The 69,933-nt window shown below is 49.9% G+C and overlaps 3 protein-coding genes across 3 annotated transcripts in view; 1 reads left to right on the plus strand and 2 right to left on the minus strand.

The window, feature by feature from the left end:
- LOC135888159 (zinc finger protein 501-like) overlaps nt 1–5,622 on the plus strand; it is a 12,727-nt gene extending 7,105 nt beyond the window's left edge. The window contains 1 exon segment of the mRNA XM_065415971.1: nt 5,473–5,622. Coding sequence (XP_065272043.1) covers nt 5,473–5,622 — 150 coding nt within the window.
- An 11,742-nt stretch (nt 5,623–17,364) lies between these two features.
- On the minus strand, nt 17,365–44,658 carry LOC135888160 (zinc finger and SCAN domain-containing protein 2-like). The gene is made up of 3 exons (XM_065415972.1): nt 44,648–44,658; nt 44,239–44,429; nt 17,365–19,770 (listed from the first exon to the last, which is right to left on the minus strand). Exons 1-3 carry the CDS (start codon nt 44,656–44,658, stop codon nt 18,929–18,931), a joined length of 1,044 nt encoding a protein of 347 aa, XP_065272044.1. The 3' UTR covers nt 17,365–18,928.
- On the minus strand, nt 44,659–54,092 carry LOC135888161 (zinc finger protein with KRAB and SCAN domains 7-like). The gene is made up of 3 exons (XM_065415973.1): nt 54,089–54,092; nt 53,117–53,300; nt 44,659–45,583 (listed from the first exon to the last, which is right to left on the minus strand). The coding sequence occupies exons 1-3, from the start codon at nt 54,090–54,092 to the stop codon at nt 44,659–44,661; spliced, it is 1,113 nt and encodes a 370-aa protein (XP_065272045.1).
- Between the last annotated feature and the right edge of the window lie 15,841 nt (nt 54,093–69,933).

The raw sequence follows: 69,933 nt of genomic DNA on the forward strand, positions 1-69,933 counted from the left end.
ACAGCCAGCAGCATTCCAGCCCATGGGTTAATAACAGACTGGTCCTCACTGGCTGGTCAAATCGGATCTAAAGTGGTACAGTACAGGTATTAGGTTCAGCATATGAAGCATCTATTCCCTGGATCTCTATAAGACTTTCACTCTAGAAGGGGGTAGGCAAACTATGGCCCGGGGGCCGCATCCGGCCCTTCAGACATTTTAAACTGGCCCTCAAGCTCCTGTCGGGGAGCAGGGTCCAGGGCTTGCCTCGCTCTGACGCTCCAGCTGGGGAGCGGGGTCGGGGGCTTGCCCTGCTCTGTGCGTACTGTGGCTCCGCACAGCTCTCAGAAGCAGTGGCATGTCCCCCCTCTGGCTCCTACATATAGGGGCAGTTAAGGGGCTTGGCACGCTGCCCCCACCCCAAGCACCGCCCCCGCAGCTCCCATTGGCCGGGAACCACGGCCAATGGGAGCTGCAGGGACAGCGCCTTTGGACGGGGCAGCGTGCAGAATTGCCTGGCTGCGCCTCTGCGTAAGAGCCGGAGCAGGGACATGCCGCTGCTTCTGGGAGCAACTTTGAGGTAAGCGCTGCTTGGAGCCTGCATCCCTGACCCCCTCCCACGCCCCAACCCCCTGCCCCCGCCCTGATCCCCCTCCTGCCCTCCAAACCCCTTGGTCCCAGCCCAGAGCACCCTCCTGAACCCCAACCCCTCATCCCCAACCCCACCCCAGAGCCCGCACCCCCAGCCGGAGCCCTCACCCACTCCTGCACCCCAACCCCCAATTTCGTGAGCATTCATGGCCCGCCATACAATTTCCATACCCAGATGTGGCCCTCAGGCCAAAATTTTTGCCCACCCGTGTCTTCTCCCCATATGAAGTGGCTATTAATGTACTGGAGGGCTTTGCTAGTAAGCGAAGCTGGAATAGCACTCTGAACAGGCGCTGGGACTCCACCCCTCAGCAGGGCTGTTTCACCCCTTTACTTAAAACATTGCCCCATTGATTGATTCAGCTCTGGGATGGTGACTGGGGAGCACTGGGGAGACCAGGACTGGCATGGGCGGTGCATATAATAGGCTGGGGAAGGCTGTGCCTCCCCAAACAGCACCGAGCCGCTCCCCCTCCCCCTGCTTGCTGCTAGTTGGCCCTAGCCTAGGCAGGCTGCTCCTCTTCCGCGAAGCCTGCTGAGGCTGGGACTTGGGGTGGCTGGGGCCGCCCAGCGCTCTGCAGCTGGGGGTGGGGGCGCTGGGCTTCGGTGGGGGAAGGGGGACAGGAGGGGAAGGGCCTCAGGCAGAAGGGGTGGGCCAGGCCGGGGGCTAGCCTCCCCGAACCTGTGATTCACCCACCACCCATGAGGACTGGGATTGCAAATGCAGTTCTGGTGCCTGCGTATTAAAAAGAATGTTGAACAAGCAGGCTCCCAGCATGCCTGTTCTCAGCTCCTCCTCCAGTGAGTTGGGCCTTCCCCCAGATGCCGGATCACATGTAGGTCAGAGAGGGGGCTCGGACATGCACTGGAGGGGCAAGGACACCCGGATCTCAGCACATACATGGAAGGAGATTATGTGGGACTGAGAGGTGCCCCTCTCTTGCAACTTCCCAGTGCCCCGCCTCTTTCCTCCCACTTCCCTCAACCCCATCCCCCTGTCCTTAGCCCCCCAACCTCTGTCCCTTCCCCTACCACCGTACCCCATTTCCCCCTGCCCTCTCTGCAGCCCCAAACCCCTCTCCCCATTTCCTCCCACTCCTTTCCCTCTCCTTGTCCAAAAAGCATTTTATTATCTATTTAAAAAGTCAAATATCCCCAGTGGCTGGTCAGGGCCGGCTCCAGCATTTCTGCCGCCCCAAGCAAAAAAAAAAAAGCCGCGATCGGCGGCGGCAGTTCAGCGGCAGGTCCTTCGCTCCTAGAGGGAGTGAGGGACCTGCCGCCCCCGAATTGCCGCAGGTGCCGCCCCTCTCCCTTGGCCGTCCCAAGCACCTGCTTGTTAAGCTGGTGCCTGGAGCTGGCCCTGTGGCTGGTGATGGGATACTGGATGGGGAGAGCTCTGAGTCACTACAGAGAATTCTTTCCCAGGTGTCCGGCCGGTGGGTTTCCCACATGCTCAGGTCTAAACTCTCCTGCCGACATAGCGCTGTCTTCACCGGGGGTTAGGTCAATATACCTGCGTCGCTCCGGAGGGTGGATTTTTCACGCCCCTGAGCGACAGTTGTGCCGCTGTCCGTTTGTAGAGTAGACCTGACCTTAGGAAGGAAAAATCAAACGCACAGATACAAAACGGGGAATACCTGGCAAGGTATGGGCTACATGGGGACTTAGCTTGGTTGAACTACATTGCTCAGGGGGTGGATTTTTCACACCCTGCCCTGAGGGAGGTAGCTGGGTCGACCTAACTTTTAAGTGTAGACGGGGCTTGATTCTATTTCACCCCTTTTCTTCCTGGGCAGCAGCTAAACTCTCTGCTGAAGCAGAGGTCAGAGTCGGGTCTCTTCTGCACTTTAGAAGGGGTTACACAGAGTTCAACTTCAGGGCTATTGTAGGTGTGTAAACCCCTGATAAGCAGGTGTCCATATAGCCCAGTAGCCAGGTGGCTGGATAGGGACAGTGCAGGGAACCTGGGAATTCCCTCCCCTTCCCAGCTCCCTTTCTGGGTCCTAGACAAAGCCCTGGGGCAGCCTGGCCCAGCACTCAGAGCGGTTCTTGCGCAGTTCCTGTCAGTGCGGGGTGGAAAGGAGGAGCCCGCAGGATCCCTGGGAGGGGGAGAAGGGCGATTTCTAGGGGGACCAGGGACTGTCCCCAAATCCGAAGGGGACGCGGGGACGGCGGGGTCCTGGCCCCCAAGGGAGCCTGCCCGGAGCTGCAGGGGGCGCGTTTCTCAGTGACCCGGGCGGTGGGTGGGATTGGCTGGGCCGGTCTCTATAGGGAGCGAGGAGGGATTTCGGGCGGGACCCCCGGCTGAGCGGGGTATGGGGCGGGGGGGTCCGTCGCTGCTGCCCCCACAGGGCCCCGGTTCGTGCTGGGAGGGGGCGGGCTGCGCTCGCTCGGCCTCTGTTTATCTTCCTGGGTCAGATCCTCCATTGTGAGCCGGGAGCCCGGGCTGAGCCGCTGCTGCTCCCCGGCGGGGTCCGTGCGGGGCGAGACCGGCACTAACCCCCCTCCCGCCCCGGGCTCTGCCCGCCCCAGCCCCCGAGCCGGAGCCTGCAGGTGATGGGGGGACCCGGGGGAAGGGCCGGGGCCGGGCAGGAAAGTGACTCTGCACAAGCGGCCCCAGATCTCGCCGCCCCGGGCAGCTGCTCCCTGGCTGGGAAGCGCCTGGCGGAGGGACCGGAGCTGCGGCCCCAGCAGCGAGTCGCCGCCCGGGCTCTGCCCAGGATCTGCTCCCGGGGCCAGCTGGGGGTTCAGGCAGGGGGGAGAGCGGCTGGGGGGGGGGGCGTGGGCGGGCCCCAGGGGGGTTCCCTGTTGTGTCCCTGGGGCTGGGTTGTCAGGGAGGGGAGAGAAATGAGACTGAAATGGGGGGGGAGGTTATTGTTCACCTGCAAATGTAACCCCGCTACAAACCTCTGAGCCCCTCCCTCCCCTGAGACAGGCCCCTTCGTGCCCCAGCGATGGGTGAATGTCCCCAGCACTGAACTGCTGCTGGGCCCTGTTTGCTCCATCAGAGACACCTGCTCTGAACGGGGGCAGGATCCTGGTCTACTGAACAGCCCAGAGTGTGACCCGCTCACAGACTGTATCCTAATGCCCATGTGCCAGGCAGCCTGAATAACCTGCTACTGGTGTAGTGTGGGGGGGTTATAGTGAGATCAATCTGCTCAAATTTTGTTTCTCTTCTACATACAAAGGCTTGGAAGGATGAGATTTTCAATCAGTAAGTGTCGGTAAATGTCCATTTCTGCTCACACACACACAAATGGATGAAAACATATTTCCACTGAAAATAGTCGAAATGTGCAGAGAGGCAAAGTAAGAAAAATGCTGCTTGAGAACTTCTGAGAGTTTGAATTTAGGCTATTTACTTGGTATAGTTTGACACGTGATGATGATGACAATGTGTTTACCATTTATAAAGCTTTCAGCTTTTTGAATCTCAATGTCTACAGTCGTTGAATAATTATTGCGTGATCTACCCCATTATTTCCTGCAACTGGGAACATTTAAATCAATAACAATTGAAAATAAATCCTTAAAAATAAACACTGATATTACCATTGAAATGATCCAAAAAATCAAATTCTGCCAAGCCTGTATATAAGTCTAGCAATACAATAACCACTAAGTCAGCGTTTCTGAAACTGGGGGTCCTGCTAAATAGACCCGCTAAATCGACCGCCGGTGCCATAGTGTAGACCTGCCCTCAGTCTCTCCCACTGAAGCTGTTCCACCGTATATAAATGGTTACATATGCATTGGGTGAGAGAGAATGAGACGGACTCCAGCCCTGGGGCAGGGCGCTCACCTGGGTTTTAGGAGACCCAAGTTTCAGGTCCACTTCTCCCATGACTATTTAGACCTTTCAGTTTGGGCTGACCCAGCCTGTCTCCTTTGTGTACCTTTTCCTAGCAACATTTGTTCTTAGAGGTGATTGTAACTTTGTATGAACTTTCATCCACTTTCCAAAAAATGGAGCTCCCCACTGGGGTAGAACTGCCAGCTCCCAGTGACTACAACACATCCTGAAGGGGGAAACCCATTCAGAGAGGGGAGTTTCAAGGGGCTGCTGATGGGTTTGTGTTAGAAGGGCTAGAGCAGGAAATACACAGGGCCAGGGAGGTGGTGACGGGGAGGGACAAACCTGCTCTGACATGTTCAGTCGGTGGCATCCCTGGGTCTCTCATGTGCCCAGTTTCGTTTCTGCTCAGGTTCTACCCTGGTCACTTAGGTTACGTCCACACAGGCACTGGGAGGTGGGATTCCCAGCCCGGGTAGATGTACATGCACTAGTTCTGCTAGAGCTAGCGCCTAAATATACGGCCTTGGTAGTGGCTTGGGCTAGTCACCTGAGTGTGTTCAGAAGACGCCTATTGGGATCCGGGGTGGAAATTCCCCCATATTTGGAACTGGAAACAAACCCCCTGGACAGGGCTGGGAAAATTGACTGGACTCCCAGAGCTGGAGTGTGAACCGACCATGCAGAGGCTGCTGTGCAATACGAAGGGGGCACCCAGCGGTGAGGCCCAGGGGAGAGGCCCCGTTCCCTCACTCCCAGCTGCTGGGAATGGGGAGAGGGTTGGGATTCTTGTCCCTGGACCCTGCTGAGGGGCTCCACCTCCTGTGATAAACGGGAAGGCCCCTGCCCTCCTCCACCGGCTGGGAGGGACAAGGAGCTCTCTCTTTCTCCCCTCCCTTAAGCCTCCTAGCTGCTCTGAGCAAGGTGGGAGTGGGATTCTGCTCCTCTGTCTCCACCAGACCTTTCATTTTATCGGCCCTCCTCCCCTGGGACTGGAGGGATTGTGGCTGGGGCAGCAGGTGCTGAGTGAGGGACTCTTGTTTCAGGAGCCGGTGACCTTCGAGGAGGTGGCTGTGTATTTCACCGAGAGGCAGGGAGCTCTGCTGGACCCCGCTCAGAGAGCCCTCTACAAGGACGTCATGCAGGAGAACTACGAGACGGTGACCTCGCTGGGTAAGGGATTCTTGTCCCCTTGATTATTGGAAGCCTGGGGGGGATGGGGAGAGAGGGACTGGGATGACTGGTTAGGGGGCGGGACTGTGATTTTTCAGTTGGGCTTCTGCTCAGGTTCTTCCTTGGTCACTTAGGTTACTTCTACACCGCAGCTGGGAGGTGTGATTCCCAGCTCAGGTACATGTACATGCAATAGTTAAAAATAGCAGCGCAGATCGCGTCTAGTGCTAGCCACTTGACTACATGCCCAGGGGCAGGGCAGGATTGTAGTCAGGTGTGTAGTCCGAGCCACAGCCCATGCTGCCTTGGCCACATTGCTATTGTCAGACACTAGTGCTTGTCCATCTACCCAGCTGGGGATCACACCTCCCAGCAGCTGTGCAGACAGACCCTGCGATTTCAGGAGAATGACCCCATAGTCCCCACAACTCATTTAAGACACACTTTGATCTCCACTCCCCCAGCCATGGGACTGAGGAGTCAGAAACACAAGGGAGATGTTAATTTATCTCCATCCCTGCATCCGTTGAGGTGGCAGAAGCATTGTATTGTCCTGTCTGTATTCATTCATGTCTCTTCCCCTCCCTTCCTGGGACTAGCTCCATCCATGGGGCAGATGTCACCCACCCACGCTGACTGAGATCTGGGATGAGCTTCCCGCCCCCAGACTTTACTTCCCCCGGGGTCTTTCGAAGGGATCTGGAGGCAGAATGAAATTTCTCCATTGTTGGTCCCCGGTGCTCTGTGTTGTCTAGATTATTTCTTCCAAATGGCTCTATTTTAAAAAAGATATATTTTGAAAACTGTTTCTAGCTTCACCCTGTGGTGCCGTTGTTCTACCTGGTCCAATACATTGTGAAACTCCTTCTAGATTCTCTCTCTGTATTCTAGAGGGTGCTGGGATGGTGAATGAGAAGGAGAATCCACAGCGGGAAGGTGTTGAGGATGTGGATCTGCAGGGAACGGTATTGGGAAGATCCGAGGGGGATTTTTATGAGAATCGTAAACCAGGAAAAGCCTGTGGAAATCAGCGCAGGTCAGAGATGCTGCTGGGATATGACACAGGGAAGAAAACATGTGAACCCATAAATGATGGTGGAGATTGCAAGGATCTCGAGGAAACCACAGCCCAGCAGAGAATCCCCACAGAAGAGAGAAAAAACACATGCATCGAGTGTGGGAAAAGCTTCAGTCGAGGTTCACATCTTATTTCCCATCAGAGGATCCACACGGGAGAGAAACCCTACAAGTGCCTTGTCTGTGGGAAAGGTTTCAATCAGAGCTCAAACCTTATTTCCCATCAGAGGATCCACACGGGAGAGAAACCCTATAAGTGCCTTAATTGTGGGAAAGGTTTCAATCAAAGTTGCCATCTTATTAGGCACGAGAGAACCCACACAGGTGAGAAACCCTATAAATGCCTGGAGTGCGGGAAAAGCTTCATTCAGAGCTCGGATCTTATTTCACACCAGAGAACCCATACGGGAGAAAGACCCTTTAAATGCCTGGACTGTGGGGAAAGTTTTGATTGGAACATGCAGCTTGTTAGACATCAGATGCACCACACGGGAGAGAAACCCTACAAATGCCTGGATTGTGGGAAGGGGTTTAGTGACAGTTCAGCCCTTATTACTCACCAGCGACTGCACACGGGAGAGAGACCCTATAAATGCCTCGATTGCGGGAGAAGATTCAATCGGAGCTCACACCTGACTCGACACAAGAGGACCCATTCTGGAGACAAACCCTATAAATGCCTGGAGTGTGGGAAAAGTTTCAGTCAGAGCTCATACCTTATTTCACATCAGCGAACGCATACAGGAGAGAAACCCTATAAATGCCTCGAGTGTGGGAAAAGATTCAGTTGGAGCTCAGATCTGATTTCACATCAAAGAACTCACACAGGAGAGAGACCTTATAAGTGCCTGGACTGTGGGAAAAGCTTTAGTGACAACTCAGCCCTTATTAAACATCAGAGAATCCATACAGGAGAGAGACCCTATAAATGCCTCGACTGTGGGAAAACTTTCAATCAGAGCTCCACCCATATTCGACATCAGAGAATCCACACTGGAGAAAAACCTTGAATGTGGGAGAAGCTTCAGTTGGAGTCAGCGCATATGGGGCATCAGCAAATCCATACGGGGAAAAGACCTCTTAAATATCTTACGCATGGAAAATGTTTCAGGTGGAACTGACACTGGAGACTCCACCCAGAAGAGACATTTTACCAATTCTATCACTAGGAATGGCCATAGTTTATTAAAAACAAATCCAATTCCCCTGCACACGTCTTTGACGTCTTTCATGCTAAGTCAGACTCATGAGGGCTGGAGATGAAAGTGTCTCAGATCTGGAGGAGGGATTTGTATAAATCCCAAACACGGCCTGATACTTCTGAGCTTCAGTCCCTGGTTCCATCTATGGGTAAAGCTGCTTCTGGGCTGTTTCCTACCCAGCTCAGATTGCAGAAGGGAATTTGGGTTTTCTCCTTTCATTAGGATGATGTTAAAACGTTTGTAAATAACATGATCATATAAGAAGGCTCCAAATGAGGCAAGTTTAGGCAGTTTAGGGGAAACCAGGGGTAAATCTGTTCTCCTGAGTCTGAGTCAGAAGGAACATGCTCTGGGACGTCACTTTCCATGAACCTAACCGTATCGTACAGCCTGGTCTGTATTGTGGGTTATTCCCTCTTTGCTGAAGGCCTTTTGGTCACATAGAATCGTAGAATGTAAGGCCAGAAGGGACCACTAGATCATCTAGGCTGGCCTGCTGTATATCACAGGCCACCAACCACACCCAGCATCTGCACACTAAGCCCTACAATGGAAATGAAATAGTTCCCGTCTTTGGATATTAATTTAGTTTGACGTGATGAAAAGCCGATTTACCGGGGACTTCACAAGACAAATGACCCTTTGCCAGAAGAGGCCTTTTTTATTTTATTTGGCCTTTTCCCCCACCCACTGCCAGGAGATATCTGTGGTGTTTGAACAATTATAATTCTAAATAACCACAATAAACAAACACCAATGGGCGAGTGTGAGAGTCGCAGTCTGAGAGGCAGAGACTGAAATGGGGACGGAGGTTACTGCCTGATCCCTGCAATGAGGTGAGATCCCGTCAGGAGCGGGGAGAGTGTAGGAAGTGGGAGACGCAGACCTGGGAAACTGCAGGGTTTTCTCTTGAGAACCAGACAGCTGAGGCTGAGAACTGTGAACTTGTTGCACTGGGGCCTGAGAGAAACTGGGGCTATCCTACGAATGTTGGGTGAAGCCATCCTGGAATAGTAAAGGGCTACATAAAGGATCAGGCTGATTATTATGAATCACGTTCATTACGGTAGAGCTTAAGGGCCCACTAAGAAAGCGTCTTCCTTGTGCTAGGCACTGTGCAAACAGAGGAGCAGATCACAGCCAAGAAGGAAGCCAGGGAACTAATCCACAGACCTCTTCAGCCCTGAAGCCAGGCTGACCCACATCACCAAGGCCAAAGTGAATCAAAGAGCCTGACAGCCCAGCTGTCACCCCTCACCCAGCTACCGCCGCTTCCCGTGTGGGGATGCCACAGACTCTCTCTGCCCCACTCACTCTTCACGTGCCAGGGACGTCCACGGGGGGGATAAAACCCTCCGTTGGGATTGGAACTGCTGCTCCTGCTCAAAACTCCTGCCGTTCTCTGGCTCATATTAACCTGAGCTTCCTGCTCTCAGAGCGTCTGCTCTCCTGGCTGGATCCTGGCATCTCTCATGGATTCACTGCGCTTTTCTACCCATTGTCAAATGGTGCTCTTTTGCTGGTGCCTGGGGGAGCTGGGAGCAGAGGTGCTGGGTGGATGCTGGATTGATAACAAGAGCTGTGAACTAGGGAAATGGGGTGAGAAGGTTGGATGAGGCTTAACAAGAATCAATAGCTGGAGATTAAAGCCCAGACAAATTCTAATTAGTAACTAGGCACCATTTTTTTAACAATGAGGGTGATCAACCTTTGGGACAAACTACCAAGGGAAGCGGCAGGTTCTCTATTACGTCATGTCCTCAGATTAAGACTGGATGCCTTTTCTTGAAGATTTGCTTTAGCCAAACACAGTAAAGGAATAAATGGTTAACATTCTCTCATCTGTGTTACACAGGTGTTCAAAGAATCGATGTGCAGTCCTAGAATATTTGATACTGGTTTGGATTTGCAGTAATACGTACTTCGGTTTTCCCCTTGTAATATATATATGGGGGGTGGGGGACTTGGAAGGGTTAGATTTTTATCAGTAAATGTTGGTAAACATCGATTTCATGGCACGCACACACAAACCAATGAAAAATAGTTCCATAGCTGATCATTGTAATTTACGGCTAGGCAAAGTAAGAAAACTGCCACTTGAGAACTTCTTAGAGTTTGATTTAAGGAGATTTACTTGGTATATTTTGACACGTGATGTTGAGAATTTGTGTGTAACGGTTATAAAGCTTTAACTTTTTAAATCTCAACATCTACTGTCATTAAAGGATTATTGTCTGGCCCCGCCCATAGTCTGACGCCCCTTATAATTTCCCACAACAGTGACAATTAAAATAAATTAAAGTAAAATAATGTTTAAAACCCATAATTTTGCACAATTGGGAACATTGACATTGGTAAAAAATAAAAAATGATTTAAAATAAATGTTATCCAGCAAAATTATTTTAAAAAATCAAATTCCTCCAAGCATATCTATTTATATACCCTTCCTCCTCTCTGCTCTAATTTCTTTAACGAATTCCCCCGTTTGGCAAACACGAGAGCATATGCTTCTCATCAATTACTTCATTAGTCATCTGGATGTTCATTTTACTACTGACTTGCTTATATTTCTGGACTGGCTATCTTACTTTCATGGCCCACTTGTCAGTTATGTTTCCATGAGCACATTTCCACACTATTAATAGCTTTCAAAACCAGAAGGGACCATTAGATCATCTAGTCTGATCTATAACAGAGCCCAAAGAGTTTCACCCAGTTTTACCTCTTTATCGAGCCCAGTCTCTTGTATTTGTCTAAAGTGTATCTTTCAGAATAATGTCCAGCCGTGATCTGAAGACAGCTTGCTCCGCTGATTAAATTTCTCGCTGTTGCAAGTTTGTGCCTTATTTCTCAATTGAATCTCTCTGACTGTAGCTTCCAGCCAATTGTTCTTGTTATTCCTTTCACAGCTAGATTTAAAATCCCGTCAGGACCCAGTACTTATACATCACAATCACGTCACCCCTCAGTCTTCCATTTGATAAAGGGGTCCTCAAACTTCAGTGCACCGTGACCCCCTTCTGACAACAAAAATTACTACACGACTCCAGGAGGGGGGACCGAAGCCTGAGCCCACCTGAGCCCCACCTCCCTGGGCGTGGGCGGGGGGGAGAGGGGGAGCAAGCCCAAACCCCGCCACCCAGGGCTGAAGCAAGGAATCCCCAGCTATACAGCCTGGGATAGCCCTAAAAACATGTAAAGTTTGATTACAATAGAAACTCTACCTTTTGAAACTAAAGACTGTGACTCATTCGTGCGTGTACATTTCACTGCTTTAACCTTGTAAATAATTCCCATTTTGTTTCCTTAGTTAATAAATCTTTAGCTAGTTTTACTGGATTGACTACAAGTGTTGTCTTTGGTGTAAGAGATATGGTGCAACTGATCTCGGGTACGTGACCGGTCCTATGGCACTGGGAGTAACGTGAATATTGTTGTGATTTTGGGTTTAAGGGACCATCTATCACCAAAGGAAGCTCATCTAGAGGGCAAGAAAGACCAGAGTGTCCGAGGAGGCTGTCTGTGACTCCATAGTTAGGCTACTGGGGCCTGAAGAGTTTACATTTAATATCTGGCTGGTGAAATCTAAGTATAGAACTCAGCTGGGGTTTGGGCCCTGGTCTGTGGTAGTCTGCCCCAAGGTTGGCATTCATGCTCGAGCTGCTGAAGGACAGCTTGACACTAAGCCAAATCTCCCATGCTGCAGATTGAGCCGATTAGTTCTTGTCCTACCTTCAGGGGCCATGGATAACCATTGATTCCTGTCCTCTCTATAGCAGCCAGTAACGTATTGGAAGACGGTGATCAGGTCCCCAACTCAGTCTTCTTTTCTCCAGACCAGACCTGCCCAGTTTTTTTTAACCTTTCCTCATAAGCCAGAGTTTCTAAACCTTTCATATGTGTTGCTGTCCTTTGGCCTCTCTCCAGTTTATCCCCATCTTTCCTAAAGCTGTTTCAGGGCCTGCTGCATTTCTGCTCCGCTTCGATTCCATTCCCCCAAAATTGGAAAAAGAGAACCCTTTGACAGAGGCAGATTTTAGCAACACAAGTCTATTTCTCCCAAGGGCCAGACTCAAATTTCCAGGGCCTGGCTTTCACTCGGGTTCAGTGGCTGTAACCTGTTGCCTTGAACCCCCGGAGGTCTTGTTTATCTTTTCTGGCTAGCAAGTCCCTTTGACCCTCTGTCTTCACCTGCGCCGTGTAAACCGTTCGGCAGATGAGTGTTTGGTCTACACTAACCCCCAAATTCGAACTAAGGTACGCAACTTCAGCTACGTGAATAACGTAGCTGAAGTCGACATACCTTAGTTCGAACTTACCGCAGTTCAGACGCGGTCCACACGCGGCAGGCAGGCTCCCCGTCGACTCCGCGGTACTCCTCTCGCCGAGCTGGAGTACCGCAGTCGACGGCGAGCGCTTCCGGGATCGATTTATCGCGTCCAGACCAGACGCGATAAATCGAACCCGGAAGTTCGATTGCCAGCTGTCGAACTACCGCGGTAGTGTAGACCTGGCCTTAGACACACACCAATCGCGAGAGCTAAACTCTCTGGCAAACATGGTGCTCTGCTTTGCTCCTCCCAAGAGGCAGCGGTTGCTGTACACTAACTAAGTGTCAAATGACTGTTACCATTGCGGTCAGGCTCAGAGACATGGTTTGACTCCTAGGTCGGCACAAGTTGGTAGAATCCCTCTACTTTACGAAAGGTTCTTTCTTTGAGGGACATGGTATCTCTGGAACCCAGAGCTCAAATGACCCAAAATTTTATTCACTGACCCAAAGTCCACATTGAAACAGTAAGCTGGCCTTAACGGCCAGCTGGTGCTCCAGTAGAACCATGTGTTAGAATCCTACGCAAAGGGTCCTTCTGGTCCTATGAGTGAGACAAGGTGGAAAATACTGGAAGTGAATCATTGGCTGTGCAACAGGTGTGAACCTGAGGGTTTGGGTTTTGTTGAATATGGGGCCACGTTTCCATGGGAGAGGAGGACTGTCTGAATGGGACAGCCTGCATCTCCCAGATAGGGGGGCTAGTCTCCTCTGGAGACAGGGGAGGGTGCTAAGAAGGCACGTGCAGTACAAATGCAACTCTGCGTGCCACAAACAAATTGAACCCATGTGGCAAAGGATGTGAAAAAGCGGGCTGGGGAGGGGGGAATCAGTTGCTTTGTACCAAACGCTGGGAATCTGGGTGAGAGGTAGGACTTGCTGGAGGTTCTCCCTGATGAGAAGAAATTTGATAGAACTGCCTTTACTGAAAATTGGTGGGATGATCCTTATGATCACAACATTAAAATCTCTGCAGGCAAAAGAGGTGTGTGTGTGTGTGTGTGGGGGGGGGTGTTCTGTATGAAAGACACCATTACCTGTTTTAGAGTGATTGATAACTTGGAACTGCAGGATCTTACATGCATATGGTTCAGTGTCTTCTTCTCCTTTGTTTCCTGCCCAACAGCTCAACAGCAATTATGGGTCTGGATGAAGTCTTCCCACCACCTTTTGTCTTGTATCAGATTCTTGGCTTCCATCATCTTTAAATCTTTTTATTCTATGTTCTTCACCATGACTAGCCAATGCAGCCTCGGGCTTCCTCTATTTTTAGTTGCTTGGTACTCTGGTATGCATCACCACATGTGATTTCTGATCTATTCTTGATCCATGACCAAACCATCATTCACATTTCCGTGAATCTTAAGTAACAGCGTTATTTCTTGCCCTAGTCATTTTCTTATTACATTGTCATTTATTTTCTGCAGTCCTGAAATTCTCAATATCCCCCCTCATCCAGCTCAGTTCTGCAGTCAATATCTTTCATTCATTGGCTTTCCTCATATTCCAACATTACACGAGATGCAGGGCCAAAGACATTTTAATAAAAAATCAGCATATATGAGAGAACGCTTCTGCCACTACTGCTGTATGGATCAGAACATTGGTACATGGCTCCATGTGCTAACTTATAAAGTCCAGGAGAAGACACTGGTGTGGGTCTATTATAGACCATTCAATCAAATTAGAGAACAAGAGGAGTTGCTCCATAAGCACCAGTCTGTAATGTCTGGAAAGAAAAATTGTGTTGTTATTGGTGACTTCAATTTGGAAGACATATGCTGGAGGTTTCATGTAGCCAGGGGTAAAACATCATTAGATTGTCTAAAAATTATCACAGTTTTCTAAAGCAAAAGATGTTGCCCCTCAAATGAGGTAATTATTTGGATCTCATGATGGATAATCACTGGACTGGAAGTGGGTGATTGCCTAAGGATCAGTGATCATGACATGATTACATTCAATATGGGTAAACAAAGATTAGTCCCAACCAGTAACATATATATGCTTGGTGCTTCAAAAGGGGAAATTTCCAAAAGCTAAGGAAAATTATGAGCAAAATTGACCGGGAAGAAAAAATTAGACAGAAAAAATGTGACTGAAAATGGGGATTTCTTTAAGAAGAGTTATTAGATGGCAACAACATATACACACAAATGAAAAAAAACTCTGTAATGATTCTACAGTCAAGAAAGAGAACAACTTTGCCTAAAATCCCATCCTGGTTCAGTGGTGAAGTGAAGCAGCAATTAGAAATAATAAAACAACATATAACAAATGGGAAAAAAAGGAAATGGATAGCAATTGATATACATTAGAAGTTGTGAAGTGTAGAAAATTGATAAGGGAAGCTAAAGACATCAGGGAATAACCCACTGCTGGCCGGGCTAAGGACAGTAAGAAGGAGTTGGTAAAGTATATTAGGAGCAAAATAAATCTTAACAATGCTACAGGCCCATTACTAGCTGGAGATAGTAAAATTGTTATTAGGGATGCAAAAAAGGCAGAAGTGTTTAATAAAGATTCCTGTTCTGTATTTGGAAAGAAGCAGGGATGTGTGTTTATCACATGAGGATGATGAAGTACTTTCCAGTCCATTAGTAACTAAGGAGGCTGTTCAACACCATTTGCTAAGGATAAACTTTTTTCCATCAGCAGGCCTGAATAACTTCCATCCCAGGGCTCTTAAAAGAGCTTCCTGAGAAGATCTCTGCCCCAAATATTAACTTTTAATAAATCGTGGAATAAGAGGGAAATTCCTGAAGAATTCCAGAAGGCAAGTGGGATGACCTGGGTAACTATAGGCCACTTAGCCTGACATCAATCCTGGGCAAAATTACAGAAAAAATAGTTAATATAATTAATAAATAATTAAAGCATAGGAACATAATTAATGCCAGTCAACATGGCTTTATGGAAAATAGGTCTTGTAAAAAAAAAAAAAAAACCTGATTTCATTCTTTGAAGAGATTAAATATTTGGTTAATAAAGATAACTGGGTAAATGTAATATGCTTAACACTTTTTAACTGCATGACAGTCTAGTCAAAAAAGTACCACTAGACAATATCAGTAAAGCACACATTAAATAAATTAAGAACTGGCTCAATGACAGATCTCAGGAAGTAGCTGTCAGTTGGGAAATCATCATCAAATGGAGGTGTTTCTAGTGGGATTCCTCAGGGATTGGTTCTAGAGCCCTCACACTACTCAACATTTTCATCAGGGATCTGGAAGTCAGTAGAAAGTCACTGCTGATCCAATTTTAAGATGACAGACATTGACAGAGGGGTAAAGACTGATGGGGACAGGGGCGTCGGGCCCATTCAAACACAATGTGTTTTAATAAGGCCACATATCAAACTGTACATCAAGGACTAAGGAATGCAGGGCGTAACTAAGGAAAAGGTGGCAGTGATTCTGAAAAGGATTTGGGGTCATAGTGGAGAAACAACTCAACGTGAGCTCCCACTCCCAGCGCGCTGCTGTGGCAAAAAAAGCGAATGGGATCCTTCATGGGCGAGTTGTATGGGCCCATGGTGCCCATGCTCTAGGAATATTCAGAGCACGGGGGCTCGGCTCCATCAATGTTCGGGGCCGGGTCTCTCCCCTGGCCCCGCCTGCCACCCCCATGTGCCTCCGCCGGAGCATCTCCCTGGCCCGCCTGCCGCCCCCGCAGCAGGGTTAAAGCAGCTTCCTGCCCGCCCTCACTCCGCACGATGCACCACTCCTGGAAGCGGCTGGCATGTCCCTGCGGCCCCTTGGCAGATGAGGGTGTCTCCGCACGCTGCCCCCGCCCCAAGCGCGGACTCTGCCATTGGAACTGTGGCCAATTGGAGCTGCGGGGGTGGTGCCTGTGGGCTGCAGCGCACAGAGACCCCTGGTCCCCCCGCCTAGGAGCTGCTGCCAGAGGGGTATGCAGGTCACTTTAGGGAACTGCCCAAGGTAAGCACCGCACCCCTCTCCTGCACCCCAACCCCCTGCCTCAGCCCACAGCCCTGCCCCCCTCCCCCACCTCAACCCCCAGCCCGGAGCCCATACTCTGCACCCAAACTCCCTCCCAGAGCCTGAACCCCAAACCCCCTCCCACACCCAAACTCCCTCCCAGAGCCTTAGGCAGGTGTGTGGGGGGAGGGAGGGGGAGGGGGGGGACTTGGACCCTTTCTGGGCACCACCAAACATTATACAAACCTGCTGCCCCTGAGCATCAGCAGGGAGATGAATTTACCTCTGCATACGGCATTGGGGAGGCCAATACCCGAATATCGGGTCCAGTTCTGGTATCCACATTTTTTAAAGGATGTTGAAAAATGGGATCAGAGCCATAAAAATAATTTGAGGGTTGAAAAAGGTGCCTTGCAATGAGAGATGTTACAAACTCAATCCATTTATCTTAAAATGGGCAGGTGAGTTGATTTGGGTACCTTTGGGTAGAGAAAATACTGGATGCTAAAGGGCTCGTTAATCTAGAGGGGAAAGTATAGCAAGAACCAATGCCTGGAAGTTGAAGCCAGACAAACCCAAACTGGATGTAAGGGACACATTTTTATCAGTGAGGATAATTAATCATTGGGACAAACAACCAAGGAAGTGGTGGATTCCCCATCTCTTCACATCAAGACTTGAGGCCTTCCAGGACAATCTGTGCTAGCCAAACACATGTTTATTGGCCTCAACATAGAAGTATCTGGATGAAATTCTCTGAGCTGTGTTATATAGGAGCTCAGACTAAATGATCTAATGGTCCCTTCTGGCCAACAACTCTATGACTGTCATGCCTTACACCTAGCATGGGCCCCCTTGAACCACTGAACCAGAAGGCTTGCGCCACTGGGAGGAGTTCTAGGAGGTGGCATGTTTAAGCTACGGTGGATTTTAGGGGGTCGCCACTGATTCTGGGAGCTGGGCAGTTGGACTGTGTGGTTACAACTCTCAGAAGATGGTGGTAGATAGGAGGCAGGTGAACAGGAAATGACAGAGGGGATTTTCCCTTGCAGAAAAGGGATTTTTGCCACAGACACATAGATTTGGCAGTTCCAGGATGTGCTGCCTGTGGCGCTCAGGGTTGGGGAAAGAACACCTAAAAGAAGATTCCCAGGTTAAAGGCCATTTTTACTCATGATTCAAGACAAAGGACTCTGGGAGTTTGAGAAACTAAATTCGACTTTATTCTTTCCAAGCCAGAAATAAAAGCTAAAATCTCCTCCCCACACCCAGGGCCCAGCTCAGCGCAAAGCATTTCAGCCCCAGCTCAGCACGGTGCTGCTCCCAGCTCCCGCAGGCATCAGCAACGGAGCAACGTTGTACAGTGGGCAGAAAAATGCAGCGGCTCCATTAGAGACGCCGGGATTCAGTCACAGAGAAGCAAACCTGTGAGCAGGAAAGCCAAGGAGCTCGGGTTAACGGGAGTCAGACAACAGCGCGGCATCTCCAATCCTGGCTGAGGGTTTTATCCCCCACGGACGTCCTTGGCATGCGTGGGGTGAGTGTGACCGACAGAGTCTCTGTCATCTCAGTAAAAGACACTGTAGAGAGGGGGTATGGGTGAGAATCTTGGCTCACAGACTCCCCATTGCCCTCCAGTTGTAGTGATGGACGTCAGCTGGCCTCAGGGCCGGCCAGGCCTGTTGACTTCTCTAGTTTCCTTCCTATCTCTGCTCAGCCTCGACCTCCCAGGAATCACTGATGCAACCAGTAACTCCACAAGCAGCGTCATTTGTAGCCCTTTGGGATTCAGGGACAGTTTCACCCAGTGATCACAGACTATTTCCTGTCTCTCTCTGGCTTCAGTTCAGCAGTTAATTCTCAGCCTCGGCTGTCTGGCTCTCCAAGAAAACCCTGCAGTTTCCCAGCCCTTTATCTCTCTCCCAACTGTATCTCACGTCACTGCAGGAATCCAGCAGGAACTTCCTTCCCTGTTTCAGTCTCTGCCTCTCGGCCTGCGACTCTCAGACGGGCCCCATTGGTGTTTGTGCTGATGGTGATGTATAATAATCATTGTTCAAACAACACTAAGATCTCATGGCAAAGGTTTGGAAAATGGTACAAATAAAGGAAGGGCGTTCTGGCAAATGGTAATTTGTCTTTTGGAGTCCCCACTAAATCTGCACTATGTCCTGTAAAACAAAACTGCTAGGTGACCAAATGGCCTTCAGCAAATAGAGAACAATCCACAATACAGGGTGGACTATAAGAAACTTTCAGGTTCATATATAGTGACATCCCAGAGCATGTTCCAGTTGATTCAAAATCAGGAGAACAGACTTACCCATACTCTCCTCTGAACTATCAACACCTGCTTCATTCGGCGCCTTCTTATATTGTCATGTTGGTTGCAAAAGTTTTAACACCATCCTAATGAAAGGAGAAAACCCAAATTCCCATCTGATGGAAACTGGAATTTAAGCTCAGAACGATCACACAGTGTGGGGGATTCATTTGAATGCTCCCTCCAGGTCTGCAACATTTTCATCTGCAGCCCTCCCGAGTCTGACTTAGCATGAAAGAAATCAAAGATACATGCAGGGGAATTGGATTTTTTAAAATAAACTATGGCCAATCCTAGTGATGGAATTGATAGAATTTCTCTCCTGTGAGGAGTCTCTAATGTCAATTCCACTCTAAGCATTTTCCATGTTAAAAATATTTAAGAGGTCTATTCCCTGTATGACTTTCCTGATGTGTGATACAAGCTGACCCCAGCTGAAGCTTCTCCCACATTCAAGGTTTCTTTCCTTTGTGGATTCTCTGATGTCCAATATGGGTTGATTTCCGACTGAAACTTTTCCCACAGTCGAGGCATTTATAGGGTCTCTCTCCTGTATGCATTCTCTGATGTTTAATAAGGGCTGTGTTGTCAATGAACCTTTTCCCACAGTCCAGGCACTTATATGGTCTCTCTCCTGTGTGAGTTCTTTGATGTGAAATTAGATTTGAGTTCCAGCTGAATGTTTTCCCACACTCGAGGCATTTATAGGGTTTCTCTCCTGTATGCGTTCGCTGATGTGAAATTAGGTATGAGCTCTGATTGAAACTTTTCCCACACTCCAGGCACTTATAGGGTTTATCTCCCGTGTGAGCACTCTGATGTGAAATAAGATCTGAGCTCAGAACAAAGCTTTTCCCACAGTCCAGACATTTATAGGGTTTCTCACCTGTGTGGGTTCTCTCATGCCTAATAAGATCTGAGCTCTGAATGAAGCTTTTCCCACATTCCAGGCATTTATAAGGTTGTTCACCTGTGTGGGTTCTCTGATGCCTAATAAGGTTTGAACCCTGATTGAAACCTTTCCCACAGTCAAGGCATTTATAGGGTTTCTCCCCTGTGTGGATCCGCTGATGTGAAATAAGGTTTGCGGTGTGACTGAAACCTTTCCCACAGACAAGGCACTTATAGGGTTTCTCTCCTGTGTGGATCCTCTGATGGGAAATAAGATTTGAGCTCTGACTGAAAACTTTCCCACAGACAAGGCACTTGTAGGGCTTCTCTCCTGTGTGGACCTTCTGATGTGAAATAAGATGTGACCTCCGAATAAAGATTTTCCCACACTCGCTGCATGTGTTTTTTTTCTCTTCTCTGGGCATTCTCTGCTTGGCTGTGCTTTCCTTGAGGTCCTTGCAATCTCCACCATCATTTATGGGTTCACACGGTTTCTTCCCTGGGTTGCATCCCAGCAGCCTCTCCGACCTGCGCTGAGTTCCACAAGGTTTTCCTCGTTTATGATCCTGGTAAAAATTCCCCTCGGTTCTTCCCAATACTGTTCCCTGTAGATCCACGTCCTCACAATTTTCCCGCTGTGGATTCTCCTTCTCACTCACCATCCCAGCACCCCCTGGAATACAGAGAGAGAATCCAGACAGGTGTTATCCCCAATGCCGGGGAGGAAGGAACGAAAGGGGAACAGCAAAGAGGGGAAACACAACACAACAACCGTTGGGGAGACCGAGAAAGGGAACATTTACTAATCCCTCTGTAATTTTTCCTTCTCTGAAGTGGGTCCCTGGTGCTCCATAATCCATTAAAATTGGGGTATTCCTTCTCATCGTCCGAGCATAAAGGAGCTTCTTTCTTTTACACTCTCTCTCACTCCAGCTTCACTCTGTGCTGCACCAGGTACAACAACGGCACCACAGGGTGAAGCCAGGAACAGAGGTTTTAAAAATAAATTAAATAAAAAATGGAGCCTCCATGCTTTGAAGAAATAACCTAGACAACACAGAGCACCAGGGACACACAAAGGAGAAACTGGATTCTGCCTCCACATCCCTTCCAAACACCCAGGGGGAAGTAAAATTGGGGAGGGAAGCTCCTGCCAGATCTCCATCAGCGTGGGTGGGTGACATCTGCCCCAAGAATGGAACTGGTCCCAGGAAGGGAGGGGAGGAGACATGAATGAATACAGACAAGACAATACAATGCTTCTGCCACCTCAAAGGATGCAGGATAGAGATGAATTAGGTCTCCCTTGTGTTTCCGACTCTCCTATCCCATGGCTGGGGGAGTGGGGAGCAAAGTCTGTCAAATGGGCTGTGGGGACTTTGGGGGTCATTCCCCTGAAATCGCAGGGCCTGTCTGCACAGCTGCTGGGAGGTGTGATCCCCAGTTTGGTAGATGGACAAGCACTAGTGTCTGACAATAGCAATGTGGCCAAGGCAGCACGGGCTGTGGCTCCGACTAATCACCTGAGTACAATCCTGCCCTGCTCCTGGGCATGTCCTCAGGTGGCTAGCCCTAGCCGCTATCTGTGCCGCTATTTTTAGGGGCTAGCTCTAGCAGAACTAGTGCATGTAAATCCCCCTGAGCTGGGAATCCCACCTCCCCGATGCTGTGTGGACGTAACCTAAGGGACTTGGGAAGAACCTGAGCAGAAGCCAAACTGGCCACATCATAGACCTCCCCCCTCATAAGCTTCTAATAACCATGGAGACGGGAATCCCTTACCCAGCGAGGTCACCCTCTCATGGTTCTCCTGCATGATGTCCCTGTAGAGGGCTCTCTGAGCGGGGTCCAGCAGAGCCCCCTGCCCCTGGGTGAAATACACAGCCACCTCCTTGAAGGTCACCGGCACCTGAAACGAGAGTCCTCCACTCAGCACCTGCTGCTCCAGCTACAATCCTGCTATTCATGGGGGAGGAGGGCCGATAAAATGGAAGCTCTGGGGCGTGGGGAGGGAAAGGGTAGCAGAATCCCACCCTCACCCTGCTCAGAGCAGCCAGGAGGCTTCAGGGAGGGGAGAAAGAGAGAGCCCCTTGTCCCCCCCAGCGGATGGAGGATGGCAGGGGCCTTCCCATTTATCTCAGACCTACTAGCCAGAGGCTTATACAGGTTGCAGGCTTTGAGGCTGTGACAAAGCAGGGGATTTTCTTAAATGTTTTGTATGAACACTGCATGTGCCTCAGTTTCCCCTGCCTGTTGCAAAGGTGTTTGATCTTCGCAGCAAACCCTAGGGGGCCAGGTGTGACTGTCCTCTAGCTGCCCAGTCCCAGACAATGAAGGGACATTTCGTAAATTAGAAACGGATGGCTGGGGGGGTAGGGAGGAGGCACTCTCTGCAAGAAGCCAGCCGGTTGCGACAAGTTTGAGAACAGAGAGAGAGGTGGAGGCCGGGTGACCAAAGGATGGAGGAGGAGCAACTGGGCCTGACTGAGGGTGGGCTGTCACTCTCCTTTTTTGGGTCGGGGGGGACCAGGACTTTGGGCTCTGGGTCTGACCAAGATGGGCTTTGCTGTAACGTCTTGTGTTCTGAGCTAACAAAAGAACTTTTCCACGCTGTATTCCAGAGAACTAAAATAAACCCTTCTGTTTTACAGCACTGGGCTGGGAGTCACTGCGGAACTTGGGGGTGCAGGACTCCCCTTTCAGGGGGGTGTAAGGTGTTCCCCCAGGTGGGGTCGCTGCGGGAGCTTACACTGTGGAACAGGGGTGCTGAAGGCTCCGAGGTGGCGCTGAAGCCAAGCAGGAAGTGGGTGTGTGCCCGGATGGGGGGGACACAGCAGAGGGTCCTGCCTGGGTTTGATTCAGAGCTTTCCAGAACCCGTGACAGTTCCTCCCAACAGCTGGGTGTGAGGGGATGGGGCAACTCCGCTGGGCTTCACTGCTGGGTGCCCCCTTCAAATTTCACAGCAGCCTCTGGCTAGTGGGTTCACGCTCCAGCACTGGGAGTCTGGTTCGTTTTCCCAGCCCTGCCCAGTACGTTTCTTTCCTGTTCCACAAATGGGGGAATTTCCATCCCCCCAAAGGGCCTGTTCTGAACATTATGCCACAGACTGAACATGTCCCAGCAGGTTTTCCCCACTCTGTCACCACCTCCCTCGCCCTGTGTATTTCCTGCTCCAGCCCTTCTAACACAAACCCACCAACAGCTCCCTGAAACTCCCCTCTCTGAATGGGTTTCCCGTCCCCCTGCAGGATGTGTTGTAGTCACTGGGATCAGGCAGTCCTACCCCTGTGGGGAGCTCCATTTTAGAGTGAAAGTTTATACAAAGTTACAACCACCGAGAACAACAAATGTTGCTAGGAAAAAGTACACAAAGGAGATAGACTTTTCTTGTTTGGGCTGACCCAGCCTAAATAGACATGGGAGGAGTGGGCCTGAAACCTGGGTCTCCTAAAACCCAAGTGAGCGCCCTGCCCCAGGTCTGGGGTCAGTCTCCCTCTCTCTCACCCAACACTTATGTAACCATTTATACATGGTGGAACAGCTTCAACGGGCGAGACTGAGGGATGTACCCCATAGCCTTATGCACCAAACTCCAGGAGAGGGTTCAGGGCTAGGAATCACTCAGCAGAGATAGCCATTTAAGTCCCTTTGAGGGGCAGGGACATATGATCCAACCCTCTCCGCAGCATTTCCCATTGGCTAGCTCCCCAGTCAGCATGCTGTTTTATGGATTCCATTTTTAGGTGCTTAGCTCTGCCCAGGTATAATATAGGGAGCCTGAAAACCTAAATCAGGGTTGTGGCTTCACACCTAAAAGTAATGCTTAAATCTCTGTACATCTAGCGCTCAGTGATTTTCCTTTGATCATTGGGGATTTAATCCCCCACCCACCCAATCTCCATTTGGTGTCACTGATTTTTAAAACCAGAAGGGGAAGAGACCACTGAATTTAGAAAATTTAGTCTGACCTCCTGAACTCAAGAATTGGAGAATCCACTGCTTTCCTTAGTTTTTTTCCAGTGGTTAATCACCCTAATTTTCCATTTGAATTTATCTGGCTTCCAGACATTCTTTCTCTGCTAGATTGAAGAAGCTTTTAGAACCTATTTTATTTTTGTAATCAAATCAATGAGTCAGCTCAATATTTCTCCTTCAAAACTGAGGAAATCTTATCTAATTTAAAAATTAGAATGCAAATATCAGTGAATTTTGAGATTTTATATTACTATTCGACAACTGAGACAGAAAATTAGGGAAATACGAGAGGATTCACATGCCAGCTAATTAGAAGGGAGAAGGCAAAATCTTTTTTTTCCTTAATAGTGGTTATTTAGAGAAATAAGTAAGCACATTTATACAGATAACATATTAGTCTATAAATAGAGAAACTGAAAACACTTTGAGGGGATTTTATATCAAAATCTGGCAAGTGAGAAGAGAGAAAAAAACAGCGGAGGGGTTCCAAAGCAATAGTTTTCTAATGGAGAGAAAACGGGCTAGATTAGTGGAGATCGTATTGCTATATTTATACATAGGCTTGACAGAATTTGCTTTTTTTTTTTTTTTTTAATCATTTCAATGGATAATATCAAGGTTTGTCAGGATTTCTTTTTGGTTTTTTTTATTTGAATTTTCACAGTTCTGGGAAATTATGGGGTGGGTCAGACAATAATTATTTCATGACTGTAGACATTGGGACTCAAAAAGTTAAAGCTTTATAATCATTAAAACATAAATGGTCAGCATCACATGTCAAAATATGCCTCTCTCTCTCTCTACACACACACACACACACACACACACTATATATGCTTAAATCACACTGCAAGAAGTTCTCAAGCAGCTTTTTTTTTTTTTTTTTACTTTGCCTAGCTGTACATTGTGATTATTATTCATGGAAATGCTTTTTCATCCATGTGTGTGTTTTTCATCCTTCCAAGCCTATTTATATAGAAGAGAAATAAAATGAACAGATTGATATCAAGATAACCCACACACACTACACTAAAAGCATGTTATTAAGGCTGCCTCGCACGCATACATTAGGACAACGGTTCTCAAGCAGGGGTCCAGGGCCCCATGGGTGGCCACGAGCAGGTTTCAGGGGGTCCACCAAACAGGGCCAGTGCTTAGACTCGCTGGAGCCCAAGGCAGAAAGCCGGAGCCCTGCCTGCTGGGGCTGAAGCTGAAGCCTAAGCAACTTAGATTTGCAGGGACCCTTGTGGTGCGGGGCCCTGGACAATTGCCCGGCTTGCTATCCCCTAACACCAGCCCCAGCTTTTATATGCAGAAAAACAGTTGTTGTGGCACAGCTGGGCCTGGAGCTTTTATAGCACGTTGTGGGGGCTTCGGAAAGAAAAAGGTTGAAACCCTGTATTAGGATACAGACAGTCTGTGAGCGGGTCACACTCTGGGCTGTTCAGTAGACCAGGATCCTGGCCCCGTTCAGAGCAGGTGTCTCTGATGGAGCAAACAGGGCCCAGCAGCAGTTCAGTGCTGGGGACATTCACCCATCGCTGGGGCACGAAGGGGCCTGTCTCAGGGGAGGGAGGGGCTCAGAGGTTTGTAGCGGGGTTACATTTGCAGGTGAACAATAACCCCCCCCCCATTTCAGTCTCATTTCTCACCCCTCCCTGACAACCCAGCCCCAGGGACACAACAGGGAACCCCCTGGGGCCCGCCCATGCCCCCCCCCCCCAGCCGCGCTCCCCCCTGCCTGAACCCCCAGCTGGCCCCGGGAGCAGAGCCCGGGCGGCGACTCGCTGCTGGGGCCGCAGCTCCGGTCCCTCCGCCAGGCGCTTCCCAGCCAGGTAGCAGCTGCCCGGGGCGGCGAGATCTGGGGCCGCTTGTGCAGAGTCACTTTCCTGCCCGGGCCCGGCCCTTCCCCCGGGTCCCCCCATCACCTGCAGGCTCCGGCTCGGGGGCTGGGGCGGGCAGAGCCCGGGGCGGGAGGGGGGTTAGTGCCGGTCTCGCCCCGCACGGACCCCGCCGGGGAGCAGCAGCGGCTCAGCTCGGGCTCCCGGCTCACAATGGAGGATCTGACCCGGGAAGGTAAACAGAGGCCGAGCCGGGGCAGGCGCCTAGGCGCGGAGGCTGCTCAGTAACATCTGCCGAAGCTGCTGCCCGGACTCCGCCCGCCCTTGGCATGACAATGAGTCTCCCCGCTGTCCCCAGGGGCTAAGGGGGCAAATCCGAGGGGATGAAGGGGCAGAATCTCTGCGGGGGGGGGGGGGGACTGAATGCCCACGGGGGTCAAAGAGCTGGCAGCAGGGGAAGGAGAGGGGCTCAGGGGCTAAATCAGGGATGGGGGCGGGGGGTAGGAGCCGGGTGGGGTAAGAACGGGGCAGATGCTCTGCCAGATGGTGGCAGAGGGGAGACGCTGGAGCTAGGGAAGGGCAGAAGGGATGAAAGTCACCCCAGATAGGGTGAGCCAGAAGCAGTGGTTGCAAAAATAAGGTGTTGGGAGTCAGAGGGGCTTTCCCCCTCCCTTTGCAGAAGGGTACGTCTCAGCCCCCGCTTCCCAGGGCTGTGTTCTTGAAGGCCCAGGGCATCGCATTGCCTAGCCGACAGGCCGGGGTGGGCAAACTTTTTGGGCCGAGGGCCACATCTGGGTGGGGAAATTGTATGCGGGGCCGGGGCAGAGGGTTGCAGTGCGTGAGGGGGTGCGGTGTGCAGGAAGGGGCTCAGGGCAAGGGATTGGGGCAGAGGAGGAGTGCGGGGTGTATGAGGGGGCTCAGGGAAGGGGGTTGGGGTGCAAGAGGGGTGCAGAGTGCAGGAGGAGGCTCAGGGCAGGGGTGCAGGAGGGGTACAGGGTGTACAAGGGGCCTCAGGGCAGGGGGTTGGGGTGCACAGGGGTGCAGCACGGGGCTCAGAGCAGGGAGATGGGGTGCAGGGTGTACAAGGGGGCTCAGGGCAGGGGTGCAGGGGGGTGCAGGGTGTATAAGGGGCCTCAGGGCAGGGGGTTGGGGTGCACAGGGGTGCAGCAGGGGGCTCAGGGCAGGGGGTTGGGGTGCAGGAGGAGTGCAAGGTGCAGGCAGGGGGCTTAGGGCAGGAAGTTGGGGGGCAGGATGGGTGCAGGGTGTAGGAGAGGGCTCATGGCAGGGAGTTGGGGTGCAGGAGGGGTGCGAGGTGCAGGCAGGGGGCTTAGGGCAGGGAGTGGGGGGCAGGAGGGGGCAGGGTGTAGGAGGGGACTCAGGGCAGGGAGTTGGGGGGCAGGGTGTAGGAGGGAGCTCAGGGCAGGGGGTTGGGGGACAGGAGGGATGCGGGGTGTAGCAGGGGGTTGGGGTGCAGGGTGCAGCAGGGGGCTCAGAGCAGGGAGTTGGGGTGCGAGGTGCAGGCAGGGGGCTTAGGGCAGGGAGTTGGGGTGTAGGGTGCAGGAGGGGGCTCAGGGCAGGCAGTTGGGGTGCAGGAGGGGTACGAGGTTCAGGCAGGGGGCTTAGGGCAGGGAGTTGGGGGGCAGGGTGTAGGAGGGAGCTCAGGGCAGGGGGTTGGGGACAGGAGGGATGCGGGGTGCAGGGTGTACGAGGGGGCTTGGGGCAGGGTGCAGGAGAGGTTCAGGCTCCGGCCCCCGGCCCGGCGCCGCTTACCTCAAACGGCTGCGGGGTGGTAGCGGCTCGCACGGGTGCCAGGGCAAGCAGCCTGCCCCGCCCCCACTCCAGGAAGCCCTACGGCCCCTGGGGCGGAGGGCCCCGCGTGTGCTGCACTTGCCCGGCCTCCAGGTACCTCCCCCGAAGCTCCCATTGGCCGCGGTTCCCCATTCCCGGCCAATGGGAGCTGCGGGGGGCGGTGCCTGGAGGCAACCTCTGCCCCCCGGCCAGGGCCGCAGGGTCCTAGTGCCGGCCCTGCCGCGGCCCGGATCCAAAGCTCTGAGGGGCCGGATCCGGCCCGCGGGCCGTAGTTTGCCCACCCCTGCGATAGGATGTATTGAGCTACTAAAGGAGACTTGAGTCAGATAAATATTTTACATTCACCTCCCCACACTCAAAAATTATAATTCCAATATACATTTGTAATGTTGAAAATAATCCCTTATCTCTTCCTGTAATCCACCATAGTTTCATTCCTTTCAGTTTTTTACTTTTTTAAATGTTATTTTTTATTCCTCTTAGCACCTCATCATTCCCCTTCATTAACACCCTGCCGATGGATGTCACTGTGCTACTGAATTGATATTTTTAATAGCAAATAATCATTGAAGGTATTCATAGTTGCTAGTAGCCAGGGCCAGCTCCAGCGTTTTTGCCACCCCAAGCGGCGGGAGGAAAAAAAAAGCGGCGATCGGCGGCACTTCTTTATTGTTCGGCGGCAATTCGGCGGCAAGTCTTTCCCTCCAAGAGGGACTGAGGGACCCGCCGCCGAATTGCCACCGAACAGCCAGACGTGCCACCCCAAGCACCTGCTTGGGGCGCTGGTGCCTGGAGCTGGCCCTGCTAGTAGCTTCAGCAGTCACATCTCACCACGTTTCTAGCATAGCACTCCCTTTTTGCATTGCAACATTAGTTTTAATTCTATACTTTTGTTCTTTTCTTCATTTTTTTAATACACAGATTTATTCTTTGGGATCATGTGACATTCAGGCTGACAGATTTCCAGATTTGTTGTCAAAACTTCTTCAGTTTCCTCCAATGCGCCAATAAGGATTCCCTTTGTCACCTGTTATTTAGCCTCTCTGGCCCGCACCAGCACCCAAGTGCTTTTCCATGTCATCACTTGTGCGTAGAACTTGGTTCCCAAATATTCACCACAGGCCAGATTTTTAAAGGATGAAAGCACCTGGACGCTTCTGAAAATCCCACCAGTTGCTTAAATACTTTTAAAAATCTGGACAAAGGACACTATAGTATCTTGTATGAAATCCTAATCAAAGGCAAATTTCTACTGTAATTTTTTTTTACTAAATATAGGCACGCAACCCTGAGATAGATTGATAACCACAAGTATTCAAAAATCCATACACCTAAAATGGTGTACATTCCTATAGCATTCAATACCACTTTGGACTTCCAGCAACACATGATTCCCCCCTCCCTTTGTAATTGAAAACTTACTAAAAATCAGGTTTCAGAGTAGCAGCCGTGTTAGTCTGTATCCGCAAAAAGAACAGGAGTACTTGTGGCACCTTAGAGACTAACAAATTTATTAGAGCATAAGCTTTCGTGGGCTACCATGTCAAGGCTGTATCCCCACTTTGAACTTTAGGGTACAAGTGTGGGGGCCTGCATGAGGACTTCTAAGCTTAACTACCAGCTTAGATCTGGTCCGCTGCCACCATTCCCTTCCCTGGGAAGCTTTGAGAAACCTTCATAGAATCATAGAATATCAGGGTTGGAAGGGACCTCAGGAGGTCATCTAGTCCAACCCCCTGCTCAAAGCAGGACCAATTCCCAACTAAATCATCCCTGCCAGGGCTTTGTCAAGCCGGGCCTTAAAAACCTCCAAGGAAGGAGACTCCACCACCTCCCTAGGTAACGCATTCCAGTGCTTCACCAACCTCCTAGTGAAATAGTGTTTCCTAATATCCAACCTAGACCTCCCCCACTGCAACTTGAGACCATTGCTCCTTGTTCTGTCATCTGCCACCACTGAGAACAGCCGAGTTCCATCCTCTTTGGAACCCCCCTTCAGGTAGTTGTAGGCTGCTATCAAATCCCCCCTCATTCTTCTCTTCTGGAGACTAAACAATCCCAGTTCCCTCAGCCTCTCCTCATAAGTCATGCACTCCAGACCCCTAATCATTTTTGTTGCCCTCCGCTGGACTCTTTCCAATTTTTCCACATCCTTCTTGTAGTGTGGGGCCCAAAACTGGACACAGTACTCCAGATGAGGCCTCACCAATGTCGAATAAAGGGGAACGATCACGTCCCTCGATCTGCTGGCTATGCCCCTACTTATACAGCCCAAAATGCCGTTAGCCTTCTTGGCAACAAGAGCACACTGTTGACTCATATCCAGCTTTCACCAATTCCCTGGTGAATACAGATCCAAACCCCTTGGATCTTAAAACAAGGAGAAATTGACCCTTCCCCCCTCCTTCCTTTCACCAACTCCTGGTGAATACAGATCCAAACCCCTTGGATCTTAAAACAAGGAGAAATTGACCCTTCCCCCCTCCTTCCTTTCACCAACTCCTGGTGAATACAGATCCAACTCCCTTGGATCTAAAAACAAGGAAAAATCAATCAGGTTCTTAAAAAGAAGGCTTTTAGTTAAAGAAAAATGCATCTGAAGAAGTGGGTTGTAGCCCACGAAAGCTTATGCTCTAATAAATTTGTTAGTCTCTAAGGTGCCACAAGTACTCCTGTTCTTTTTACTAAAAATCCTTATTTTTAAGAATAATTCCCTATCTTGCAAACACTGAAGTGCCCACTTTACTCTTCTGTTACTTTGCTATCAGGACTGCTATCATGTCCCCTCTCTTCTCTTCTCGTCTCTTCTCTAAACAAACCCAATTTTTTCAGTCTCCCTCGCAGGTCTTGGTTTTCTAGCCCTCTAATAATTTTTGTTGTCTCTTCTCTGGGCTTTCTCCAATTTGTCCACATCTTTCCGGAAGTGTGGCGCCCAGAACTGGACACAGTACTCCACTTACTTCTTGTGTCTTGCTTATAACACTCCTGCTAATGCATCTCTGACACTAAGCGCCCCTGTATTCACACCCTACACACTGTTGTAATAATCTTTGTACAGAATAGGCCGTGTGAGATAGCATTTGAAAACAAATAATTCACTGATCATTAATAATCATGCATCATGTATGTATGTGGTGGGTATTAAGAGTTATGGACATATGCTGGAATCAGAATTAAAATGTCTTCAAACCAGGTATGTGAGGAGGAGTTGATAAACAGGTCTATCCTAAACAAAGGAAAGTGTGTTCACCTCAATTTACATATAAGCAGTAAAGAGACCCATCAAGCTATGATGGGGGTGGAGGCAAACCTCACACAAACAAGGGAGAAGACAGCATGGCCTCTTCACTCAGCAGGAGATGGAAGCTTGGTCTGGGTTTTACTCTTCAGAAGAATACATTTCAAAGGTTTACTAGGCTATAAAGACGGAGGGGCAGAACCTGATGTGATAAACAATTGAATCAACTGATTATATACAATATTACTGTGTTATAAGAGGGTCTAGGGTGAGGTCTTTTCTGAAAGCTAGTGACGCACTGATTAATATTATTGTGAATTATCATTATGAAAGGAATCATGGATACTAATTGATATTAGGCTGTGGAGACTGCCCAGAGAGGAGGGAATGTCACAGCTATCTACTTGTCTCCTATGTAAATTAAGCATTGTGGAATCGAACAATGGAAGCTCTATTTACATAGAAATCACAGGGGAGGATGGGAAGCCCACAGGAAAGAAAAAACAGCCTGAGGTCCTCCTGCCCCTTGAAACAAGTTCATTGAACGTTGGGAGATATCTTTGGCATCTTCACTCTATATGCATCCGAAGAAGTGGGCTGTAGCCCAGGAAAGCTTATGCTCTAATAAATTTGTTAGTCTCTAAGGTGCCACAAGTACTCCTGTTCTCATCGCTAGACAGATACAAGAGGGCAGAACTCCCAATCCCGTATTGTCCCCAAATCTGGTGCTCTCCAATGTCCAGCTTAGAGAAATAATATGGTTCGTTTGTTCCTCTAAAGAGACAAAAACACATCACAGTGTGTCATTAGATTTCAGGAAAGACCCAACTAAGCTTCTCCTGCTGGTTGTAGACTCCATGCTGTCTTCTCCCCAGGTTTGCCTCCACCCCTTTATAGCTTGATGGGTCTCTTTACTGCTTGTTTGTAAATTGAGGTAAACCCACATTCCTTTGTTTAGGATAGACCTGTTTATCAACTTCCCCTGCATACCTAGTCTGAAGACATTTTAATTATCATTTCAATATATGTCCATAACTCTTAACCGGCTCTGTTTACCTTCCCGGGTCAGACGCTGCCGCCTCCTCCATTGTGAGCCGGGAGCCCGGGCTGAGCCGCTGCTGCTCCCCGGCGGGGTCCGTGCGGGGCGAGACCGGCACTAACCCCCCTCCCCGCCCCGGGCTCTGCCCGCCCCAGCCCCCGAGCCGGAGCCTGCAGGTGATGGGGGAACCCGGGGGAAGGGCCGGGCCTGGGCAGGAAAGTGACTCTGCACAAGCGGCCCCAGATCTCGCCGCCCCGGGCAGCTGCTCCCTGGCTGGGAAGCGCCTGGCGGAGGGACCGGAGCTGCGGCCCCAGCAACGAGTCGCCGCCCGGCTCTGCCCAGGATCTGCTCCCGGGGCCAGCTGGGGGTTCAGGCAGGGGGGAGAGCGGCTGAGGGGGGCGTGGGCGGGCCCCAGGGGGTTCCCTGTTGTGTCCCTGGGGCTGGGCTGTCAGGCAAGGGAGGGGTGAGAAATGAGACTGAAATGTGGGGGGGGAGGTTATTGTTGATCTGCAAATGTAACCCCGCTACAAACCTCTGAGCCCCTCCCTCCCCTGAGACAGGCCCCTTCGTGCCCCAGCGATGGGTGAATCTCCCCAGCACTGAACTGCTGCTGGGCCCTGTTTGCTCCATCAGAGACACCTGCTCTGAACGGGGGCAGGATCCTGGTCTACTGAACAGCCCAGAGTGTGACCCGCTCACAGACTGTATCCTAATGCCCATGAGCCAGGCAGCCTGAATAACCTGCTGTTAGTGTAGTTAGTGTGGGTTAGATTGATATCAATCTGTTCAATATTTTTTTCTTCTATATAAATAGGCTTGGAAGGATGAGATTTTGGGGGGTAAAGACCAGTTTCCCCCTACACACAAACAGATGAGAAAGTACAGCAAAAGCTTAGTTATCCGGTTGGGGGAATGGAGGGTGCCAGTTAATCAAATATTTGGGTTAACTAAGAGTTATACTTACCTATGGAATACTAATTTTCAAAGGATTAGAATACGATAAAATGAATACAGTATAAAATAGTAGACAGGTACTCACCAATCCAGTCACAGCACTGCACTGCAGAGTGGTTGGTTTCTTGAAGCACTTAGGTGTATACAGGGCAAGTTTTCTATAGAGCAGGTTACCTTATGACACTACATATCACTCTGGGCAGCGCATCGCATACACCCAGATCACGGAAAATACACTGAACACTAAAGCGATACTGAACATCATTTAATCTTTGTTTGATGATTCAGAAGGCACTTCAGGACCTTGCAGTGCCTCAGGGTCAGCATCATCAACATCAATTATCGTTGTAGATGTAGAAGGGGTAGGAGATGGGGCTGAATCTGTACTGACCCTATGACACACCCTGGAAGCTGCTTTTTTGAATAAATCCCTGAGATCCGCTGGCTGACCTGTCTTCTGCCTCTTTGGCATAAAAGTAGAGTGCAGAATGTGCAATTGCGTAACCTCCTGGGCAGTATACTAGTCCCGGTTACTAGACTGAAGATTTGTATTGGGAGAGATCAGAAATGCCGGTTAATAGAGCTTTCCGGTTGATAAAGTGCCGGATAACACAGCTTTTACTGTATTTCCATGGATAATAATCAAAACGTATAGCTAGGCAAAGTAAGAAAAATGCTGCTTGATTTCCTTAGTTTTGGAGGAGAACTAGTGCCCTGAGTCATTGATTTGATTACAAAAAGAAAATATCAGGTTCTAAAAGCTTCTTGAATCTAGCAGAGGAAGGCAGAAGGAAGAAGAATGGCTGAAAGCCAGATGAAATTCAAATGGAAAATTAGGCTGATTAACCATTGGCAAAATCTACCATGAGAACTGGTAGATTTTCCATCTCTTGAGTTCAGCACTGGGTGGGTTTCTGGTGGAGGTGTTTGAGTCCAACACAAGTAACTACTGGGCTCGATGTAGGAGTAACTGAATGAATTGCGCTGGCTTGTATTGTTCAGGAGGTCAGTTTAGACTTTCTAAATTCAATGGTCTCTTCCCCTTCTGGCCTTAAAAATTCGTGACACCAAATGGGCAACCTACATCAGTGAGAGCAACATTTTGGTGTAGATGCTTACAGAGTTAGGTCAATGTCAGCTCCTCATGTCGACATAACTCTGTAGTGTAGACCAGGCCTCAGTCTCTCCCGTTGAAGCTGTTCCACCATGCATAGGTGCGGACTCCGTGGGTGCTCCAGGGCTGGAGCACCCACGGAGAAAAATTAGTGGGTGCTGAGCACCCACCGGCAGCTCCCCATGGCCCCGCCCCGCCCCCCTGCTCCAGCTCACCTCCGCCTCCTCCGTGAGCACGCTGCCGCGTCCTGCTTCTCCTCCCTCCCGCCCAGCACTTGCACCGCAAAACAGCTGATTCGCTGGGCAGGGAGGGAGGGGGGAGGAGTGGGAACGCAGCGCACGGGGGGAAGAGGCGGGGCTGGGATTTGGGGAAGGGATCCATTAGGGGCAGGGAGGGGATGGAGTTGGGGCGGGGACGTTGGGGAAGGGGTTGGAATGGGGGCGGGGCCAGGGAAAGGGTGGAGTCGGGGCGGGGCCAGGACCAGGGGGGCGTGAGCACCCACCGGTGCCGGAGAAAGTTGGCGCCTATGCCACCATGTATGAATGAATACATATGCATTGGGCGAGGAAGAGTGAGATTAACTTCAGCCCTCTGGTAGGGCCCTCACCTGGGTTTTAGGAGACCCAGGTTTCAGGCCCACTCCTCCCATGTCTATTTAGACCTTTCTGTTTGGGCTGACCCAGCCTGTCTCCTTTGTGTACCTTTTCCTAGCAACATTTGTTGTTATCAGTGGTTGTAACTTTGTGTGAACTTTCACTTGCTTTCTGAAAATGGAACTCCCCACAGGGGTAGGACTGCCCGATCCCAGTGACTACAACACATCCTGCTGGGGGTTGGGAAACCCGTTCAGAGAGGGGAGTTTCAGGGGGCTGCTGGTGGGTTTGTGTTAGAAAGGCTGGAGCAGGAAATACACAGGGCGAGGGAGGTGGTGACCTGCTGGGACATGTTCAGTCTCTTGCATAATGTTCAGAACAGGCCCTTTGGGGGTAGGGTGATCAGATAGCAAGTGTGAAAAATCGGGACCGGGGTGGGGGGTAATAGGAGCCTATATAAGAAAAAGCCCCAAATATCGGGACTGTCCCTATACAATCGGGACATTGTCACCCTATTTGGGGGGATGGAAATTCCCCCATTTCTGGCATGGGAAAGAAACCCACCGGGCAGGGCTGGGAAAATGAACCAGACTCCCAATGCTGGAGCCTGAACCTACTAGCCAGAGGCTGCTCTGGAATTTGAAGGGGGCCCAGGGAAGATGCCCTGTCCCCTCACCCCCAGCTGCTTGGAATGGGGAGGCAGTTGGGATTCCTGTCCTTGGACCCTGCTTGAGGGCTCTGCCTCCCATACCAACCTCTGGGTAGTAGGTATGTGATAAATGAGATGACCCTGCCCTCCTCCACCGGCTGTGAGGGACAAGGAGCTCTCTCTCCCATTCTGAAGCCTCCTGGCCACTCTAAGCAGGGTGGGGGTGGGACTCTGCTACTCTGTCGTCCCCCCCCCCCTCAGCTTCCATTTTATTGGCCCTCCTCCCCCATGAATAGTGGGATTGCAGCTGGGGCAGCAGGTGCTGAGTGGGGGTCTCTTGTTGTTTCAGATGCCGGTGACCTTCGAGGAGGTGGCTGTGTATTTCACCCAGGGCAGAGAGCTCTGCTGGACCCTGCTCAGAGAGCCCTCTACAGGGACGTCATGCAGGAGAAATACGAGGCAGTAACCTCGCCAGGTAAGGGCTTCCTGTCCCCTCGGTTATTGGAAGCTGGGGGGGGGGGGGGGGGGGGGACACCGTGATGTGGCCAGTTCAACTTCTGCTCAGGTTCTTCCCTGGTCCCTTACGTTACGTCCACACAGCCTCTGGGAGGTGGGATTCCCAGCTCAGGTAGATTTACATGCACTAGTTCTGCTAGAGCTAGCGCCTAAAAATAGCAGCGTAGATAGCGGCTAGGGCTAGCCACCTGAGTGGACAGGATTGTACTCAGGTGGGTAGTCCGAGCCACAGCCCGTGCTGTCATGGCCACATTGCTATTGTCAGACACTAGTGCTTGTCCATCTACCAAGCTGGGGATCACACCTCCCAGCAGCTGTGCAGACAGACCCTTCAATTTCAGGGGAATGACCCCATAGTCTCCCCAGCCTATTTAAGCCAGACTTTGATCTCCACTCCCTCAGCCACAGGATAGGGGAGTCGGAAACACAAAGAGGTATCAAGCATCATATTGTCCTGTCTGTATTCCTTCATTATTTTTAAAACCTCTGTTTCTGGCTTCACCCTGTGGTGCCGCTGTTGTACCTGGTGCAGCACACTGTGAAATTAGAGTGAGAGAGAGGGTTTAAAAGAAAGAGGTGCCTCCATGCTTGGAGGATGAGGAGGACTATCCCAGTTCTAATGGATCATGGAGCACCAGGGACCCACTTCACAGAAAGAAAAATGACAGAGGGGTTAGTAAATGTTCCCTTTCTCGGTCTCCCCAGCAGTTACTGTGTTGTGTTTCCCCTCCTTGCTGTTCCCCTTTCGTTCCTTTCTCCCCGGCACGGGGGATGACTCCTGTCCGGATTCTCTCTCTGTATTCCAGGGGGTGCTGGGATGGTGAGTGAGAACGAGGAGGAGAATCCACAGCGAGAAGGTGGTGAGGATGTGGGTCTGCAGGAACGGTATTGGGAAGATCCGAGGAGATTTTTTATGAGAATCACAAACGAGGAAGAACCCGCGGAAATCAGCGCAGGTCAGAGAGGCCGCTGGGGTATGACCCAGGGAAGAAAACGTGTGAACCCATAAATGATGGTGAAGATTGCAAGGACCTCAAGGAAAGCACAGCCCAGCAGAGAATGCCTATAAAAGAGAGAAAATACACATGCACCGAGTGTGGGAAAAGCTTCATTCAGAGATCACACCTTATTTCACATCAGAGGATCCACACGGGAGAGAAACCCTACAAGTGCCTTGTCTGTGGGAAAGGTTTCAATCAGACCGCAAACCTTATTTCCCATCAGAGGATCCATATGGGAGAGAAACCCTATAAATGCCTTGACTGTGGGAAAGGTTTCAATCAGGGTTCACATCTTATTAGGTATGAGAGAACCCACACAGGCGAGCAACCTTATAAATGCATGTACTGTGGGAAAGGTTTCATTCAGAGCTCACATCTTATTAGGCACGAGAGTACCCACAGAGGTGAAAAACCCTATAAATGTATCTATTGTGCAAAAAGCTTCATTCAGAGCTCAGATCTTATTAGGCACGAGAGAACCCACACTGGTGAGAAATCCTATAAATGTCTGGACTGTGGACAAAGCTTTGTTCTGAGCTCAGATCTTATTTCACATCAGAGTAGCCACACGGGAGAAAAACCCTATAAGTGCCTGGACTGTGGGGAATGTTTTAATCAGAGCTCATACCTTATTTCACATCAGAGAACGCATACAGGAGAGAAACCCTATAACTGCCGTGAGTGTGGGAAAATGTTCAACAGGAACTCAAATCTGATTTCACATCAGAGAACTCATACAGGAGAGAGACCATATAAGGGCCTGGACTGTGGGAAAAGGTTTATTGACAACACAGCCCTTATTAAACATCACAAAATCCATACAGGAGAGAGACCCTATAAATGTCTTGACTGTGAGAAAAGTTTCAGTCAGAGTTCACCTCTTATTCGGCATAAGATAACCCACATAGGGGAGCAGCCCTATAAATGCCTAGAATGTGGGAAAAGTTTCGTTCTGAGCTCAGATCTTATTAGGCATGAGAGGACCCACAGAGGTGAAAAACCCTATAAATGTCTGGACTGTGGGAAAAGCTTTGTTCTGAGCTCAGTTCTTATTTCACATAAGTGAACGCACACAGGAGAGAAACCCTATAAATGTCTTAAGTGTGGGAAAAGATTCAGTTGGAGTTCAAATCTGATTTCACATCAAAGAACTCATACAGGAGAGAGACCGTATAAGTGCCTGGACTGTGGGAAAAGGTTTATTAACAACTCAGCCCTTTGTAAACATCAGAGAATCCATACAGGAGAGAGACCCTATAAATGCCTCAACTGTGGGAAAAGTTTCAGTTGGAGATCTACTTATATTCGACATCAGAGAATCCACATGGGGGAGAAACCTTGAATGTGGGAGAAGCTTCGGCTGTGGTCAGCTTGTATCAGGCATCAGCAAACCTATACAGAGAATAGACCTGTTAAATATCTTTAACATGGAAAATGCTTGAAGTGGAATTGACAGTGGAGACTCCACACAGGAGAGAAATTCTATCGATTCCATCCCTAGGACTGGCCATAGTGTCTTAAAAAATAAAGCCAATTGTCTTGAACATATCTTTGACTTCTTTCATGCTAAGTCAGACTCGTGAGGGTTGCTGGTGAAGATGTTGACGGGTTTCAGAGTGGTAGCCGTGTTAGTCTGTATCAGCAAAAACAACGAGGAGTCCTTGTGGCACCTTAGAGACTAACAGAAGGATTCCTCGTTGTTTTTTATGAAAAAGTTACAGACTTGGAGGGGAGTTCAAATGAATCCTCAATACTGTGTGATTGTTCTGAACTTAATTCCCGGATTCCATCTATGGGAAAAGCAGCTTGTGGGCAGGTTTAGTCTTGAGACAAGAAGGCGGAGGGGGGACCTGATCACAGTCTTCCAATACATTACGGGCTGCTATAGAGAGGACAGGAATCAATGGTTATCCATGGCCCCTGAAGGTAGGAGAAGAACTAATCGGCTCAATCTGCAGCATGGGAGATTTGGCTTAGTGTCAAGCTGTCCTTCAGCAGCTCGAGCATGAATGCCAACCTTGGGGCAGACTACCACAGACAGGGCCCAAACCCCAGCTGAGTTCTATAGTTAGATTTCACCAACCAGATATTAAATGTAAACTCTTCAGGCCCCAGTAGCCTAACTATGGAGTCACAGACAGCCTCCTCGGACACTCTGGTCTTTCTTGCCCTCTAGATGAGCTTCCTTTGGTGATAGATGGTCCCTTAAACCCAAAATCACAACAATATTCACGTTACTCCCAGTCCCATAGGACCGGTCACGTACCCGAGATCAGTTGCACCATATCTCTTACACCAAAGACAACACTTGTAGTCAATTCAGTAATAAACTAGCAAGATTGATTAACTAAGGAAAAGAAATGGGAGTTATTTACAAGGTTAAAGCAGTTAAACATGTACACATGACTGAGTTACAGCCTTGAGTTCCAAAAAGTAAGAAGAGTTTCTATCATAAGTAACCTTTACAAGTCCTTTAGGGCTATCCCAGGCTGTATAGCTTTTGCTTAGAAATCTTGCCCTCGCAAAGTCCAGCAACATAGAGATAACTTAGTACTTCTTTGCAGGGGATTTTTTATTCCTCTTTCTTTGCAAGCCCCCTAACAGTAGAAATTTGCTGGCATATCCTCACCTCACATTGCCGGGGGCGAGGCAGGAAGAGCGATGAACAGAGTCTTTTGTTCTATGGTGTCCGATGGGTCATCTGCTGCTGATGTGCCTTCATGAGACCAGTACTTTACAATAGTTGATGTCCGGTAATTTGCCTGGCTCCAGAGAAAATGCCATTCCTTCTGTAGGAAGTGAGGATTTTACACAAGCTCATGTTTCTTTCCTGTTTGTGACTTACACAATCACAGAGCAGACACTTTATATCCCCCCATAACAAGATTAATACCTGCAGCAGCTTACAAGCAGCTTATAAAATCTAAACACACTCTTATAAACTTTACATCTAGTTTAGCAATACTAACACACAGGTAATCAGTACAGACTGATTCCAGTGGGTTTCTTGCCATGAGGACTGTCAGCAGTTAGGTGGGCGATGAGTGTGGCCCATGGGCTATGGGTAAATTAAAGTGTAGTGTTGGATCCTCCTCGGCGTGAGGGGGAAGGGGCTGTAAAATTTCACAAGTGTAGGTTGTTTCTATTCAGCGGGCTCAGTGTTTGCTCTGGTGCAGGCAGCTCCTGTGCACGACAGCTCACCTAAAAAACAAGATCTGCCGTAGCAAAAGGAAGGGGATAGGTTCTGTCCTACCATTGTCATGTGCCCTAGGGTATGTCTACACTACCCGCCGCATCGGCGGGTAGTGATCGAGCTATCGGGGATCGATGTATCGCGTCTCGTCTAGACGCGATACATCGATCCCCGAACGCGCTCCCCGTCGACTCCGGAACTCCACCAGGGCGAGAGACGGAAGCAGAGTCGACGGGGGAGCGGCGGCCGGTGATCCCGTGCCGCGAGGACGCGAAATAAGTCTACGTCTATCTAAGTCGATCCAAGATACATTGACTTCAGCTACGCTATTCTCGTAGCTGAAGTTGCGTATCTTAGGTCGATCCCCCCGCCCCAGTGCAGACCAGGCCCTAGTCTCTCAATGCTAGCATGCTCTGCACAGGCCGAGTGGGAGTGCGTGTGCGCTCTGGGCATAGCCCAAATGATTGACGTTGCTTTGGTGTGTCCCTTAACTATGTGTTTCAGGCTTTTCAGAGGTTGGAGGTTTGCGTAACTCCAAACTCTGGAATGGCCTGAGATACCCCCGGGCAGTCTTCACTCGGGATTAACAAAGTTCATTGGTCAGTTTAATTCCTAGTTTCTTTTTTAGTGGAAAGGGAATATATTCTGGTGGTCGTTAGTGGTCGTTTGGGCAATTGTCAGCAGTTCAGGCACTGCTGTGGCTAGCTGAAGGCCAAGGATGCTCTGTGATTCCTAAGCGGTCCTCCCCCCTCCCCATCCTGGACACATTTTGAAGGTGGAATTGGGATGATGGCCGTGTCTCAAAATGGTTGGAACATGGAGCTGCTGACAGGGCAGGGAGAGAAATCCCAGATAATGGCCTTTGGCCCAGCACCTTGACAGTTTTATCCACACGGGCTACAGTAACTTTAAACACCTGAGAGAAGACGGGTGTCTCTCTCTCCTTCTCCACAATCCACCATCAGGGTTCCCTCTAATTTTTCCCACCCATGTGCGCAATGAATTTTGTTAGGTGCACGAATATGGCGGTGATGTGGCACACATCACCGCCATATTGGTGCACATAAAATTCATGTGGCAGGTTGGCCAAGGGGTTCGGAGTGTGGGAGAAGGCTCAGGGCTGGGGAAGAGGGTTAGGGTGCGGGGGGTGGGGGTGAGGGCTACGACTGGGGGGTGGGCTCTGGGATGGGGCTGGGGATGAGGGGTGCAGTGGGGCTCCCTGGGGCTACGGTGGGGAGAGAGGACTCCCTTCCCAGCTCTTTCTCCCCGCAGCAGCACCTGGGGGGGAGAGGCACGTTCAGGGCTGGGCTGGGCTGGGGGAGGGGCACCTGTTCCGTGGCAGGGCCAGGGCTGGGCTGGGTCGGGGCCGGGGCGCCGCGGCTGGGGGAGGGGCATCTCTTCCCGCCGCAGCCCTGAGCACCCACGCAGCGCTTAATAGGCCGCTCAGCTTAGAGGGAACTTAGCTCACCATCCCCTGCAACAAAGAACTTCCCCCTCCATGATTTCCAGCTTCCCCTTCCCTTCTCATGAAGCCATTAGTGAGCACTTTACAAGCCGCGTGGAGACCTCTGCGGTGGTGCACCCATATCACAGGCAGCAGCTTAATAGAGGGCCAATTGCTTTGTGCCAGGAAGGGAAGCCTGCAGCTGGGCCTGGGATCAGCCGGCTAACGGCAGCTGAAACCCCTGCTTGGCTGAACTGGCTGAGTAGCATTGCCAGGACTGCTCTTAAACCCGGTAGGAGGACTTGGCCCGCGGCTGCTCGATGCTTATGTCTTCAGCTGGGCTTGTTCCTCCGCCTGCCAGTCCAGCCCTGCTCAGTTCCTGACTCCGGCTCTGACCACTAGGCCGGACTACCCCACCTCCTGCTCCATGACTCCTGGCTTATGTTGCCTGAGCTGTACGCTAAGCCAGGCCCTGCCCCCCCGCTGCTCCAACCAGTTCTTCTCATTTGTGCCCCTGGCTCCGCCTATCCCCTCCCCTCCAACTCAGCCCCTTCGGTTGTAGAGGGAAAAGGAGGGGAAAACAAGAAGTGAGGGGAAAGGGGATGTGGGTTATAGATTGTTGTAATAAGCCGGGGTGGCCAAATCCTGGCTCGCGAGCCGCATGCAGCTCTTGTACCGTTAAAGTGGGGCTTGCATAGCTTACCACGGCGCCCCCCTCATTCTCCACCTACCAAGCTGGAGGTGGTGGGGGAGCTCAGGGCTTCTGCCCTGAGGCAGGGTGGTGGGGCTAGGGGCTTCTGCCCAGCAGGGAGGGGAGTCTCGGGGCTTCAGTGGGAGTGGGGCTGAAGCCCTGAGCCCCAGCAGGTGCCTCCCATGGTGCTGAAGCCCCGAGACCCCCCTCCCAACAGGGCAGAAGCCCCTATTCCCACCGCCCTGCTGCAGAGGAGAAGCCCAGAGATTCGGCAGGCGTGCCTGGCTCTCAAACTTCTGAAGATTAGAATCATAGAATATCAGGGTTGGAAGAGACCTCAGGAGGGCATCTAGTCCAACCCCTGCTCAAAGCAGGACAACCCCAACTAAATCATCCCAGCCAGGGCTTTGTCAAGCCTGACCTTAAAAACCTCTAAGGAAGGAGATTCCACCACCTCCCTAGGTAACCCATTCCATTATTATATGCGGCTCGGAGGGGCAGTAAGTTTGGCCACCCCTGTAATAAGCCATAAATCCAGTGTGAGCGTCTCTATTCAATCCATGATTTGTAGTGTTTAGTAAAGTTAAGAATTTACGTACCTCCCCGAGAGGCGGTAGTTAGGTCAATGGAAAAATTCTTCCCTCAATGTAGCCCTGTCTACACAGGGGTTTAGGTCGGTTTAACTATACAGCTCTGGGATTTAGACTCCTCCCCCCCGCCCCCCTGAGCAATGTAGCTGGGTTGACATAAATTTAGGTGTAGACCACGTCTCAGTCTCTGCCTCTTGGACTGCGACTGGCCCCATCAGTGGTTGTGCTGCTGGTGATTTATAATAATCATTGTTCAAACAACACTAAAATCTCATGGCAAAGTGTCGGAAAATGGTACAAATAAAATGAGAGTGTCCTGACAAATGGTCCTTTGTCTTATGAAGTCTCCAATAAATCTGCACTACATCCTGTAAAACAAAACTAATATCCTACTATGGGATCAAATGGCCTTCAGCAAATAGAGAACAATCCACAATACAGGGTGGACTATAAGACACTCCAGGTTCATATAAATCAACATCCCAGAGCATGTTCCAGATGATTCAAAATCAGGAGAACAGATTTACTCATTTTCTCCTCTGAACTGTCTACACCTGTCCCATTCGGAGCCTCCTTATATGGTCATGTTACTTACAAAAGTTTTAACGTCATCCTAATGAAAGGAGAAAACCCAAACTCCCATCTGAAAACAAACAGCTGGGCAAGAAAAAGGCCAGAAGATGCTTTACCCACAGGGTATTTAGGGATTTAGGGTCAGAACAATCACACTGTCTTTGGGATTGACTCAAATTCCCCCTCCAGGTCTGCAACACGTTCATCTCCAGACCTCAGGAGTCTGATTTGGTGGGGGTTGCTTGCGACCAGTGTTCCCTCTAATTTTTTCCATCCGTGTGCGGAATGAATTTTGTTATGTGCATCAAATTACTGAGGTAATGTGTGGATGTGTGCCACCAGTAGAAACAAAAAACCTAGAGATAATATATATAGTTTTAAAAAGTTACCATAGGGATAATTACTCCAGCCAGGATATTAGGCATTTTAGAACTCACTACTCAAAGAATTAAATGTAAGCGTAAGAGAGAAATAAAAATTATGACATGCACAGACCAGTCAAAAAACTCAAACAACAGCACTTTGAAAGAATAAAATTACAGAGAATATATGTGCATTGCAGGAAGTATCAAGAAGTAACAATAACAACAATAATACAAGTATGTGTTGGGAGGTGAGTGTGAAAAACAGAGCGTGTGTGTGTGAGAGAGACAGAGACAGTGTGTGTGCGTGTGAGGCAGAGACAGTGTGTGTGCATGAGACACTGCGTGTCTGAGAGACAGAGACACACTGTGTGTGAGAGAGAGAGACAGACACACATTGTGTGTGTGTGTGTGTGTTTGTGTGTGTGAGACACGCCTTGCCCCTTTAAGTATGTTGCCCTTTTAGGTAGATTGGCACTCAAAACAGACACAGCAGCAGCCACCAACAAGCTCCCTCCGTCCCACTCCTGAGCCTTGTCGCGTTCCCCCTCCCTCCTCCCGCTCTGCAGAGATGGGGTACAGGAGCATGGGACACCCTGACATCAATGCCCCCCTTCCCCGCCCGCTCTGCATAGCAAGCAGGAGGCTCCTGGGAGCAGCTCCAAGGCAGAGGGCAGGAGCAGGGTGGCAGTGTGGGGAGGGGCACCTGTAGTGTGCGGCACTTGATAGCTTGCTGGGTGGCTGCGCAGCTTACAGGGAACTTAGATTGGGACCATTGTATAAATGAGATGCTCGGGGTTGGTTTAGACTAGAAGTGGTGGAGGTTTGGTCCAGGTCAGGGCTAAACGTGCCAGCTACCAACCCTGACCAGTTTTCCTGCTCTAGACAACTCTCGGCGGCAGAAAGGCCCCTCGGTTCAGCAGCCAGGGCTGCAGCAGGGAGGAGGGGCTGTGACGTGTAAAAAGTTCTGAATGAAACATTTCCCACATTCAAAGCATCTCTGCGTTTGCTGTGGATCCTCTGCCGTGAAATAAGAACTGAACTCTGAGTGAACCTCTTCCCACAATCCAGCTATTTATAGGCACGATCTCCAGTGTGGATTCTCTGATGTGTATTAAGTGGTGACTTGTCACTCAACTTTTTCCCCACAGTCGAGGCATTTATGGCGATATCTCCCATGTGGATTCTCTGGTGCCTAGTCAGGTTTGAACTTTTTCCCAATAGGGTGTTTCTCCTGAATGGATTTGGTGATGCACAATACGATGTGAGGGATGAATAAAGCTTTTATAGGGTTTATCTCCCGTGTGGATTCTCTGATGTCCCATAAGGCATGACTTGTCACTAAATTCTTTCCCACACTCAGGGCATTTATAAGGTGTCTCTCCTGTATGGATCCTCTGATGGCGAATTAGATTTGACCTCCAACTTAATCTCATCCCACAGTCCTGGCATTTATATGGTTTCTCTCCCGTGTGGATTCTGTGATTTGAAATAAGACCTGAGCTCTGAAAAAAAGTTTTCCCAGAGTAAAGGTATTTATCGGGCTTCTCTCCTGTGTGTGTGGGTTCTCTGATGTATACTAAGGTGTGCTTTGTCATTAAACATTCACCCACTGTCAATACCTTTATAGGGTCTCTTTCCAGGGTGGGTTCTCTGATGAGTATTAAATTGTGCTTTACCACTAAACATTTTCCCACAGTTGAGGCATTTATGAGGTTTTTCCTGCCATGTGGGTGTTCTGGTGTCTAGTCAGGTTTGAACTCTGACTGAAGTTTTTCCCGCAGTCAGGGCATTTATAGGGTGTTTTTCCCGTATGGATTCTCAGATGCACACTAAGATTTGAGCTTTGAAGGAATCTTTTCCCACATTCCAGGCACTTATAAGGTCTCTCTCCTGTGTGGGTTCTCTGATGTGCCGTCAGATCTGAGCTCCAACTGAAACTTTTCCCACACTCAGGGCATATATAGGGTCTCTCTCCTGTGTGAGTTCTCTGATGTGCAATTAGGTATGAGCTCTGATTGAAACTTTTCCCACAGTCCAGGCACTTGTAGGGTTTGTCTCCAGTGTGGGTTCTCTTGTGTCTAGTAAGGAGTGAGTTCTGATTGAATCTTCTCCCACAGTCGAGGCATTTATAGGGTTTCTCTCCCGTGTGGAGTCTCTGATGAATAATAAGGGCTGAACTGTCACTAAATGCTTTCCCACAATCCAGGCATTTGTAGGGTTTCTCTCCTGTATGGTGCATCTGATGTCTAACAAGCTGCATGTTCCAATCAAAACTTTCCCCACAGTCAAGGCACTTATAGGCTCTTTCTCCTGTGTGGGTTCTCTGGTGTGAAATAAGATCCGAGCTCTGAATGAAGCTTTTCCCGCACTCCAGGCATTTATAGGGTTTCTCACCCGTGTGGGTTCTCTCGTGCCTAAGAAGATGTGAACCCTGAATGAAACCTTTCCCACAATCAAGGCACTTATAGGGTTTCTCTCCCGTGTGGATCCTCTGATGTGAAATAAGGTGTGCGGTCTGGCTGAAACCTCTTCCACAGACAAGGCACTTATACGGTTTCTCTCCAGTGTGGATCCTCTGATGGGAAATAAGATGTGACCTCCTAATAAAGCTTTTCCCACACTCGGTGCATGTGTTTTTTCTCTCTTTTGTAGGGATTCTCTGCTGGGCTGTGGTTTCCTTGAGGTCCTTGCAATCTCCACCATCATTTATGGGTTCACACGTTTTCTTCCCTGGGTCATATCCCAGCAGCCTCGCCGACCTGCGCTGGTTTTCGAAGGTTTTTCCTGGTTTATGATTCTTATAAAAATTCTGCTTGGATCTTCCCAATACCGTTCCCTGCAGACCCACGTCCTCACCACCTTCCCGCTGTGGATTCTCCTCCTCGTTCTCACTCATCATCCCAGCACGCCCTGGAATACAGAGAGAGAATCCAGACAGGAGTCATCCCCCGTGCTGGGGAGGAAGGAACGAAAGGGGAACAGCAAAGAGGGGAAAAACAACACAACAACCACTGGGGAGACTGAGAAAGGGAACATTTACTAATCCCTCTGTAATTTTTCCTTCTCTGAAGTGGGTCCCTGGTGCGCCAGGATCCATCAGAACTGGGATATTCCTCCTCATCTTCCAAGCATGGAGACTCCTCTGTTTTTTGAAGCCCTCTTGTTCTACCTTCACACTGTACAGCATCAGGTACAACAACGGCACCACAGGGTGAAGCCAGAAACAGAGGTTTTGAAAATAAATTAAAGAAAAAATGGAGCCTCCATGCTTGGAAGAAATAACCTACTTGTAACAGACAACACGGAGCACCAAGAGAAATTGGATTCTGCCTCCAGATCCCTTCCAAACACCCAGGGGGAAGTAAAATCTGGGGACGGGGAGCTCCTGCCAGATCTCAGTCAGCGTGGGTGGGTGACATCTGCCCTGTGGATGGAGCTAGTCCCAGGAAGTGAGGGGAACAGATATGAATGAATACAGATAGGACAATACAATGCTTCTGCCGCTCTTTTTAGGCACTAGCTCTAGCAGAATTAGTGCATGTACATCTACCCGAGCTGGGAATCACACCACCCAGATGCTGTGTAGACGTAACCTAAGGGAATTGGGAAGAACCCGAGTAGAAGCCAAACTGGCTACATCACAACCCCCCCCTCCCGCTTCTAATAACCGAGGGGACGGGAATCCCTTACCCAGCGAGGTCACCGTCTCGTAGTTCTCCTGCATGACGTCCCTGTAGAGGGCTCTCTGAGCGGGGTCCAGCAGAGCCCCCTGCCCCTGGGTGAAATACACAGCCACCTCCTCGAAGGTCACCGGCAACTGAAACAACAAGAGTCCCCCACTCAGCACCTGCTGCCCCAGCTACTATCCCGCTATTCATGGGGGAGGAGGGCTGATAAAATGGAAGCTCTTGGGAGGAGGGGGGGAGAAAGGGTAGCAGAATCCCACCCTCACCCTACTCAGAGCAGCTAGGAGTCTTCAGCAGGGGAGAAAGAGAGAGCTCCTTGTCCCTCCCAGGAGGGAGGAGAGCAGGGGCCTTCATGTTTATCACACACTTACTAACGCTATTCATGGGGGGGAGGGATAGCTCAGTGGTTTGAGCATTGGCCTGCTAAACCCAGAGTTGTGAGTTCAATCCTTGAGGGGGCCACTTAGGGATCTGGGGCAAAATCAGTACTTGGTCCTGCTAGTGACGGCAGGGGGCTGGACTCGATGACCTTTCAAGGTCCCTTCCAGTTCTAGGAGATAGGATATCTCCATTAATAAAAAAAAAAAAAAAAAAAAAACACAGGCTGATAGAGGAGAGGAGGTGCAGCCCCTCAGCAGGGTCCAGGGACAGGAATCCCAATCCCCTCCCCATTCCCAGCAGCTGGGAGTGAGGGGACGGGGCCTTTCCCCTGGGCACGGGGGAAAAATGGTGGGTGCTGAGCACTCATCGGCAGCCCCCCATTAGCTCTCCCCACCCCCCCAGTACCTCCTGCCCACCGGCAGGCCCCACGGATCAGTGCCTCCCCACACCTGCCGCAATCAGCAGTTTCAAGGTGTCGGGAGAGTGGGGGGAGGAGTGAGGACGTGGCGCTCAGGAGAGGGGGATTAGAAGAGGCGGGGCAGGAGGGGAGCGGGAAGACGCAGGGTGGGGGCAGGGCCTTGGGGGAAGGGGTAGAGTGGGGGCAAGGTCTGGGGCAGAGCCGGAGGTCGAGGAACCCCTGGCACTTTGGAAAGTCAGCACCTGTGGGTGCATGACCCACCCCTCTCCTCAGCATTTCCTGTTGGCTAGCTCTGGCAGCTCCCCAGTCAGCATGTTTTGTGGATCCCATTTTTCGGTGCTTAGCTCTGCCCAGGGATAATATAGGGAGCCTGGGAGCCTAACTCAGGGCTGTGGTGTCCACTGGGAGGCAGGGCACCTAAACATTACGTGCTGCTATGCTGATCATTGTAATGCCTAAATCCCTTTGTACATCTTGCCCTCGGTGATTTTCCCATCAGTATCTGGGAGACACTGGTTCCCTACATGGGGGAGGCTTAAAGAAGGAGGAAACAATTTCCTTCTCACATATCATGGAGAGTTGATCATTGGGGAGTTTAATCCCCCACCCACCCACCCACCCACTCACTCACTCACTCTCCATTTGGTGTTAGGGATTTTTGAGGCCAAACGGAAAAGAGAACATTGAATTTAGAAAATCTTGTCTGACCTCCTGTATGATACAAGCCAGAGAAATTCGTCCAGTTACTCCTGCATTGAGCCCAGTCACTTGTGTTGGACTAAAACATGTCTATCAGAAAGGCATCTTGAACTCAAGAGATGGAAAGTCCACCACTTCCTTTGGTAGTTTTTTCCAGTACTTAATCACCCAGTTTTCCTTTTGAATTTCACTGGCTTTATCTTCCAGACATTCATTCTTCTTATGCCTTTCTCTGCTAGAGTCTAGAGGCCTTTAGAGTATGTGACATTTCCCCCTTGTAATGAAATAAGTGACTCAGGGCAATATTTCTCCTCCAAAACTAAGAAAATCTTATATAATACAAAAATTAGAGTGCAAACATCAGTGAATGTTGTGATTTTATATCACTATTTGACAATTGAGAGAGAAAATTAGGGAAATAGGAAAGGATTGATTTCAGCTAATTAGAAAGGGAGACAGCAAAATCTATTTTTTTTCTTTATAGTGGGTATTTAGAGAAAAATAAAGAAAACATTTATGCAGATAATATGTTAATTAATAAATAGAAAGAGGACAAAATTTGAAAGGATTTTACATAAAAATCTGGGAAATCAGAAAAAGAAAAAAATCGGAGGGATTACACAGGAATATTATATTAATGGAGAGAACAGGGGCTAGACTAGTGGTGATTTATTTATGTATTATTTTATGTATTATTTATGCTAGATTTATGTACAGGATTGGCAGAATTTGATTATTTTTTATCATTTCAATGGTAATATGAATGTTTAGTTTTAAGGATTTATTTTCAATTTTTATTGATTTACATTTTTGCAGTTGTGGGAAATTGTGGGGCGGATCAGACAACAATTACTTAATGATTGTAGATATTGAGAATTGAAAAAGTCAAAGCTTTACAAATCTTAAACACACGCAGTCATGATCACATGTCAAAATATACCAAGTAAATATCTTTAAATCAAACTCTAAGAAATTCTATAGCAGCATTTTATTCATTTGCCTATCTCTACATTTCCTTATTTCTGATGGAAATATTTTTTCACCCACCCTTTGTGTGTCTATGGAGAAACTGACATTTACCCACATTTATGACAAATATCTCATCCTTCCAAGCCTTTGTATGTAGAAGAGAAACAAAATTTGAGCAGATTGATCTCACTATAACCCCCCCACACACACACACTACACCAGTAGCAGGTTATTCAGGCTGCCTGGCACATGGGCATTAGGATACAGTCTGTGAGCGGGTCACACTCTGGGCTGTTCAGTAAACCAGGATCCTGCCCCCGTTCAGAGCAGGTGTCTCTGATGGAGCAAACAGGGCCCAGCAGCAGTTCAGTGCTGGGGAGATTCACCCATCGCTGGGGCACGAAGGGGCCTGTCTCAGGGGCGGGAGGGGCTCAGAGGTTTGTAGCGGGGTTACATTTGCAGGTGAACAATAACCTCTCTCCCCCGCTACTCCCCCCCCCATTTCAGTCTCATTTCTCACCCCTCCCTGACAACCCAGCCCCAGGGACATAACAGGGAACCCCCTGGGGCCCGCCCATGCCCCCCCCAGCCGCTCTCCCCCCTGCCTGAACCCCCAGCTGGCCCCGGGAGCAGATCCTGGGCAGAGCCCGGGCGGCGACTCGCTGCTGGGGCCGCAGCTCCGGTCCCTCCGCCAGGCGCTTCCCAGCCAGGGAGCAGCTGCCCGGGGCGGCGAGATCTGGGGCCGCTTGTGCAGAGTCACTTTCCTGCCCGGGCCCGGCCCTTCCCCCGGGTCCCCCCATCACCTGCAGGCTCCGGCTCGGGGGCTGGGGCGGGCAGAGCCCGGGGCGGGAGGGGGGTTAGTGCCGGTCTCGCCCCGCACAGACCCCGCCGGGGAGCAGCAGCGGCTCAGCCCGGGCTCCCGGCTCACAATGGAGGATCTGACCCGGGAAGATAAACAGAGGCCGAGCGAGCGCAGCCCGCCCCCTCCCAGCACGAACCGGGGCCCTGTGGGGGCAGCAGCGACGGACCCCCCCGCCCCATACCCCGCTCAGCCGGGGGGGCCCGCCCCCGCCCCCGCCCGAAATCCCTCCTCGCTCCCTATAGAGACCGGCCCAGCCAATCCCACCCACCGCCCGGGTCACTGAGAAACGCGCCCCCTGCAGCTCCGGGGTGGGGGGGAAGCTGGAAGTGAAGGGAGGGTGCAGCAGGGGAAGCTGGAAGGGGTATTTGGCAGCTGTAGCATTTCAAGTGTAGCCAGACCCCAAGTGAATCGCTTTGTACTGTGTCAGACCCTAGCCCTGCATGAGACCCAGAACATTCCAACTAAAACCCCATGTCTTCTCCCCACTGCTTTTCTCCCTTTCTTCAGGCCAAAGACAAAGGCTGCAGTGGATTATATCAGCCTAAAATAAAAAATAATACTTAAGGTTTGTTTGCACTAGGATTTTAGGGGGCGACTGGGGTTTCTAGGCATTGCATTTCAAGGCCCCTAAATACCCTTGGAAAAGCAGTGACTTTGCAAAAGATTTAGGGGTCATGATGGACAAGCAACTCAGCATGAGTTCCCAGTGTGATGCTGGGGCAAAAAGGGCTAATGTGACCCTTGGATGTACAAACACAGGAGTGGGGAGGTCATTTTACCTCTGTCAATGGCACTAGGGAGACCAATACTGAGATAGCAAATACAGTTCTGGTATCTGCACGTTAAAAAGGATGTTGAAAAACTGGAAACAGCGCAGAAAAGAGACGCAAACCTGATCTGAAGTCTGGACAAAATGCATTCCAGCTTATATTGCACGCAGGGGTGGATTTATTATGCCGAGAGGAGAGCTGTCTCCTGGCGGCATAGAGCGTCTTCACCAGACGTGCTGAATTGGTGCATCTGCACTGCTGTAGCACTTCTAGTGTAGACTAGCTCTCACTTTGGCCATGGTGATGGGGGTCGGCCTGGCTTCAGGGCTGAAGAGGTCTGTGGACTAGTTCCCTGGCTTCCTTCTTGGCTGTGATCTGCTCCTCTGTTTGTTCAGTGCCTAGCACAAGGAAGACCCTTTCTCAGTGGGCCCTTAAGCTGTGATGAACACGATTCATAATAATACTCAGCCTGGTCCTTTCAGCCTGATCCTTTTGTAGATCTTTACTATTCATAAGAACATAAGAGCGGCCATACTGGGAAAGACCAAAGGTCCATCTAGCCCAGTATCCTGTCTTCCGACAGTGGCCAATGCCAGGTGCCCCCGAGGGAATGAACAGAACAGGGAATCATCAAGTGATCCATCCCCTGTCGCCCATTCCCAGCTTCTGGCAGAGGCTAGGGACAGCATCCCTGCCCATCCTGGCTAATAGCCATCGATGGAGCTATCCTCCATGAATTTATCTAGTTCTTTTTTGAACCCTGTTATAGTCTTGGCCTTCAAAACACCCTCTGGCAAAGAGTTCCACAGGTTGACTGCGCATTGTGGAACTCAGGGATGGCTTCACACAACACTTGCAGGGTAGTTCCTGTCTCTATCAGGCCCCAGTGCAGCAAGTTAACAGTTCTCAGCCTCAGCTGTCTGGCTCTCAAGAGAAAACCCTGCAGTTTCCCAGGTCTGCGTCTCCCACTTTCTACACTCTCCCCCTTCCTGACCAGATCTCACCTCATTGCAGGGCATCAGGCAGTAACCTCCGTCCCCATTTCAGTCTCTGCCTCTCAGACTGCGACTCTCACACTCGCCCATTGGTGTTTGTTTATTGTGGTTATTTAGAATTATAATTGTTCAAACACCACAGATATCTCATGGCAGTGGGTGGAGGGAAAGGCCAAATAAAATAAAAAAGGCCTCTTCTGGCAAAGGGTCATTTGTCTTGTGAAGTCCCAGATAAATCGGCTTTTCATCACGTCAAACTAAATTAATATCCAAAGACGGGAACTATTTCATTTCCATGGAAGGGCTTAGGGTGTGGTTGGTGGCCTGTAATATATAGGTGGTCAGCTTAGATGATCTAGTGGTCCCTTCTGGCCTTACATTCTATGATTCTATGTGACCAAAAGGCCTTCAGCAAAGAGGGAACAACCCACAATACAGACCGGGCTGTACGATACAATTAGGTTCATGGAAAGTGACGTCCCAGAGCATGTTCCTTCTGACTCAAACTCAGGAGAACAGATTTCTACTTGGTCTCCACTGAACTGTCTAAACCTTTGGAGGCTTCTTATAGGATCATGTTATTTTCAGAAGTTTTAACATCATTCTAATGAAAGGGGAAAACCCAAACTCTTGTCTACAAACTCTCTGAGCTGGACAGGGAAAAGGCCAGAAGCAGCTTTACCAATAGATGGAACCAGGGATTTAAGTTCAGAAGGATCACACTGTGTTTGGGATGTAGTCAAATTCCCCTCCAAGTCTCTGATACTTTCATCTCCTGCCCTCATGAGTCTGATTTTGTGGGGGTGGGGACCACTGAATAAATGAGATGCTCAAGGTTGGTCTAGACTAAAAGTGGTGGAGGTTTGGTCAAGGTCAGGAGGAAACGTGCCAGCTACCAACCCTGACCAGTTTTCCTGCTCTAGACAACTCTCAGAGGCAGAAAGGCCGCTTGGCTCAGCAGCCAGGGCTGCAGCGAGGAGGAGGGGCTGATTGTACTCTCTGACGGGTGAAAAGTTGTGAGCTCTGAATGAAACATTTCCCACATTCAAAGCATCTCTGCGTTCGCTGTGGATCCTCTGCCGTGAAATAAGAACTGAACTCTGAGTGAACCTCTTCCCACAATCCAGCTATTTATAGGCACGATCTCCAGTGTGGGTTCTCTAATGTGTATTAAGTGGTGACTTGTCACTCAACTTTTTCCTACAGTCGAGGCATTTATGGTGATTTCTCCCATGTGGATTCTCTGGTGTCTAGTCAGGTTTGAACACCGATTGAAGTTTTTCCTGCAGTCGGGGCATTTTATAGGGTGTTTCTCCTGAATGGATTCGCTGATGCACAATAAGATTTGAGCTCTGAATGAAACTTTTCCCACAGTCAAAGCATTTATAGGGTTTCTCTCCCGAGCGGGTTCTCTGATGAGTTACAAGGTGCGAGTTATCACTAAAACTTTTCCCACAGTCAAGGCATTTATAGGGGTTATCTCCCATGTGGATTCTCCGATGTCCCATAAGGCGTGACTTATCACTAAATTCTTTGCCACACTTAGGGCATTTATAAGATGTCTCTCCTGTATGGATCCTCTGATGGTGAATTAGATTTGACCTCCAACTTAATCTCATCCCACAGTCCTGGCATTTATATGGTTTCTCTCCCGTGTGGATTCTGTGATTTGAAATAAGATCTGAGCTCTGAAAAAAAGTTTTCACACAGTAAAGGCATTTATAGGGCTTCTCTCCCATATGGGTTCTCTGATGTGTATTTAAGTGTGTTTTGTCATTAAACTTTTTCCCAGAGTCAATGCATTTATAAGGTTCTGTGTGAATTCTCTGATGTCCAATAAGGTGTGAGTTGTCACTAAATCTTTTTCCACACTCAAGGCATTTATAGGGTGTCTCACTCGTGTGGGTTTTCTGGTGTCTAAAAAGATGCGATCTCAAACTGAAGCTTTTCCCACACTTTGTGCATGTGTTTTTTCTCTCGTGTGTGGATTCTTTGCTGGGCTGTGGTTTCCTTGAGGTCTGTGCATCTTTCTCCACAATTAATGGATTTAATCACTTCCTTCCACAGCTGGTTTCTCTCGGACATGCCCTGACTCTCACAGGATCTTCCCTGGTCAATACTGCAGGAAACGTTACATTCATATCTTCCTGATACTATCCTGTACAGTTCCATTTGCTCAGGACTTTCCAGCTGGGAATTCTCCTCTTCATTCTCACTCACCTTCCCTTCACCTGCTGGGATAGAGAGAGCATCCAGACAGGAGTCATTCCCCAAGCCAGGATGAAAGGGAAACAGCAAAGAGGAGAAAGACGACACAGTAACTTCGGGAGATTGAGAAAGGTGAAATGGACTTACCCATTGTCGCAGTTTCAGGGCCGCTGAAATTGTACTCCCCCTCTGCGGTGCACCAAGGTCACACACATTTAGGGTTCAGGCTCCCAACCATCAGCTCCCTTGGGTGCAGAATGACGCAAGACCTGGGGGTTCAAAGGATCACATTGAGCAATGTGCCAGACAAGAATGGACTTTTGGGGGGCAAAAGTGTTATGTGGTTTTCCTGGGGGATACATAGTGGGGGTGAATGCAAATTCCCCACCTCCAGTCATGAAGCTATGGCCTGAGAAGGGGACCGTGGTCTGCCAATCAAAGGCCCAAGCTGTATAAAGGAAAGACTGAATGAGTTGTAGATTCCAAAGCCAGAAGGGATCATCTAGATCCATCTGTGATCATCTAGTCTGACCTCCCATAGAGCACAGGTCGCAGAACTGCCCCCAAATAATTCCTAGAGCAGATCTTTTAGAAAAACAGCCAATCTGGCTTTTAAAATGATCAGTGAAGAAGAATCCAGGACGACACTCGGTAAATTATTCCAATGGTTAATTACTCTCGATGCTAAATATTTATACCTTTTTCCCAACCTGAATGCCTCTAGCTTCAACTTCCAGGCATTGGATCACGTTAGACCTGTCTCTGCCAGATTGAAAAGCCCAATATTAAATATTTGGTCCCCAGGCAGATACTTATAGACTAATAGACTTTCAAGTACATAAAAGGTTGTTATATACACACACACACACACCCCAGGACTTTGCAGGATTTCATATACTAGATAATAGTCTATCTTCAGCCCTCACCCGAATTTTTCTGAAATGACGCCCCCTCCTTAACACAGCGCAGATCCCTGGGAGCAGATTCCCAGGAGCTGCAAGATCTGAGGATCCGGGGGACCGTTTGTGCAGAGTCTAGGGGAGCTGGAACAATTTGTATAGTGGGGGTGCTGAGAGCCATTGAACCAAACCCTGCATATGATGGAAACCACTTCAAAGCAGGGGATGCGGCAGCCCCCCTAGTTCCAGCCCCCAGGGCAGAGTCACTTTGCCGATCCCCAGCCCTTTCCCTCAGGTCTCTCCCCATCACCTGCAGGCTCAGGCTCCGGCTCCGGGGCGGGTGTGGGCAGAGCCCGGGGCTGCCCCAGAGGCTGGTTCCAGCCACTGGCGAAAGTCCCCACCCGGGCTGGGCACAGGGGGGCGTTGATGAAGGTTCCCTCCCCCGCGTAGGCTGCTCTCATTCCCGGTTCTCTGATCACAATGGAGGAGGAGGAGCTGACCTAGGAAGATAAAAGCTTGAGCCCCCGAGCAAGAACCAGAGCCCTCGGGATACAGCTAGGGTGACCAGACAGCAAATGTGAAAAATCAGGACAGGGGGTGGGGGGTAATAGGAGCCTATATAAGAAAAAGACCTAAAAATCAGGACTGTCCCTATAAAATCAGGACATCTGGTCACCCTAGATACAGCAGCTGATTAATCCCCCCCTCCACTCAAAGACTTTTGTCACTCTGGAGTGTGAAAAACACCTCTCCTCCCCCAAACGACAAACGTTTTCCCAACGAAAAGCGCCGGTGTGGACAGAGCTTCGTTGGCGGGAGACACTGTCCCGGCAACGAAGCTACTGCCCTCATTGGAGGTGGTTTTATTTTGTCACCGGGAGAGCTCTCTCCCGGCAACAAAGAGCATCTACACAGCGCCCCTTACAATGGCGTGGCTGCAGCGGCACAGCCGCACCGTTGTAAAGTGCGCAATGTAGACGTAGCCTTAGTTAATCCACTTCGTGGAGAGGTAGGGCTACCACCTGGCCGGTATGTGAGCGGCCTGGCTGGGGTTTTTTTTTAATGGATTTGCCAGAAAAATATTTTAAACTGCCAGGTTTATTTTTTTTCCACGTGGGCCTAAAGATTTGTATCCTAGTCTCATAGGACACTGGGATAGCTAATAAAAGTTTCTGTGCCCAGCTACAGATGGTGCAGCGTTCCCACTTCTGCAGTTGAAATGAGAACAGATCAAAACTGTGGAAAATACAGCAGCTGTCTGCCCGCCAACACGCACCCGTGTGTGTGTGTGTGTGTGTGAGATAGGGTTTGAGTCACGCGAGCGTGAGGAGACCAGTGATGTCATCAATCTTAGTTCTATGTGTTATCTTTCTAGATACTATATGTGGCTGTTGAAAGGGAGGGTGCAGAGTTGCCTGGTGGTTGAGGGTTGGGGAAAGTCCCCACCCGGGCTGGGCACAGTTGATGAAGGTTTCCTATCTGGCACGCTGCTCTCAATCCGGGTTCTCTGATCACAGTGGAGGAGGCGGAGGCGGTGGCCTTGCCTTGGCCGTGGGGTGCTGGGTTTTTTGCATTTCAAAGGGGGTAACCCTAGCAAGAAGTGGTAGCTATGTCGGTGGGAGAATTCAGCTTCATTATATTCTCAGAAGGACGCTTAAGTTCCCAGATGCTCCATGGACAGGCCTGAGTTAAGCAGAGTGAAAAGACGGCACACAAAATGGTAAGGTGAAATACACAATTGCTATATGTTTAAGAACATAAGAATGGCCATACTGGGTCAGACCAATGGTCCATCTAGCTCACTATCCTGTTGTTCTGATTTAAAATATACATTTAAAAATTGCAGGCCATTGTAGCCTGGGGAGAGTGGGAGGTGCTCTGGTTTGCTACCTAAGGATTCTCAGTCCTTTCAGGCGTTCCACATTCTGGAGGACGTAACAATCCTGGTGGCTCCTGAAGGGCAAAGGGAGATTCCATTCCAAGGTACCGCTGACAAGCCGGCTGTGTATGCCACAGAGGTTTTTCAAGCTTGTGATGTCTAAGCAACTCATCTATGAATGGAATAGGCTGATGTCCCATAGACTCGGGCCCGGAAAATACACCCTTCCCTGAAATATGATTGCCTATTTGGAGTTCGTACTACGGGGAAAGTTTGCAGCTATCAGAACCTGCGATTGGGTCGAAAATCATGGTGGAAATCAACCGGCTGCTGCGTTAGCATCTGCACAGATTACCGCTTCCCTATGGCTTACAATACAGCCTACTCTGACTACATCTACCTACGGACTACATGCAAACACACACGATAGCATGGCCTGCACAGGCAGCCCCCCACTTCCCTGTCACATTTCTAGACTGTGTACCACCCGCGTATTTCAGACAGTGAATTCGTCACCCACGCACTACACTTCCGCGCGGTACAATTTATTGTTCACAGGTACACCGTGACGTAGGCGATTTGTACGGTGTGGTGTATGAAAACGGAAAGGCAATATCTGGGTCTTATATTTAACACCCTGACGCATCTTTGTAAGAACTTGCAGGTATCTAGTAGAACTGTAACGTTACATGTTTGTTTCCCTGCTGTTTGCGCTTCCCGGTTTCCACTTTGAATTCCATGGGTGGTGGGGGGGGTGTAGGTATGTGGGGGGGTGAGGATTAAGACGCTGGTGTACATTTCGCCATTAGTGGGTACATGCTGCTTCCCACAGCTTGTAATAGACAGTGCGCTGGGTCATATACCAGAAACCCCTCTCCTCCCATTCGTACATTCATAACACCGGACATGGTGCCCAAAACCTACCAGGCTCTGAGGATACGTCTGCCCCTTCTCTTTCTGCTGCTGCTTCCGTAGCTGACTGCTCCTCTGGGGGGTCATCAAACAGCTCCTGCCGGTGTGGGCCCAGGACGTGCGGCAGCTGCTCCAGCAGCAACACTAGCTCAAGGACTGCCATGGGCCGGAATAGGGGAGGCCCCGTCACTTTTTACCTGCCTTAAGGGCGAACGACGGGGGGAGGGGGGGAGTAGGGGGCCGAAAGGAGGGAGCAGGGGGCATGGCCCCGGGAAGAGGCTCTCAGGTGGAGTAGGGGGGTGGGGCCCCGGTTTGGGCGCCGGTGGCTCCCCCACTTCGAGGGAGCTCCTGGCGCTCCTGGCATGAGCACGGGAATGGCTGCGCTAACCTCCTCCGGCGGCGGCTGGCTCCCCTCCGGTGCTACACTAAATTCGGAGGTGAGAAGGTGGCCATCCCGGCTGAACAGGCTGGGGGCTCAGGGCTCAGTGCAGTGCCTTGTAAAAGCGGCAGGGGGATGGAGAGTTCCCAAGGGTGCGGTTCTCATCCCTGGCTTTCCAGTAGTGGCTCTGGAGCTGTTTAACCTGCTCCCTGCAGGGCCGGCCTTAGGGGAAATGGTGCCCTGGGCAAACTTGTATTTTGGCTCCCGCGGGCACCACACCCCTGCGGGCTCCCCACCTCCGATCTTCCTTGGTCCCCACAGCTCCCCACCCCCCCTTCGGCCCCTGGCCCCCATGGCTCCCCAACCCCCACTGCCACAGCCCCCCCGCCCCCCCCGGGTCCCCACCCCACCATGACCTCCAGGCCCCACTGCCTCCCCCCAGTGCCTAATTTGTATAGAAAGAGGTGCCAGGGCTCACCCCAGCACAAATTAAGCACTGGCTGGGTGGCCAGGACTGGTTGGGCGCCCAGTTCTGAAGGCAACACTGCTGCCAGCAGCAGCACCAGAGGCGCCGACTCTGGACTGCCACCTCCCTCCCTCCCTCCCCCCAGCACCTCCACCCACCGGCGGCCCCGCCGATCAACTCCTCCCCCTCCCTCCCAGTGCCTCCCGCCCGCCGCAATCAGCTGTTCCGCAGCGTGCAGCAGGCCCTGGGGGGAGGGGGAGGAGTGGGGATGGGGCGCGTTCAGGGGAGGGGGCGGAACTGGGTGAAAAGAGGCAGGGAAACTGGGTGGGTGGGGGCGGCGCCTGGAGCAGAGTGTGTGTGTGGGGGGGTTGAACACCCCTGGGGCCCGGAGGAAGCCAGCACCTGTGAGCAGCGCAGAAGTAAGGGTAGCATGGTATATAGCCACCCTTACTTCCGCACTGCTGCTGCGGCTTGTGGTGCCTGATGCTCAGCCTGCAGCTCAAGGCGGGCTCTGCGCTGTCACACGGGGGCTGCATCTTGCTGGAGCCCATCCTGCAGCTCTCTGGCCACCCCTGGGCCCCCCAGGGTGCCATTTCAGCTTTTGGTGGGAGGTGCAACTTTAACCTGAAAACTAGATTTTTTGCAGCTAATAACTTAGGAATTAGCAGACAGGAGCACTGTCTCTAATTCCTATACAAAAAAAGAAAACAAATGTATACCAACACCAATTAGAGCCACATTTTAAGTTTATATGGAAGCTTAGAACAATCAGGAGACGATACAGCAAGATATTCCCAATCCCAAGCCTTGAGGGATCAGTTCTGGAGCTTTAACACAGGTATCAGAAACACAAGTGTGATACTTCGCAGATTATCTTTAGGAGAGAGAAATAAAAATAAATAAAATCTGCTTAAAATCTGCTTGCTTTCTCTAACAGACACGGTGTGTTACTGCCATTATTTACTCTATTTTAGTCAATTGTTTTATACGACGTATTTACTTAATTTTAACATATGCGAGTGAGGGTTTTCCCCCTCTTTTATTAAGAACGGGAATTTAGTTTTCTAATTATTTTGGCGTTTATGTTTACCGATCACAATCACGTACGTGACTCACTAACATTTGACTCCATCATTACTATTAGTATCAGACTTGGAACCGCATTTATTTTCCTATTAATTTGAAGTTATTTTACAGATATAACTAAAAATACCATTTGAAAATAAGCGACCTTCATCTGCACAGTGTCTACAGTTACGTGGTTAGCTAATTTTTTTTTTTGAACTGGCGTTGCTCAGGAGACTACAAGCTACATTTACATTCTAGGAGGACACTTTTATTTGATTGTACTTCTTTAAATAATGAATGACAAAGCACGATATGGTAATAAAAGTACAATGATAATTACTCCCGCCGGGACAGGTTAGGATTTTAGAACTCACTACTCAAAGAATTAAATTTAAGCATAAGAGAAAAAAAATGATGAAATGCACAGACCAGTTAAAAAACTAAAATAACAGCACTGTGATCCTTAACGAACTTGGAAAGAATAAAATTACAAAGAATATATGTCCCTTGAAGTACCAAGAAGTAACAATAACAACAATAATATGCGTATGTGTGTGCGAGAGTGTTGGGGGAGTGAGTGTGGGTGTGTGTGTGTTGGGGGAGTGTCTGAGAGACTGTGTGTGTGTATCGGGGAAGTGTGAGTGTGCCAGAGTGAGTGTGTCAGCGCGCTGTCTCTTTAAGCAGCGCATTCAGGAGCTGGAACAGCAGCACCCACTCTGCACCCAGAGTCACCAGCACACACATGCTCCCCTTGACCCCCAGCCCAGCGGAGACCGGGTATGCAGGTGTGGGGAGGGGAACACCCTGAGATCAGAGCCCCCCCACCCCCACTCTGTACAGCAGACAGGAGGAAGGCTCCAGGTCCCGAGCTTGGCTGGGGTGGCTCCGTGGGGGTGGCGGTGGCCGGAGCAGCGGCGGCTGCAGACCCAGTGGAGCAGGGGAGGAGGGGCACCCCCGCTTCGAAGGAGTTACCAGCCGCCCCCACTGCAGCTTGACTGTCTGCCCTCTCCAGGCACTGCTGCACCTGTCTGGCTGCCTCTAAGCCCACTAGCTGTCGGCAGGTCAGGTGGGTGGGAGAGACCAGCACGGCGCCCCCCTAAGCACAGTGGCCCAGCCCACCGACCCCTAAGGCCAGCCCTGGCTCCCTGCACTGGTCATGGGTCTGTTTAATCCCCAACTCTGCCAGGCTGCCTGCTATTTTCTGGTACACCTGATCATTTCTGGTGCTCTGACTGACGTCAAATGTCTGGCTCGCCTCACACCGCAGATTTATCAGAATCTGACGCTGGTCCAGTGACCAGCGCACTGGGCAAAGGCCTTCCTCTTACCAGTGGCCGTAGCTAACGCAGGGGACGGATCTCTCTGTTTGCAGCTCAGGGGTCAGAACACAACGGCAGGGCCAAACACCAAGCGGCCCATGGGATTGTGGGGTAGCACTAGCGGACTTTCAGAACACGAGTCTGAAGACCTGGGGTCCAGCTAAGTCCTCACTGCAAAATGATGCAGTGTGAACCCTGAGTTCCAATAGGACTGGGGCTCAGACCCACCCCACCCCCTTTTTGGGTCCTAGGGCCCAGGTTCCAAGGGCTTATTGGCCTAAGTCAGGCAAATTTGTGTATAGATGGAAGGGGGGGTTGGCACGAATATGAGCTCAGACCTACACTGCTGTGTAATCATATCCCACAGGCCGGGGGGAGGGGGCCTTGGGAGAGGATGTGTGTTTATGTCTGATTTTGTAAGCAAGTCGTTTTTAAGTGAGGTGAAACTTGGAGTATGCAAGACAAATCAGGCTTCTGAAAGGGGTACAGTCGTCTGGAAAGGTTAAGAACCACTGAGTTATAGGGTCTCTCTCCTGCATGGACTATCTGATGTATATAAAGCTGTGAGCTGTGAATGAAACATTTCACACATTTGGAGTATGTATATGGTCACTCTACCACGTGGATCCTTTAATGTGAAATATGAACTGAACTCTGACGGAAACGTTTCCCACAATCCAGGGATTAATAAGGGCTTTCTCCAACATCGGTCATCCAGTGTGTGGTAAGATGTGACTTGTTACTAAACTTTTGCTCACAAGTGGAGGCTTTTATGGTTTTTCCCCTCTCATGTGGATTCTCTGATGCACAAGAAGATCTGAGCTCTGAATGAAACTTTTCCCACACTCCAGGCATGTATGGGGTTTTTCCCCAGTGTGGATTCTCTGATGTCTAGTAAGGTTGGAACTCCGAGTGAAATATTTCCCACAGTCAGAGCATTTATAGGGCGTTTCTCCTGTATGGCTTCTCTGATGCACAATTAGATCTGAGCTCTGAATGAAACTTTTCTCACAGTCCAGGCATTTATGGGTTTTTTCCCCTCTGTGGGTTCTCTGATGTCTAGTAAGGGTTGAACTTCGAGTGAAGTTTTTCCCACAGTCGGGGCATTTATAGGGTGTTTCTCCCGTATGAACTCTCTGATGCACAATAAGATCTGAGCTCTGAATGAAACAGTTCCCACAGTCCTTGCATACATAGGGTTTCACTCCTGTGTGGCTTCTGTGATGTGTAGTAAGTTGTGAATTATCACTAACCTTTTCCCCAGAGTCGAGGCTGGTAGGCACTTTTCCTCCTATGTGGATTCTCTGGTGTCTAGTAAGGTTTGCACTTCGATTGAAGCCTTTCCCACAATCGGGGCATTTATAGGGCGTTTCCCCTGTATGGATTCGCTGGTGCACGAGAAGATTGTAGCTTTGAAGGAATATTTTCCCACAGTCAAGGCATTTAAAGGGACTCTCACCCATGTGTGCGCTTTAATGTGTAATAAGTTGTGAGTTGTCACTAAAGCTTTTCACACTGTCAAGGTATTTATAGGGTTTATCTCCTGTGTGGGTTCTCAGATGTCCCATAAGGCATGATTTTATCACTAAATTCCTTCCCCCACTCAGTGCATTTATAGGGTGTCTCTCCTGTATGGACTCTCTGATATCAAACTAGGTTTGACCTCCGATTGAAATTTTTCCCACAGGCCTATATGGTTTATCTCCTGTGTGGATTCTGTGATGTGAAATAAGATGTGAGATCTGAAAAAAAGTGTCTCACAGTAAAGTCATTTGTAGGGCTTCTCTCCTTTGTGGGGGTTCTCTGACGCATAATAAAGTTTGCTTCTGTCGCTAAACTAACTCCCAGAGTCAGTGCATTTATAGGGTCTCTCCTCTGTGAATCCTTTGATGTCCCATAAGGTGCGAGTTGTCACTAAATCTTTTTCCACACTGAACTGAAGCTTTTGCTGTGCGTTGTGCATGTGGTTTTTTCCACTCGTGTGTGTGGATTCTCTGCTGGGCTGTGGTTTCCTTGAGGTCTTTGCACTTTTCCCCACAAATAAGGGATTTAATTACTTCCTTTCACAATTGGTTTCTCTGCTGTCCCTCTGACCTGCAATGACTCTTATGGGATGTTCCCTGGTCAATGCTCCAGGAACCGTTCCATTTAGATCTTCCTGATAACGTCCCATGCAGCTTCACTTGCTTAGGAGTTCCCTACTGGAGATTCTCCTCTTCATTCTCACTCACCGTCCCTTCACCTGCTGGGACACAGAGAGAATTCAGACTAGAGTCATTCCCAGTGCTAGAGTCAACAGAAAGAAAGGGGAATAACAAAGAGGAGAAAGAAAACACAAGAACTGTTGGGTAACTAAACTTTCTCTTTCTCAAAACCCCATCTGTAAGTTTTCCTTCTCTGAAGTGAGCGCCTGGTTCTCAGTGATCCATTACCACTGGGTCACTCCTCTTCATCTTAGGAACATGGAGATCAAATAAAATACATTTTTCTAGCATCCCAATGTCGTGTCAGAAGATGGAGGTGTTCTGTGAACATTTTGCCTCTCTAACGCTTACGACAACTGCCCAGGTTGAGAAGACAAGCTATAAGTTCCGATGAATAAACTTTACAGAAGATTAGCCATCTCCAGGCAGGACACTTTTCCTACTTATTCATTTGGTATACAAATGAAGGTTAACGGAAAGCAAGATTCCCAATAGGTGGGAATCCTAAGTTTTCTCCATCTCTCTGTGATGGCTTCATAGGGCAAATAAAGAAGGTTTGAGATATTTCCCCTTCAACTGGAATTTAATGCAAAATTTATGTGGGGTCTCCCATCGAGCACCAGAGCCCACTTCAGAGAAGGGAAAACAATGGATGGGTAGATAATTTTTACCTGTCTTCTTCTTAGGTACCTGGTGATCTATGCTCCATTACAGCAGGGAAGTAGCCAATACTACAACCAATCTCCACAAAGAAGAGGGAAACTTAAAACGTGAATAAAATTGAGCCAACAGGAAAAACAGCTTATTTGAGGGCTTCTTTTTCTTTCTTCCTTCCCCCAAGATAGGACAAAAAACCAAGAGAGAGCGCGCAGAACTCTTTGTCCAAATGCATTTCAGACAAACACTATCACATCTCTTCCCAGTGTCAGGAAAGAGAATACACTGAAGACCAGGGATATATGGCAAAATTACCTGAATGAAGGATTGTGCTGTTCTGCAAAGGAAATGACCTAAGCTAGTACTCAGACCCAACCAAGAACCTGTCTAGAAAGAGAGATCCTATATCTCCCTGGTTGTGAGACAAAATAGGATTCTTGTCCTGTCAAGAGCACCATGAAGATCCAGTTATCCGAATCCCTAGAAAAGCCCAGTTTTGTGGGAAGTTTCTAGATTTGAGCAGGAAGTCCATGAGTTCTCCTGAACATTCATGCTCCAGAAGGGAAAACCTCCCTGGTTCCAGGGGAAACGCCTGAGGTGCTGTGTGCCTGGGAGTCTGAGCAAAGACTATCCTTTACCAGGAGCAAGAGAATATGAGGCAAAGCACAATATGGTGATAAAAGTACTAAAGATAATTACTCCAGCCGGGACAGGTTAGGCATTTTAGAACTCACTACTCACAGAATTAAACTGAAGTGTAAGAGAGAAATAAAATTATGAAATGCACAGACCAGTCAAATAACTAAAATAACAGCACTGTGATCCTTAATGAACTTTGAAAGGATAAAATTACAGAGAATATATGTGCCTTGCACATTTTGACAGGAAGCACCAAGAAGTAACAATAACAACAATAATGTGTGTGTAAGAGAGAGTGTGCTGGGGGGACTGTGTGAGGGAGAGTATGTGTGTGGTGGAGGAGTGTCTGAGAGAGTGTGTGTGTGTGTTTGTGTGTGAGAGAGAGGGATTGTATGTGTGAGGGAGAGAGAGTGTGTGGGTGAGGGAGAGAGTATGTGTGTGTGTTGGGAGAGTGTGTGTGTGCGTAGAGGGGGGAGTGTGTGTGTGACAGTGCGCATGTGGGTTTGTGCGTGTAGGAGGGAGTGTGTGTGTCAGAGAGCGCATGCGTGTGTGTTGGGAGGAATGTGAGTGTGCCGGATTGAGTGTGTCAGCGCTCTGTCTCTTTAAGCCAGCGATTCTCAAACTTTTGTACTGGTGACCCCTTTCACATAGCAAGCCTATGAGTGCGACCCCCCCTTATAAATTAAAAACACATTTTTATATATTTAACACCCTTATAAATGCTGGAGGCAAAGCGTGGTTTGGGCTGGAGGTTGACAGCTCGTGACCCCCCCACATAATAACCTCACAACCCCCTGAGGGGTCCCAACCCCCAGTTTGAGAACCCCTGCTTTAAGCAGTGCATTCAGGAGCCTGTGGAGACCGGGTACACGGTGGGAGGAAGGGGGGCACCCGACACCAGGGCCAAACACCAAGCAGCCCAGGGGATTGTGGGAGAGCACTGGCGGACTCTCCGAACATGACTCTGAAGACCTGGGCCCCAGCTAAGTCCACGCTGCAAAATGATGCAGTGTGAACCCCGAGTTCCAACAGGACTTGGGCTCAGGACCCCCCCATTTTCGGGTCCTAGTGCCCAGGTCCCGAGGGCTTACGGGCCTGAGTCAGACAAATTTGTGTCTAGACGAAAGGTGGGTGGGGTTGGGCACGAATAAGAGCCCAGACTTACATTGGCCTGTAGACAACCCCCCTCCCCCTCAGGGACTATCTACACTGCAAAGAAAACCCCGTGGCGGTGAGTCTCCGAGCCTGGGTCTACGGACTCAGGCTACGGGGCTGAAAATAGCAGTGTAGACGTTCCCGCTCGAAGAGGGGTCAGTCTCAGACCAGCCTGAGAAGGAACATATACACTGCTATTTTCAGCCCTGGAGCGTGATCCCAACTCAGGGAACCTGGGCTGACACTTGTTGCAGTGGTTTTTCTTTTTCCGGTGTCGATGTACCCTCAGACTATCATCCAGTGCTCATCAGCCTCTCTATATGGCCCAGCCACCAATCAAGGGGGGGCAAAGTGCCCTACTGAGTGGGCGTGGGTTAGACAAGCAGCAGCAGAATGGGCAGGAATGGTGTCCCTAGCCTCTGTTTGCCAGAAGCTGGGACTGGGTGACAGGGCATGGATCACTTGATGATAACCTGTCTGTTCATTCCCTTTGGGGCACCTGCCATTAGCCAGTCAGAGGACAGAATACTGGGCTTGATGGACCTTTGGTTTGACCTAGTATGGCCGTTCTTATGTTCAGAAATCAACATCTGATTTTCCCCCTACAAGTGCTTCACACTGCTGTAGACTGTTCCAGGGACTGCCATGGGTTGACTCTGGATTTGTACCAGGCTGAGAGAGGGGGCAATCAGCCGATGTGGCACCAATGTTACTCCTGATTTACACTGGGGCAGATGGGAATCAACCCCATGTGATGCCAAGGGAGGTCACTCTGGATTTACATGGGGGTGAGTGAGGGGAATGGGTCCCAAGTGACTCCAGTGGGATCTCTCCTGATTTAAACCGGACTCAGCCAAAGGAGCACAGCGCGTTTCGACTCTAGGGAAAGTCTGAGAGCGTATGACGAGGCAGAGCTAAGATGCTTTGGGTGACCTCCCTGCCTTTCCTCAGCCCACCCGGCCTGGACTGTGTGTGTAACTTTAAACGACACCTTATGTGGGTTTGTAATGCTTGTGTGACCCCACTTACTGTGCACCTCACGCTTGATTTCTGGGCAATGAATAATACCTAGCTCTGAAATAGCACGGTACATCAGCCAAGGTCAGAGCATTTTGCAAAACTGGTCACTGTTTCTCTCCACGACTGCTCCACCAGCCTTTTAAAAACAAGCAGCAGAGCTCTCACAGGGTACGTCTTCACTACCCGCCGGATCGGCGGGTAGCAATCGATCTATTGGGGATCGATTTATCATGTCTCATCTAGACGCGATAAATCGATCCCCGAACGCGTTCCCTGTCAACTCCGGAACTCCACCAGCGCGAGAGGCGGAAGCGGAGTCGACGAGGGAGCCGCGGCCGTCGATCCCGCACCGTGAGGTTGGGAGGTAAGTCAATCTAAGATACGTCGACTTCAGCTACGCTATTCTCGTAGCTGAAGTTGCGTATCTTAGATCGATTCCCCCACCCCCAGTGTAGACCAGCCCACAGACTGACTGTCTCCCTCTGCAAGAGACAGGTGAACAGAAATGCCGGCCAGAAAGGATTTCCCCTGGACACAAGGGTTTTCCGTCACAGACTCCTGGAAGGGTCTGAAAAGCTCTGGAATCTGCAGTGCTCAGGGTTGGGGAATTAACACCTGAAAGAGGCTTCCTAGACAGCCTCCGAGTCCACCAAAGGCCATTTTTTTAGTCATTATACTAGACAAAAGACAGTGGACGTTTAAGAAACTGAATTCCACTTTAATTATTCCAAAGACCGAAATGAAAAGCTCCCGCCCCAGGGCCCTGCTCAGCAAAGTGCGTTTCAACTCGGCACATTACTGCTCGGGGCTCCAGCAACAGGGTTCGATTGTACAGCTGGCAGAAAAGGGAAGAGAATTCGAGAAAGACGCTGTGCCCTGAGACAGGCAGTTGGATGCTAGGTAGTCAAAAGCCTCTGATTTGGGAAGTAGGAAATGGATGGTTTGGTGGTTTTTTGACTATGGCCCGCCCTAATCAAGGCGCTGGGAGAATGTCCTTCCAGTGTGGAGGAGAAGTCTACACCGTCCCACCTGGTGTTAGCTCCATACTGCCTGCTAAGAAGATCTAAGAGGTCTCTTCCCTGTGTTCATTTGTTCATGCTACGGTCAGAGCCCAGTTGAAGCTTCCCTGTCATTCAAATTCTCTCTCCGGTGTGGTGTTTAATAGCGCGTGGGCTGTGACTGAAACTTGTCCCACCATCGAGGCATTTATTGCAGTGGTTCGGGGGGGCGGGACACAGCAGGGGTCTTCAAAGGGGTACGTGAACTCATCTAGATAGTTGCCTATTTTCACAACAGGCTACATGAGAAGCACTAGGGAAGTCAGGACAAACTAAAGTTTCATACAGACAATGACTTGTTTACACTGCTCTATATGCTATAGCCATAGCTGACCTGTTGGGGGGGGGGGTCATGCCAGGTCACATGCTCCCCCCAGATTTATGCCAGGGTGGGAGTTGGGCTGAGCGCGGCTGAGAGGGAGGTGCCTGGGAAAGGCAGCAACAGCGAGCGCTCCCACTGGGCGCCACTAGGTGGTGCCTAGAGCAGGGAAGTGAGACCGGGCTGGCAGCATTGGGGGCGCAGGGAAGCAGGCTGAATACATCCCTTCCTCACCGGCAGCCGCCGTTACCTGCTCAGGTATGAGTCTAGACTAGCCTGCCTGGGGTGCGCAGAAGGGCACTCAGGGAGTCAGTCGGGGCAATAGGGGGGGAGTCGGTGGGGCCCAGGCGAGCAGGGGGTGGGATGAGGAGGCAGGGGGAGGCAATAGGGACCTAGGGGACCAGGGGCCAGGGCAATTGGGGGATGGATGGTGGGCCGGAGGAGGAAGCAGGACTGGGGTGGATGGGTGGGGGAGGCCCCAGAGGCCAGGGGTGATGGGCTGGGGGAGGCCACGGGGGCCAGAACACCAAAATACCTATTTCCCCAGAGTCCCGTTTTCCCTAAGGCTGGCCCTGGGAGGGTGACATGGGTGACTGCCCAGGGTGCTGTGGTCAGAGGGGGTTGCTGAAGGGGGCCCGGGCCGTCACCAGGAAGTTGACTGTGGCGGCGGGGGGGGGGGGGGGGGGAGGGAGGGGCTGCCATTGTGCCCCTACCCTCAGTAGTTACTAGTCGCTTCTGCATCTATATCAGCATTTCTCAATCTACGGCTGACAATTTATTTGAGAATGACAGGGTAACAATGAGAAAGGCAGCCATCTTTCAGTACTAGTGGCTGTGTCCCTGTTGTATCTTTATGTCTGATTTTGTAAGCAAGTCCTTTTTAAGTGAGGTGAAACTTGGGGGTAAGCAAGACAAATCAGCCTCCAGAAAAGGGTACAGTCATCTCGAAAGGTTGAGAGCCACTGATTTATAGTCTCTCTCTCCTGCATGGACGATCTGATGTATACAAAGCTGTGAATGAAACAGTTCACACATTTGGAGTATGTATACAGTCGCTCTACCATGTGGATCCTTTGATGTGAAATAAGAACTGAACTCTGACGGAAACTTTTCCCACAATCCAGGGATTAATAAGGGCTTTCTCCAACATCGGTCATCCAGTGTGTGGTAAGATGTGATTTGTTATACTAAACTTTTGCTCACAAGTGGAGGCTTTTATGGTTTTTTTCCTCTCATGTGGATTCTCTGATGCGCAAGAAGATCTGAGCTCTGAATGAAACTATTCCCACAGTCCAGGCATTTATGGGTTTTTTCCCCCGTGTGGGTTCTCTGATGCCTGGCAAGGTTGGAACTCCGACTGAAGTATCTCCCACAGTCAGAGCATTTAAAGGGCGTTTCTCCTGTATGGCTTCTCTGATGCACAATAACATCTGAGCTCTGAATGAAACTTTTCCCACAGTCCAGGCATTTATGGGTTTTTTCCCCCGTGTGGGTTCTCTGATGTCTAGTAAGATTTGAACTTCGACTGAAGTTTTTCCCACAGTCGGGGCATTTATAGGGTGTTTCTCCTGTATGAACTCTCTGATGCACAATAAGATCGGAGCTCTGAATGAAACTGTTCCCACAGTCCTTGCATACATACGGTTTTGCTTCTGGGTGGCTTCTGTGATGTGGAGCAAGCTGTGACTTATCACTAACCTTTTCCCCAGAGTCAAGGCATTTATGTGGTTTTTCTCGTATGTGGACTATCTGGTGTCTCTCCAGGTTTGAACTTCGATTGAAGCTTTTCCCACAGTCGGGGCATTTATAAGGCATTTCTCCCGTATGGGTTCGCTGATGCGCAATAAGATGTGCGCTCTGAAGGAAACGTTTCCCACAGTCAAAGCACTTATAGGGTCTCTCACCCATGTGGGCACTTTGAGGTGTAATAAGTTGTGAGTTGTCACTACAATTTTCCCCACATTAAGGTATTTATAGGGCGTCTCTCCTGTATGAGCTCTCTAATATCAAGCTAGGTT

The sequence above is a fragment of the Emys orbicularis genome, chromosome 13 (genome assembly GCF_028017835.1).
Source record: "Emys orbicularis isolate rEmyOrb1 chromosome 13, rEmyOrb1.hap1, whole genome shotgun sequence".
Taxonomy (NCBI): Eukaryota; Metazoa; Chordata; order Testudines; family Emydidae; genus Emys; species Emys orbicularis.

Bases quoted from the DNA above. Each gene is read 5' to 3' on its own strand.
- LOC135888160 (XM_065415972.1), bottom strand. The intron at 19,771-44,238 runs ATAAAAGCTTTA...AAGAGAAAAAAA, and splicing joins CCACACGGGAGATAAACCCT to ACACATGCAGCGAGTGTGGG.
- LOC135888161 (XM_065415973.1), bottom strand. The intron at 45,584-53,116 runs ATGCTTTGACTG...GAGAAAAAACAC, and splicing joins TCGGGAGAGAAACCCTATAA to ATGCACCGAGTGTGGGAAAA.